We start from the raw sequence: 72,089 nt of genomic DNA, 5'->3' as shown, positions 1-72,089 counted from the left end.
TGTTAAAAAATCTGTAAATCAAACTAGTCCCTTTCTTTTTGGTCTTTTAGTAGAGTAAGTGTTGCTCCAAATCACTATGGCTGTCTAGAAGCTATTGAGAAATGTATCAAAATTGGGAGTTTGAGGTTGTGTTTGCTACTCGTGGACAGATATTCTAAGCCATCGGTATTAATTACTTTTGATTGAATTCTCTTATTCTTCTCCCAATTCAGGTTAATGGCAAATCATCCTTGGAAGTCATACAACCTACAGCATATCTGCAAGCAGCAAGTGTCACTGAGCTGGCAAGACACCCAACGACCTACCCAACTCAGTTGTCACGCCCAATACATCTGTCCCCCCAGGAGCAAACCTCCCAAGGAGGGAGTGGGTGTCATTAAATCGGATTCGAACCTGAGTTGGGCGTTTCAACGCAGCCATGCATCGGTGGGGGCTACGCCCGTCAGCAGCCTGCCAGTGTGGTGCACCAGAACAGACTGCTCAACACATCTTGAGTGAGTGCCCTGATCTCCGCCCTCCTGACAACATGGACCTGACACACCCTACTCCTACTCCTGAGACTGTAACTTGGCTACAACAACTGAGGGACGTTATTTAGCTGCCCCTGCCTCATACGCAAAAAGAAGAAGAAGCGCACATCGATGACATTTACCATGCCTTATACCAGGAGGGTGACAGGATGCATTCATAGCAGTACATGAAAGGCCAAGATTTCTTAAGTGAATCAGAGGATTGCGAGAAATCACAGAGCTTATCGTTCATTTCTGAGCTCATGCATACTGAACCAGACAACGGAACCATCACCGTGGTCTTAATCTCATTGAATGCTGGATCAAGCTTTCTTGAGTACGCCGGTAGGTGAAACATACTTCGAGTAGCTATGTGTTTTTGACATCATTGAACACAAGCTGAGAGGAGGAGAAAACATCCCTGGACAACAACATCAAGGTGATATTGCTTGCATTGAGGCAGTGGACAGGAATTGGGCGAGGGACTAACCAAGTGGCCAGTGCTTTGAATGACTTCCTTGATATTGAATACAGTGGACATCTCAGGCAATGAGGATGAAGCAACAGTGGCCACCAATGATGAACGGAACTCTGACTCGAGCTTATGGCAAGACATTATGATTCCTAGGGCAGGCACTTTAACTAGTTGAGATATTCTGCCATGGACTTGATGGTATGCATTTCATGCGGTAAACCTCCTGTTTTGGCTGTAAATGACTCAATTTTTACTGTTTAGAAATGAACATGGTAAGAAGACAAAAAAAGACAATGTGATTCACAGCACAGATGCCTAGATGTAGGCCTTATTGCTGTTGACTTATGTATAAACAAAGAGTTTTGTCTACAGATGTGCTTTCATGTGCATCTGTTGCCTTCTTAATAAGTACTACAGTTTTAGCAAATTGACATTTTTTTTTTTTAACAGATGTTTGGTTAGTCCAAATCAAAAAGCCTCCAGCAAAGCCTTGCAATGCTTTCTTAGTATTAATAGGTAAAGCATACAATGTGAGGGCTTATCATAGTGATTTGTTTTCATGTCTGTTGCAGTCAGATTTCTGCATGACAACCTGTATTTTATTTTCACCTGAAGTAAATACTAGATCAGTCAACATGATTTCACAATCTCTGCAAGTCCTCACTTTCCTTGAGTCACTGTACCTTCTGTATAGACTTCATGATATTCAGTGCAAAGTGTCATTAGGAGATCAAAGTATTTTATTTGTTGTTGTTGCTGCTGCAGTTGTATTTTGCATGTGTGGAATGTATAAGGAATAGGTGTACAGTATGCTGCTATTATGAGTAAAATTAAAAGCAGCATGCTGGGAAAGATTTCACATTTTGATGTGTGTGTGTTTTGGTGCATTTGTGTGTGTATGTGTATGTGGGTGTGTGTTTGGGTGGGTGTGTGTGTGTGTATGGGTGTGTGTGTGTGTGGGTATGTGTGGCTACTGTGATGTAAATTTATGCAGTTCTCTAGTATTTACCTGGATTGCACATTAATGACATTCCCTAATACCAATGTTATTGAACAACTCAAAAGTATTTCTTCCAAAAGGCGCTAAATCCATGATTTCTTCCAAAAGGCGCTAAATCCGAAAAAATCTGAATTATAAAAATTCATAAAAAATAAATGGTGTGTGCAGGATTTTTTTAATGTGCATTTTTATTGCCTACTGTGATGACTCTTCCACTAGGAGCATAGAGCTAATGAATAAACAAGCTGTAATATGTGTAATTAAAAAACATCAATTTACTCGAAAGTAGCCGGAATGGATTTAGCGCCTTTTGGTTGCAAGCTCTTCATATATATATATATATATAAGATTTGGGCTTCCACCTTAATCGAGTTGAACAATGTAAACGTCCAAGCTCATATTTTCTACGTCACTGCACAAGATTGATACCTTTTCAAATATTGTTCATAAAAATATAATTTGCATAAAATGCAATTAGGCTGTTTAACTGTATAAGAACACGAATTCTCAACTAAGGAGTTTCCATACATTTCATGCATATAGCACAATATAATATTGCCTATGTTTTCACTATATCAGCAGTTACAGGGAGCTAGTGGAGGGATCGAGTTTTTATGAGGTCCTGTGATGAAATCATTTGTCTGCATAATGTGGGCGAATCAGATTTTGAGAGACAAAAAAAAAAGTCATGAAATCTAGTGCCATCCGGAAAAACGAACTATGATAACACACTCATGTGAAAGCAGAATCTATGTCGTATTTTGTCTATTCTGCATGCATTCTTTTGTCTAAGACTTCGCATCTCTGTTACAACGCTGTTTCAGAGACGACTGAACAACTGTAAAAGAAACAGTCTTATACGATTTGAATTATATTTACTCGTATCTAGCATATCGCAGTCAAATATGCAAATAAGCTACATTAAAAGGGAAGCTCCCGAAAGGTAAATATTTAGTGAATGTAGGTATGCTCGTAAACCACTCAGTGAAAGTTTAAAGAAAATCGTGCTGTATATACGCTTATGGTAGCACAACCGTATTCGCGTTGGCATAATGCATGTTTTGCATGGGGATGTGGGGTTTTAGGAGTGACTTTGGGCACCACCCAAGAAGCTGCCTTTTCATGTCCACCCTTTTGACTATATGGCTATTGTAGAGCAATATCTCCGTAGTAACTCCATTACATTCTGACATTTCTTGGAAATAAACGTGACGTTGGTCTTGCTTTAGGGCAGGAACGACTTTCTAAAACATATGTTATATTCATGTTCTTTTGTGTGTATTTCATGCCTTCTATTGGTACTCAGATTGAAGTTAATTTTTCTTACTTCACAATCGGCGTTCAACAGAGTCATGTTATATTTAGCATTCATATAAACTGTCGTCTACTGTGTGCTGCAGGCTTCGTCCGGTTGGTGTTGACTATGCGTTGAATCTGTTATGGAGTTGCCTATCTTGAAGTCCGAGAGAACTGAAAAAGAAAATCGCTTCTAAACAGAGATTTACCAATAGATGAATCTATTCTAAGACTCACCGCAATTTGCTGTTAAATCGGATTCACCTGATCGTGTTTGAGCTCGTCGTTATGCCAATTTACAATGTGTTCTGATAAGCAAAATATATATTCTTTTCATTTCGATGTTTCTTTTTTCTTTTCTTTTTTTGACCGATACTTTGACTGGTTGGTTTGTGTTTCTACAGATACAAAATCTGGAGTTGATAATTGGCAACTGGAATGCCCCTATACATGCTTCCTCTGTGGGAGAAAAAATGGCCCAGTGGTTGTGTACTGTACCCCATCTATCGGATTTCAGTGTGGACTGTTACCTTTTGGTTAAAGATGATTTCTTCGCAGCAGCAGCGAAACTGGCGCAATCCTGCCAGGTATTTCAAACACAACTTTCAGTCTTATTATGAATGTGACTCGATAACATGGAGAATGGTAGAAAGTCAAACAACGAAAAAAGAAATGACCCGTAAGTTTAATGGTTAGATATTATAGTCAGAGTTTCTCTTAGTGCGTTTATAGCTTACCATTTGAAACAAAATATATATTTGGATGAGAAGACAATATGTATCAGTTGTAAAGTTACTGTATAAAGCAAAAGGGTAATTTGACAGCCACTGGTTGTCTGTGTCAATCTATGAAGATTTTTTTTTTTTTATTTCTCTTCTGTATAATTCCTGGTTTTTTTTTTTTTTTCACACATTTGACCTGAATGAAATCCCATTAGTTTTTCGAGCATTCCCGTTCAATCATTGAATCACAGAGTAAAGAGAGACGATAGAAGCAGAATAACCCCTTCCTGTTATCTGCCAAATTGCTAGTTCGATTTAAGCTTCATGATTAGCAGCAGTCATTGACAAGCCATATAGATTAAGTGATCTTTGGTATTACAATGGTTTAAAACAGCCAAGCTCCATAAGGGTGGATAACATAGCCTCATATCGTGTGCCTAATTTCGGTAAGTGATGAGCTTTCTCCATGCTGTAGAGTTACTATTTTTCAATGTTTCGATGGGTATTAGCACGTATGACAGAAACAAAATACGTGACGAAGATAGGCTAAACGAAGTGAAGTATACTTGAACGTGTGCATTTTTGTTTTTCTTTTCAGATTTGCAAACTTTCGATGGTGCTCCGAAGACCTTGGACTTCAGAGTCGGCAGCATCTGCAGAAAACTTTGCTGAATTTCTGTGCAAGATGCCTAATCTTCATCATGCTAACATTAAATGCGAAAACCTGCCTAAGGCATTCTTCAAGAAATTTACTCTCCTGACCACAAGCTGTAGAGTAAATATGAAACATTGCGACTTGCATAGTACCTAAAACGGTTTAAAAAAAAGAAAGAAAATATTGTTGTGTATAGGCCTACTGATTAACATCCCTGGATTACAAAGGGAATCATCAATTCAATAAAAACCCGTAATAAATTGTATAAACTGGCGATTACTACCCACAATACAAAACATTTTACAGATTACAAAAAGTATAGAAATATACTCAGTAATTTGATTCGTATTTCTCGTAAAATGCATTATTCCGATAAGTTTGATAATCAAAAGGATAACGTAAATGGTTTATGGGAAACTATATATGAAATAACAGGTAAAAATAATAAGGAAACATCGTCCGTTTTTTATAATGACAACAAAGAACTCATAAACCCTGATGAAATATCTGATGCTTTTAACTCATACTTCGTAAATATTGGCCCCCAATTAGCTTCAAAAATAAAAAACAAACATGTTCATTCAAACTTTACTGAATTTCTTCCACCAAACTGCGACAAATCCCTTTTCTTTACCCCAACAGATGAGGAAGAAATACTGGAGATTGTTAACAGATTAAAGCCAAGTAGATCTAGTGGCCATGATGAAATAAGTGTTTATATACTGAAGAAAATCATCAAACAAATAACCACACCTTTATCTTACATTTTCAATCTTTCACTGTCTTCTGGAATATGCCCGAACTCATTAAAAATTGCGAAAGTAGTTCCAATTTTCAAAAGAAAAGACGACCCTTCTCTTTTAACAAATTATAGACCAATATCGTTATTACCTAGTATTTCTAAAATGCTGGAAAAAATTATTCATAAACGCCTGTACATTTTTCTTCATGTAAATGACCTACTTATACCTAATCAGTTTGGATTTAGAAAGGGCCATTCCACCGATTTAGCTATAATTCAATTGTTAGATAAGATTACTGAATCTTTTGCAAATAAAAAACATTTTATAGGAATTTTCATGGATTTATCAAAGGCTTTTGATACCATAGATCATGATATATTAATTTACAAATTAAAAAGATATGGTATTCGTGGTTTAGCACTTTCTTGGATTATTGATTATTTATCCAACAGAAAGCAATATGTACTATTTAAGTCATCTAAATCTCCGAATTCTAATATTGTATGTGGTGTTCCCCAGGGATCAATTCTTGGCCCCCTACTGTTCCTTGTATATATTAATGATATAATAAATACATCAAAAACTCTTAAATTTATACTTTTTGCGGATGATACTAATATTTTTTACTCCCATGAGAACCTCGAAACACTGTTTAATACTCTGAACACGGAAATAGACAAAGTCTCCCGATGGTTTATATGTAATAAATTATCCCTTAATGTCTCTAAAACAAATTTTATACGTTTCAAACCTACTGCTTCACAGAACATTAACAGCAGTTATAATATCAATATTGATGGATTATCTTTAACTGAAGTAAGATCTACTAAATTTTTAGGAATCACAATTGACTCGAGTTTAACTTGGAACGATCACATTCATAATATCCACACGTCTGTCTCAAGAACTGTAGGAATTTTATATCGACTGAAAAACTTCATTTCTCAAAATTCCCTGACTATTCTATACAATGCATTGATCTTACCACATATCACATACTGCAATATCGTTTGGGGAAACTGTGGCTCAACTAAAATTAATCCAATTCTTACTCTCCAAAAACGTGCTGTACGTTTGATTACCAATTCCCGTTACTTATCCCCATCCAATCCCCTATTTCATCAACTAAAAACATTGAAAATTGAGGATCTTCACACCTTTCAAACTGCTGTTTTTATGTATAAATATACATTTAATTGTCTTCCAAAAATTTTTGATGGCTTCTTCACTCCAAATTTCACCGTTCATTCATATCCAACACGTCAGTCGTCCGATTACCATCTCGAAAACCCCAGAATCATTTTAGCTCAAAAATCTTTAAAGCACAATGGACCAGATATTTGGAATTCTTTACCCCCTAATTTAAAACAACGTACGTCGTTGAACATTTTTAAACGAGAACTAAAAAACACCCTCATAATCCAGTATACTTCTGACACATAAAAATATTCATACCACCTGGTCAACAAACACCCTAAACAATGAGTTCACGGTCATAACTGAAGTAATATTCACCTCATCACACTGATACACAAAATAACACTCAACGTACAAACCAAGATTCATCCCAACACAATGCACACCGCACCGCACCGCACGCCCTTCGCACAATTACTTCCCACTCAGTGAGTGGCAAGATTTTCTTTATGTATCTCTTCGTTGTGCCCTTTGCACAATTACCCCCCACTCAGTGAGTGGCAAGATTTTCTTTATGTATCTCTTTACCTGGGGCCATCTTCCTCGTCAAGCTTAGCTTATGATGATGGTCCCCTGCATTTCATCTTTATCATTTCCTATTGCTTCCTTTCATATATGATATTCGTTCTTGAAAAAATAAAAATGTATGTAAGATCCAAACGTTACGAATATTAGCTGTGTAAATGACTATGTAAGTATTTTGTTGATTTGTGGATTTGTATTGATTTTGAAATGCAGAAATAAAAACTGAACTGAACTGAAAGGGTGTATATCGCAGAAGTCCGTGCATCCCAGAGGGGGGGGGGGGGTCTATTTTCTGATGTCCGTCCTTCTAAAGAAGTGGAAGCTGAACAGATTTCAATTCCGATGCCTGGCATAAATGTATAAGGGGAAAAATGAACAAAAATAATTTTCTACAGGTATTTTCATCGTAATTTACCAAGATTCAAGATTCAAATTTATTTTCACTTCCATCAAATAGACAAAGAAATTATATACAATGCATATGTACAGGATATTTGTAATAATTGCAGAATGTGATTTAAGAAAGCACTTTTGAAAATGAGTAGCAGATGAAAAAAAAAACAACGCAATTATATCTTTGTTAATATATACATAAAGCGTATAATACAAGTTAACCAAGGATGGGGATGGAAATGGAGGGTCCCACTAAGAAGCAAAGCTTGTACGATATGAGACCCTCAGAAAATACACAAGACAGAATTGTCATTTCCTCTTTCCTGATGTACTTCGCAAATCGATCAAAATCTAATGTGTCGAAATCTGCCAAAGTTAAACAAACAGCAAACAAACAAAAATAACCTGCCTGTGTCATTCATTAGCATGGTATACGAAATGAAAATGTTACCATTCAGAGTTTGCCTATAGGAAAAACTGAGAATCGATATATTGTGATAGAATGAAAGTAGATACATTGTAAATATATTTCATGTGTTTTTTGTTTTGTTTTGTTTCTTCGTCTTGTACATTCTGCAGATTGAAAACATGATCATCAATGGGAAGCCATTAAACGAGCTCCTCGGTGACAAGTTAGGAGGTGCGACACAGATTTGCATTTGATTCATAAGTATCGTTTTTTATGATCTTTTCTCATCAGTTAAAGCACATTGTATGAGTCTGCGTATAAAATACGTATTATTGTCAGGTCTTATGGCCTAATAGGTAAGCTCTTTAAGTACTGAGATAACGAAGTGGGAACAACAGCAAAAAGAATCGTGGTCTCCGTTAAACACTGAAGACACAATACTGGAACATCTCTTCTTCTTGCAACCTCCTCATCAGCAATTCTCTTTGAATAACCATACTGTCTTTGCCATATAGGACAGGAGTAGAGCGAGAAAGAGGCAGTGCCTTATCATATATTAGTTTGTTTGGTTTTTTTTTTATTTCTGTAATATCTTACTGCTGCTACAAAGTCATTTCCCCGTTACATCTTTATCATATGTATATTGGAGTTTTTTTACCCTCCATTTACGTGTCTCCTTTTTATTCTCACTTTCATCTTCTGTTCAAAAAGTGTCGAGAGGATATTGACCAAGTCTTAACAGTAATTGGCAATAACAGAAGGGTGAATGCTAAACGAAGAAATAATGTCCTGCTCATTTATGTTAATACATACCATATACACTAAAATCAAATTGTGGAAATAGCAACAGTTCAATTCACCTACCGGTTGATATCCGTAAGGAGCTTTCACTCAAAACTTCCCTTAGAGCTTGCTATACATTATAATAGATCATCACGTAATCTTACGAACCTGTTGATTAAATGTGGGGAAGGATTGGTGCAACAAGTTCTCAATTAACTGCCACATTGTTCGTGGTATGTGCGAAATAAGGGCAATACGTACAATTATTCTTGACAATCGGGATCGCCAATTCATGCCCAAAGTTCAAAGAGATGAGACTGCATGATTTTAGCTCCTTATGTAAGCTAAAGCAGTAAAGCAATTTAGCCTATACAGCGTCAAATGGGAGGATGAAGTCGGACAAAAACTTTGTCTCTAGGCAACCTCTTTCTTAAACTAAGTGTGGCAATTCCAAGTGTGGTAGCTCTTTTAATCATTTTGTACCGGCCATGCTCTCTTCGAAATGCCTCGTCCACAAGACAAAGTGTATCAGTTATATTGAACATGAACGCGAGCCAAGAAGCAAGTTTTCATTTTTATTTTCTTCTTTTTTCGAATCATCATAATTGGTGTGTATCGGTGAAGCGTTGAGTGCTGTATTGACCAAACAATTAAAAAAAAAAGCGTCTAGACTCCCCACCCGGGACACCTTTATGCTCTGGAAGCTTTACTTCTTCGATTGAGTATTGCCTGTTCATTCATATTTCATATTTCCCCCGTCTTCTTCCATGCCCCTTACAGATACGACTGCATTAGCGCAGGATATGAGAGAAGAAAGAGTGCAGGCAATGATTCATTAGGCAGGAAGATTGGAATATGTTGTACGTTCGAGGATACGGTTTCTCTAGAGGACCAGGAACGGCAAGATGAGATGCATCAGGCAGATGGAGGAGAAAGACAACCAGGAGAAGCGAAGTCAAGACATATGTTTAATGCGAATATACTCAGTCTACAAAAACAGAATAATGAAGAGTAAAAGTTTCTCGTACGAAACGGTAATGCAGTAGGACCAATAAGGGTACGAAACGATAGAGGTGAAAGAAGGCGGCATGGGCAACTGCAAAACAGGCATCAGAATTGAATTTAATTTAACTGAATTACTTAAACTCCACCGATCTTACACTCGAGACACAGTGAATACTTCCAGCACATTTATTTTCATATCTTACTTGACATCTATGTCATACATTTAGTTACACTTCACCCAAAAAAAAAAGTACAAACAAACAAGAAACAAATATAAAAAGTGGATCATGACTAGAAAGTGTGTCAGCAAATGTACATTCAAAACAATTCTCAATAACATGTGAAATATGAAAGAAAAGCAAAGCTTGTAACCGCGGGTTCCAGGAAAAAAAAAATACCGATGTGAATACGTTTCGCAAGGAAGATAGAACACAAAGTACTAGTGACAAAACTATGTGAAAGCTAAAATACCATGGTAGAAAGGGCAAAAGAAGTAAAAGAAACGAAGACATCATTCAACCAATTTTCAGTGTATTATGTAATGGTGATATTTGTGATTGAAAGCCGAATGAATAATAATGATAATAAAATGAGCGGGGAGAGGCATGAGGATGGCTACTGACGAAAGAGCAAATCATGGTCCTGAGTGAAATGGTATTAAAAAAGGGGAAACCACTTAACGGACAACGTCAAAGCGAGTTTCGGAGGGCCTCGACGAGTTGGACTGTTAATCTGAGAGCTCCGAGCGCCTTGGTCAGATGTTGGTGCTGGTATGCGCCTAGATATTAAAAGTTGAAAACACACACACACACGCAGGAAAATCCCATACATACAATACTTACCACGTGGAGACTGTCCAAAGGTGAGACAGTGCCTTTTGGAGACATGGTTCACACCTGAGAGATGATTGGGCACCTGTCTAGTGGAAACATCTGTTTCCTGCGTATTTATCCTTTTTTTACTCTTTCTCTCTTTTTTATTGTTTTCTTGTCTTCGTTGATTAATACGGCACACTCTTAACCATTGTCTTAGAATGATTAGTTGTCGGTTCCGATATTTAAGTGATTGATCATTTAGATCCTACCATCACAGCAGTTTCACATAAATACAGTCTAATGACCTTTATTCTTTGTGTGTGAATACGATTATTAGGATGATTTAGTTAGTATAGGCTGTATTATGGTATTAGAACATTTTGTATATCGTATTTATGAGTTCGTGTTTTAGAGCTTGCAGGCGGTGGCTGTAATGTTTCTGTACACAATCATTATGTCTGTGTATGTTATCATAACATGTGAAATATCATGTGTACTATTTTGTATATAGGCGTATGCTCCTTTTGAACTCGCATGCCCCAAATGGGATGATGGAGTTAACAAACTTTAAAACTTTCCAATTCATTCGATTAGCACGCTTACCTTCACCTATCATCGCAAAAGTCTCGATTTCCCGCAACCGGTCACCAATTTATTGCCGACTTGCTACCAGGCCAAATGTTTTTTTTTTTTTTTTAACCTCTACAGAGGTACTTTATTCATTCATTTCCAAAGCTTTCATCAAACGATTTCTTTTTCTTTTTTTTTAAACAATGAATGAGCACATACTCAAAAAGTACAGATTCTTCATTGGTTATCAAGTAAATGATTTCATCATGTTTGTTACAATCTCAGAAACATTATCCAACAATATTTCATTTCTAAAACTAATCCATATTGTCAAACTATTGTATATATGCCCTTGAAATAAATGCATCATGTATTGTTTATAAATTGCATACTGCGCGTATATCAATATCTTATTTATATTCGTTACATTTGGACTCTTTGATTCCACTCCAATAATCAATAATTTCTCGTTTAATAAGATTGTTTCTCTAAAAGCGAACTGAATAAAATCAGTAATCTTTTTCCAAAACATAGACACTTTAGGACACTCCAAAAGAACATGACTAAAGGTTTCTGTTTCAGAGCAAAATATACATAAATTATCACTTACAATTTTCCATTTGAAAAGATTATATCTATAAGGTAGAATACGATGTAATGTCTTGAAGTAGCATTGCTTAACTTTGTTGTTCCTTAGTTTCCGAAATGTTTGTTTCAAAACAGAATTCCAATCAAAATCAGCACTCAAATCAAATCTGTCTTTCCAATATAACAGTATAGTTAGATCACTTTTCTTACTCTCACATAAAAAACTATGAAATTGTTTCGACGTTGTTCTAGATAATCTGATATATTCATTGTCCTTTATTGCATATAGATCAATATCGTAATCTTTGTGCGCGTTTTCACATTGATCTACTTCTAATATACGTTCCACCCATATCTTTGGAATTGCCTTTTTAAGTTTTGAATACTTAAAGTCCACTAATAAATTATCACAACTGAGAGCACAACAAATTGACTCGCGAGATTTAAAACATCCATTTTCAACTACATCATTAAGTGTCAAGATACCTTTCTTGTACCATTCTTCAAAAAACAAAGTTTTTCCATTAAAGCATATATTACTGTTATACCACAGTACTTCATCTAATATGTTGCTCACATGAAGAAAATCAATATATCTTAATTCACACCACGAAAGTAAGCAACGAGTGTAGAAACGAGGTAGTTTATGCTTCTTGCATAGTGCTAACATATCTTTACATGAACAGTTCGTTTTCATTATCAGAGGACTTGGACCTATTTTCTCGACCCAAAATTTGAACATAAACTTCCATGACGAGTCTGGATGACAATTTTGATAATTTGCGAACCACGACAAATACAACGACTGAAATCGAGCATGTAAATCAAACATATTCAAACCTCCTTTTTCAATCGGATTTAATAAAATAGATCGCTTCACCTTTTCTCTCCTAGAATTCCAAAGGAAATTATAAATCAATTTATTCAATTCCATAATGAACTTCTCTGGAAATGGTAGTACTAAAGCTACATACACAAATTGTGAAATGATCAATGATTTGACAATTACCACTTTACCATACAATGTTAAATTTCTCATTCTCCAGAGCTTTAAAATAGCTTTGACCTTTTCTAATTTTGAAAACCAATTCAATTGTTCAGATTCCTTTCTGTTCTTTGTTAAAAATACACCCAAATATTTCACAGGATCACTAGTCCAGTTCAAATCATTTACACTATTTTCCTGAAATTTCATTGTTATTGCTTTTGTTTTCATAACATTCAAAACTGGTCCAGCAATTTGCCCAAAACGTTTAACTTCCCCGAGTGCTATATTAGCAGACTCTATCGAATTAACAAAAATAACAGTATCATCAGCCAGTTGTGAGATTTTAAATTCTTTTTGTTGAGCTGTGTTGCCGGAAATAACAGTGATACCCTGTATATAACTGTTCTGCTTAATTCTCAAGGCCATTACTTCAGCTACAAGTATAAATAATAAAGCGGAAAGTGGGCAACCCTGCCTTATTCCCCGTTTTATTTCAAATTTCTCTGATACCCATCCACTATTTATAACGCTCCCTTTAACGTCAAAATACAATGCTTTAATCCAACCAATGAAATATTCTTTAAAATTCATTTTATGCAATAGATGAAAAACAAATTCGTGACGAACACAATCAAAGGCCTTTTGAAAATCGATGAATAATAAAATACCAGGTAAATCACAGTAATCACAATATTCAATAACGTCTTGAACTAAACGTAAATTGTGCATAGCCGAACGCCGTTTGATGTAACCTGTCTGATCAAAAGAGATCAACTTTTCTATTACTTTCTTCAGTCTTTTGCACAATACCTTTGCTATAATCTTATAATCGATGTTTAATAAGGATATTGGTCTCCAATTATCCAAACATTGTTTGTCCCCCTTCTTATACAATAATGTCAAAATAGCCAGCTTCTGAGATTCGGATAATTCTTGTTTCCGAAAACCTTCATTTACACTTTCGGTAAATAAGGACTTCACATCCTCCCAAAAACACATATAAAACTCAGCTGACAGTCCATCACTACCTGGTGACTTATTATTTTTCATAGTTAAAAGGGCTTCGTGACATTCTTTTTCAGTAATGAGCCCTTCACATGACATTGCCTCTTCATCATTAAGAGCTGGAATTTCAATTGAGTTTAAATACTCATCACATTCATCGACATCAGATTCTGACTTCTGTGAGTACAGCTCTTTATAATAACAAAATATTTCCTTGAGTATACTTTCTTGATTTGTAACACACTTTCCGTCTCTTTTTATACAGTCTATTTGTTTTTTCTGAGCATTCCTTTTTTCAACTTGAAAGAAATATTTAGTGGATTTTTCACCATTTTCCATCCACTGCTGTCTTGACCTTATAAACGCGCCTTTACATTTTTGTGTTAAGACATCATCATATCTCTTCTGAATTTCTGTTAATTTCCTTATATTTTCCTCAGACGGATTTTCATCAGTCTTCACAAAAAACTCTTCATATTCATTTTGTAAATTTCTCCACATTTCCTCTTTTTCTCTACATTTTTGTTTCGCATACTTAATCGTGTATTCTTTAATTCGTGTTTTGCACATATCCCATCTAACTTGTGCATTCATTTGAATATTTTCCAATCTACATTTAGCAATTACACACTTTACATTTTCTTTATAATCATCGTCTTTCAACAGGGAGTTGTTCATCTTCCATACTCCACTTCCTCTCTAATTATGCGAAGTTGTTATTCGTAAGGTGATGGCACAATGATCACACTTTACAACTGGTTTTATTTCTGTTACCTGAACAAAAGGTAAAAGAAAGTTTGATGTTAGCCAATAATCCAATCGCGAAAAAACATTCAGCGTTAATTGACGCCAAGTGTATTGCTTTCTGATTGGAAAAAAATGTCTCCATACATCTATCAGCTGAAATCGCTTAAGTAATTTCTGAAACCAATTCACTTGTTTATATGCATAGGATACGCCACGAGTATCAAGCGAAGGGTTTTGCACGCAATTCCAGTCCCCTCCTAATATCATTAGGTCACTATTACGTTTCACCTTCTTTAACCATTTGAACAATTTTCTGTAAAACTGCTCTTTATCGTTACGTTTGGTAGGTGCATAAACATTCATAATAAGATAAAAGAATTCACCACTGTACAGTCGTAATGCTACAACTCTTCCATCAAAATTATTGTGGCATTCAAGTGGCTTGACGAATTCATTTTTACGAATAAAGATGGCTACACCTTTTGAGTGGTTTGAACCACGATTGAAATAGCAATGGTAACGGCCTTCTACTCTGATAACTGCTTCCAATTCCGGTGTTAGGAATGTTTCTTGTAGCATAACAACATCTGATTTTTGATGATTTATCCACGAAAATATTTTCTTTCTTTTGCACTTATCTCTGATTCCCCGTACATTGAGAGATAAAAGAGATATGCTTTGAGTTTTTGAGAACGTCATATTATGTACTTCTTTCAACTTTCTTTTCGATTTATCATCACCACCGTGGGTTTCATTATCATCATTCATTTGTTTACTTGTTTGTTTTGTATGTTTTTCTATTTTCGTTGACTCCCTCTTTTCCCTCCGGATTTCTTATCTTTTTTCACTTTTTTCTTTGACTTTGGAGATTTAGGTGTGGCAATTGGTTGATCGTCTTCAGTGCAGGTGTCATCGGAGGAGATGTTATTCGAGTCATCGCTTGCTTGCTCTCTAGCGCTTTCTCGAGTGGCATCCGTATACTGAGGTGACGCTGTGTGTTTGGGACGCAAGAAGTAGGATATATCCTGCTGGTGTGGGGTCTTCGGGCGTACGCTGGAATCATCGCTTCGCTTGGCATTCAGCGTTGGGTCCGTCTGAACTTGTGAGTTGCTTTTGTTACCACATTCCTGGTTGTTTGTTTGTCTGGAAGAGGAGTCGCGAGCTGTCATCAGGGCATCGTTAATGACATCATTCCATTGTTGCGAAGCATGTGTGTCATTCGCGTCGGTTGCTGCCGCGGTTTGGTCATGTGACTTCGATGGATTCCTCACACTGTCACGTGAGCTGCGATCAGCTGGGAGGCTACGCGACGATGTACTGGGCGTGGCAGTGTTTGTGCAGCTTGTGCTTTTGTGGCCAGTTTTGTTGCAGATTTTGCATTTGATACTGTGCGAGCACTGTGACGAATGGTGACCCCTCTCTAAACATCTTGAACACGTTATCACATGCTCAGGTTGACCATTGTGAAACACACGAGCACGAAACAAATTTGCCACCATTAGGGACCGAGGGAGGGGCTGAGATGGCGGATCTATGTAGCAAACTCTGTCCCCATTCAAACAGTCAATCAGTACACCATTCACTCTGAGTTTTTGCCGAATGATTTCACCTCTCACTTGACATTTCATTTTTTCTAGAGTAGATTTGATCAGTTCATCACCCACAGACAGAGGGACATCTTTGATCAACACACGTGTTAAGTGTTCATTTTCTGCTTTCGTGTACGGATTTGTGTCATAGACGGGAATTGTAGTACTTCTCAGTAGTAGGCCATTGGTAACAAGGCCTGCTCTAGCTTCATGACTGTTTACATAGACTCTCCATAGAGAACCGATGCGTTGTACACCGGTGACATACTGGCGGTCTACCGAACGAATCAACGCAAGGTACAATTCCTCACCTGTAAGGGTGTTGGTGGCGTCTCGCCGTGGGACATCTCTTGCCTGTATGAAGACTGGCTTCGGTCCCTTGGGTACATACGCTTCGGACGAAGGAGTAGCCATGTCAGAGTACATCTCAAAATATGACAAAATATCCACTGGTATTCATTCAAACAGGTGACTACTGTCCACATGTATCACACTCGTTGAAACACTTCAATATTTAGAGTTCCGCTAAGAAAACGAATACAACTTTACTTGAATTATCTGGAGCTGCCCGGGTAAACGTCGTAACGCTTTCACGGACCACACACATATCTACCAGGCCAAATATGAACTGTGTATCCCACATCTCTTGATAGAGGGCAGGGCCCGAAAGCTCGAGAAGTAAAATCAAATTGTGAGGATTCAAAAGCTACGTCTATTGCCTCTTCTTTACTCTCGTTATACACACTACTAAGATGCGACAACCAAGGGGTTTAGTAGCTGAAGGCACACATTTCACACTCACTATATATATATATATATATATATATATATATATATATATATATATATATATATATATATAAATTACGGATTCTGATCTCATTGTGTACGTTATGTCGTTTTGCATTTTTTTGTGTGCAGGCATGTTAACTGCAATGCTCTCTTGCGTATCCCTGTTTTCGACCTTGCACCCTTGCTTTCAACCTTTCCTGAGTCCTTGCTCTCATTTCGATGTTCGACTTTCATTTTCTTGTGTCTTTTCTATTTTCGTCCCTGTGGTTCGTCCTAAAATTCTGTACATTCGGCACATATCCGTCTTTCATTTACACCAATGAAACTTTCACTTGCTTTGTAACTCTTTGTTTTTGTGACATTCGGAGTAAAGTCTACTTCCGGTCTTCACGAGCATAACGAGTAATATGGTCCCTCGCGGCTTTCCCCTCGCGAAGACCATGTCGTATTTGTTATATTCATTACGCAATGTCGAGGACTCTTGTGGGTAAAATTCAAGTTACGAATACTTTGTATTATCTATGTTATCTACATGGAACCTTTTAAATGTTATTCTACTATATCTTGTCAAATCGACTTGATATTTCTATCACGTCGACAAGTCAAGATATCTAATTTACCATGTCGAATAATCAACTTTAATAAGTCGACATGGCGACGTAAGTTATCATGCCAAGTTGACTTTCCAAGATATGTATGCCAACATGGTGATGCACATTATCTCGCCAAGATGACTTCTAAAATGAATACATGTCCACATGGCTATATGCATTAGCTTGCCAAGTAGACATCGCGAAAAGTGTACGTCGACATGGCTTATATCAATATAGATTCCTCTTATTTGTGAAGATTCCTGGTATTTCACATGTCTTAATTCTCTTATGTGTTGTATTTGACAGTTCTCTTATTCAGTATTCCTTGTTCGTACCATTATGTTGCTGACTGAATACATGCCGAGATCTGGCAGTGATTCGCAGCACCTGTAACATGCGTTTTGATTCTGAAAATAAAGTATAAACGCTAATCGTGTGTGACATTCTCCTTGCTTTATACTGAAGTCTTTTATCCTCATACACTTTGTTTTGTGGACGCGGCATCTCACTAACTTGAATTGCCTCATCGATTACAGCCGCACGGCCACACATAACTATGGAGCAATTTATTCTGATGAAGCTGTCATATGCGAAGCCGATCACCGAAGAACTAATTAATATCAGACTGAATAGCATTATATATATAATATATATATATATATATATATATATATATATATATATATACATATATATATATATATATATATCATAGTCTTATCAGAAATAGATTAATAAATTAAGGTCTTTGGAATTTTTGGCAACTTTGTACATTTTTCTGTGAAAGAAAGATCCGATATTGGTCATGAATTTAGGTACATGGACATGTTGAATACATACATATACAAATGTGTGTGCAAATATATGTATGTATATATTCACACAATTATAGTTTATATTGTACACAGAGAGACAGAAAGAGGAGAGGTATAGTGATAGAGATATTCATATGGTCTTTTTATTTTTAATTTCAAGATGAAATGCATTGTATAAGTCTTTAAAAAAAAATTATCGTACTTTGTCAATTGCAAAAAAAAAAAAAAAAAAACTCACAAACATACATATTTTCAAACTTGCTTTCACTGTAAGCTCATAATAAGCCCGAAATAATCCGTAAGTTGTGTACAGCTTTAGAACTATTACTGGTACTCAATTTGAAGACACACACACACACACACACACACACACACACACACATATATATATATATATATATATATATATATATGTACGCCACATATAAATGGAAATGCGATATCAGCGAGAGATCGCTTGCCTACCCGTCGTTGTCCTCTCGGCAGAGCAGATAACTATACATAGCTGCAGTTCGTATACCAGAGCACGAGGGCTAGGCCCTGACATCGCTCACCAAATATAGCATGTCGATAAGTCCGGAAGAGCGAGACAATTATGGTCAAATGACAAATAATATGTCACAATGCAAACCTATCCAATGTTCACAAGATATCCAAACACTTACCATTTTTAGGCTACGGTCACAACCTCCAGAATCACCGACCGTTGACCGACTGGTGACCGACCAGGCACCACTGATTTTTAGGGCATCGGTCAGTCGCCGCTGAAGTTTTAACGCGGAGTTAGAATTTCAGCGGTGACCGAACAGGCTGCAAAATCGGTCGGTTGCAGCTCTGAGTTGTGACCGTAGCCTTAGGAATGTAAAGATGAAAATGCCACATTGATGCAGCGTCTGCAAGACATGCAATCAGTAATCTCTCTCCTAATGTGCGTCTAAAGGAATGTAAAAATAAAATGCCACATTGATATAATAGCAGAAATACCACTCATATAATGATCAAGAATAGGTACTCATTATACAACAGGCGTTAACGGGTACATAACTTTCATATGTTCTACAAATGTAGAATGCGCATTCGAGGTTTCTTATATTACAACTCTACATCATTGTCTCCGAATGATAGTCAGGATGGAATTTTTCTCGTTAAGAAATAAATCGAAATTGCTTACAGTACTATCAACCCTTAGTGCTCAGTTACTGTAACATTACTCTAACAGCTGTTTGATGTAACATGATCAAAAATATCAGAAAATTAAACGATCACATCTTTCGCAACTTTTTGCGCTACAAGGTCCTTAACGACCGGCTGAACATTGAACTCGTCGTCGACCTTGTTCTTCTTCTCTTCATTCTCGACCTCGTCCCTGGTCATCGCCCATGACTGCACCTCGCCTGAGCCGAAAATCTGGAAGAAGCACGCCCCCGCGAGGCAGAAACCCGCTGTCGTGTAGAACACTGTCCGCCAGCCGTTTGGGTCCGACTTCAAAAATAATGATAAGCATAGGTCGTACCTGAAGACTTTTATACAAACCGAATATACGATTTTTTATTCATACTTCAGATACACTTTTGATTGTTAACTTGCTGAATGGTAGTGTGCTAATGTCGCAAATCATTGTATACAAGCACTGGCGTAGCCAGGGGGGGGGGGGGCGATGGGGGCGGTCGCCCCCCTAAGATTTGAACCGGGGATTTCGGAGGCGGAAAAAAAAATGCGTGTATACTGTATGCTTGCACATGAAGCGGGTCTCCTTTGCAACCTTTCATCAAATAAGATATTTTTTTTAATATTTCACTCAAAGTGTGCACCAGATCGTTGAATTTCAATTCAAAATATGCAAAATCTCTCGTGCTTGGGAGGGGGTATCCCCCTCCCAACTCAAGGTTCCCTCATGTATAAGGGGAATTTCCCCTTTTAATCGACCCTTTCCTCCCCCAGCCCCCCCCCCATCATTTTTTTTTTTTTTGTGATTTCCCAAATGTTGATTCCATCAAATATGCGTATACGAGATATCTCAATTTCAACCTTAAAAAGGCAAAAGCTCCATCGGAAGGGAAGGGTGGAGATAACACTCGCCCACGCCTTCTCCCTGCTCGCCCGCCCCCCCCCCCCCCCCTTCCGCCATGCATAGAAGTAGACTGTGGCTGTACCCAGATCGCTTTATTTCAATTCTAAAAACGCAAAAGCTCCGCGAGCGGGAGGGGGAATCCCCCTTCCCCTAAGCTCTACCTCACTAGACTTTATACATACACACAGATGGTGCACATTCGGAATAAGAGCTAAATTCCGTGATTTTAACACTTCGATGAAAAAGTATTGCACCGAAAATCTGCACCAGATCGCTGAATTTCAGGTCTGAAAACGCAAAATCACCTTCGTGTGGGAGGGATATGCCCCTATTTACACCCTCGTGTGCATGCTTTTTCTGTTTGATTGCTGAACTGCAGACAGCGTTCATGATATTCAGTGTAAGAACTAATACAAGAAGATTGTTTAAATGATATACCATTTTATAGGCAAATTGTTCAATAATAATCTACACTAAAATATACTGCAACCTCAAACAAGTGGGACTGTTTCAACTCGATAAAACACGCAAAAACATGCATCAAATTGCACCATTTGCAACATCAAAATGCAAAAAGTTCTTACCGTGGGAGGGGGGACACCCCCCTCCCACACCCTCCCCTCCCCCTTCGCTCGCTCCGCTCGCTCGGGTTCAGTCGCGTTCATGATATTCGGTGCAAAGAATTAACACAAGTACCATTAATATAGGCAAATTGTTCAATAATAATCTACATCAAAATATACTGCTACCTTAAACAAGTGGGACTGTTTCTCGTCGATAAAACGCGCAAAAACATACATCAAATTGCACCATTTACAACATCAAAATGCAAAAAGTTCTTACCGTGGGAGGGGGGACACCCCCCTCCCACACCCTCCCCTCCCCCCTCGCTCGCTCCACTCGCTCAGGTTCAGTCGCGTTCATGATATTCAGTGAAAAGAATTAACACAAGAAGTGTATTCAAATTGTACCATTTTATAGGCAAATTGTTCAATAATAATCTACATCAAAACATACTGCTACCTTAAACAAGTGGGACTGTTTCACGTCGATAGAACGAGCAAAAACATGCATCAAATTGCACCATTTGCGACATCAAAATGCAAAAAGTTCTTACCGTGGGAGGGGGGACACCCCCCTCCCACACCCTCCCCTCCCCCCTCGCTCGCTCCGCTCGCTCGGGTTCAGTCGCGTTCATGATATTCAGTGCAAAGAATCAATATAAGAAGTGTGTTTAAATTATACCATTTTATAGGCAAATTCTTCAATAATAATCTACATCAAAACATACTGCTACCTTAAACAAGTGGGACTGTTTCACGTCGATAGAACGAGAAAAAACATGCATCAAATTGCACCATTTACAACATCAAAATGCAAAAAGTTCTTACTTACTGCAAAGAATCAATATAAGAAGTGTGTTTAAATTATACCATTTTATAGGCAAATTGTTCAATAATAATCTACATCAAAATATACTGCTACCTTAAACAATTGGGACTGTTTCACGTCGATAAAACGCGCAAAAACATGCATCAAATTGCACCATTTACAACATCAAAATGCAAAAAGTTCTTACCGTGGGAGGGGGGACACCCCCCTCCCACACCCTCCCCCCTTCGCTCGCTCCGCTCGCTCGGGCTCGGTCGCTTCGCTCCCTCGCAGACTAACCGCCCCCCCTAAGATCAAATCCTGGCTACGCCGTTGTATACAAGTAACAGTCTACGGGAGAAGTAGGCCTATCAGTGTATGGTAAATTTTCAATGCAATATTATGTTTTATATGCTACATGGAGGTCCTAATCAGATGGTGAGCATCGTGATAAAACATTTGTTTTTATGTCTCTCTATAAACATGATAATACATTGTTTTATTGAACCAGAATAAAAGGAAATTGTCTTAAAACTAAATGCCTTATCAAAGTACGAGGTGATAGAAAGCTAAATACTTTCATCAACTAATCATCTTTTTTTTTCTCGAGTAATTCAATTATTGTTCTCACAAAATAAGGCCTAATGTTACGGAATAATGTAGTTCAACTAAAACTAGCACCTCCCAAAAAATACTGGAGAAGCATATTTATTATGCAGGTCTTTTGCGTGATGTGTGAACATCACGTAAAGATACGAATCACGCGCATTATACAGTAAGTGAAAGTCGCATATCTGATAACTCGCTCAAAAAGTATTTTCTAAAGCTCTATAGACTAGCAGAACAATACTCTCTATGCTTGAAAGACTACAGTTTGGGCTTCGATAAAAGGAGGAGGGGGTGAGGTGTCGAGGCTTGATCTTTGATATGGCTTACCCTTCTCGGATACCAAACGCCACCTCAAGATATAAAGCCTGAATCAAGCGTATAGTCCCCAGAAGTTTTTAAAAATGTAAGGTGTTTAACCCAAAACTTCCTCCAAACGGATGTACTCATTTTTTTTTTTTGCACATAATTATGGGACATTTCATTGGCAAATGTTAAAGATTATCATTGTTAAAACAACGACAATAGTTGAAAAATTGGCGGTTTTTGCGATTTCAAAGCATGCAAAGGGAGCGAAAAAAAAATCAACTTGGCGACTGTGACAGATAGGCTTCACCATCATTCTGTTCACCACCCGAGTTTTTGTGCGTTTGACAATTTCAGCGGATATCTCTATACTCTTTACAAGAGGGTTCTTTCATGTACATATAGAATATACTATATACACAGGACCGACGCCGTTAAATCTCCATTGCACGTCTTGGCAATGAGGATAAAGTGCCTCCCCAAAGGGCAACTACTGCAAGGTTGGGATTCGAACCTCTTACATCCGATGAATGGCATCGCGTCCGTGACTCTTACCTGATCCTCTGTCATGAAACCGACGAAGACTGGACCGGCGAACCCGGAGGCGACAGAGAGCAGGTTGCCGACAGCGCACACCGTACCGGCGAAGGCTGGAGCCAAGTCAGACGGGTTGGCAAAACTCCCGGAGTAAGCGATACCGACGCCGCCCATGCCGGTCGTCATTAGGGCCACGACGAAGCGATGGTCGCATCCGGCGTGCGAGATAGCGATCAGCGAGCCCGCTGCGATTACGGCGCCTAAAGACAGAGAGTAGGATGTTAGATAAGTGCACAAATTTCCCCTGCAACGCAAGTGCTGATGTTATGATGCTGCACTATAACACTGCTAAGCTCATTATTGCAACAAAATTATCTTCCACAGAGCACTACAGAGATTACTTTCACCAATGTGTTTTTGTGCAGTACAGAGTACTGCGCTAAAATGTATAAATGAATGAATAACTTCACAAAATGGCGGATTACTATTTACTTCTCGAGAATTCCAAAAACCGCATCATATAGGCAATACAGGTACAACACACAAGCACTTCCATGCATCTAAATAAAAAAAAAAAAAAGAGTTGAGGCAAACTGAAATATCAACCGCTTAATACTGACGTCATCTTGAAAAAGGAAAGAAAGAAAGAAATGAAATTGAGTGTACTGTCTGTACAATATACTGAATTCCAATCTTACCCGTATTTATCATCAATTTTCTCGTCTGAGTTTTGGTGAGGTAGTTCCTATGTATCACGTAATCCGAAAAGCACGATGCAAGCAGCATGAGCAGCCAAAACAGGTAGTAAGGTAGCGCCCCCATCAGGCCGATCTAAATGATTATCAGCCACAATATTTGACAGTATAATAATGACGATTGTATATAAGGACAGCAAATATAGTGACAATGACAATTATGACGATGATGATGATGGTGGTGGTGGTGGTGGTGGTGATTACAACAGTAAAACGGACTTTCTATCAGAGGAGGTATGCTTGCGATATTTCTTGAGCGTTGTGCTTGAAACGACTTATCAGTTGTAAAAGTTCTTAATACTACAATAGAATATGGTACGGCATGTCTACAAGCCTGCTCACTGTGCCACTATAGTCCACTGCCCGGACGGTCTTCGTCCAGCTTTCTGTAAAACACAGTAGGGCTCACACGGGTAAATAATTCCCATAGAGACGTGTGCTAAAATTCAAATAAAAAGAAAATCTGTAAAATAGCTGGGAGAAATGAGGTATTTCATTTTCACTAACCTGGATAAATTAGTGAGCTATACCCTGTCATCCATCAAATTTCCAAGGCAGGTTCTTTGGCTCAATCTCTGTCCAAGGATCCGCAAAGCCAGACTACGAGTTCTTTTCACTCAAAAAATCACCTATTTTCCGTACACGCACCCAATGAAATATAGTCCCTTCAAATTTCATGAGAAAAGCTTTTATCTTCAAACTAAAATGCAGTTTGTAGAGGAATTCATACTCAACATCTGCAGCTATTCACTTTTATGCCAAACTGCATAAATGATTTTTAATGAATATTTATCTGCATTTATTTTGGTATCTTTGGTACGAATTTGTGAAGGGGTCTGGGACATTCCATTTTATTTAGAGGTGTGAGCCCGGTACAGTCAATGAAAAAAATACTAATATTTCGTCGTTGGTGGCGTTGTAGACGGCACTGGCGAGCCTTAACGTGAGGCAGTTTGCATGGACTTTCGCGATTTAAAGGAGACCTACGGATGATTTTCAGATTTTTCATTTGAACAACTATGAATTAGTTATACTGAGTACAGAGTTTCAGGATTTATAATGATTAGGATGAAGAATAATAATGTTTTCAAAATTTATAACAAATTGCAATGAACAAGGATGATGACATGATAGACTCACTATAAGAATGCATGAGTTGGGGCTCAAGGAAGCAGAACAAAGAAAAAGACATGCATAGATTATACAAAGGTGAGCTAGCAGTATTGTAGTGGGAATTACACTGCTACATTTTTGAAATATGTGAGGCTACTATGTCATCATCATTGTTCGGTGTAATTTGTTTAAGGTTTTTCAGAGCATTGTTTCTCTGCTCAAGGACCACAATAAATTCCACAAATCTATACATGGAGCTGTCGATTTATGTACTACATGATGAGAAATTATGGAAATCGTCTGAAATGCCCCTTTTTAAAGGTAGGGAATACCATTTGCATGCCTTAAATAAAGAGTTGTATAAATACAGTGGTATGTTGAAGAGAGTATCATTTTAGAAACTCCCATAAAGTATTGAAAGTGGAAGGTAACATTTAGTACATTTTTATTGACCGTTAGATTCTGAATTGAATTTTTTTCGGGGCTCACCGTAAATTCCAGTACATTACTAGGCTACCTTTGCAGACCCATGCACTGCATGTGTGTCCATCATGTATATTTTGTGAAGAAAGTTCATCAAAACTTACGAACATTTCTATATACATTCTTGCCACACACTCTATACATCAGCTCTTATACTTTTAAAATTGTGTTTATAGATAAAAAAAAATACAGAAGACTGCAACAAAAAGGCTAAAGTGTGGCTGACACACAGAACTACTGAGTAGTTGAGTTTTGTGCATTATTCAAATTGTAGATAACTGTTGACTTCCAAAATTCTCAGCAGTGGCCTAAACAAGTCCCCTGAGGTTCATATTTAATGTTTTGCTGCATTTTGGGAGGTCTGTAAAAGGTATCCCCTACCTTTAAGGTTTCGCGCTACCGGCCTTATGAGGGTGCAAATTGAAAAAGAAAAAGAAAAGCGTCCCGAATCGAAATTAGTTTCCACTTCGCACATGGGCAGAAAAGGTCATTATTTTTGTACAATCACACATACTGGTTCTTTACTCAGTTAAGTATCCGCAATGTAAAGATTATCTAATTAATTCCTGTGAATGGTGCCTTCTAAAGAAGAAATGCTGTTAATGCATTCAATACAGAACAACGAAAAGGATTCTGCCGAAGAGTCAATTCACAGGCAATTCTGGTCTCCGGGTCGACAAACAAGTTCACAAAAAGAAGTGAAAAAGGTTCGTAATTTCGAGGGTCTGTCAGCACGCACATTCTTTTTATTTTCGAATAAACGAACGTCCGAAATAACGAACCTGATTTCACTTTCAGATTAACAAGCCTGCGGAATAACAAACATTATCCCATTTTGGGTTTACCGAACCTTCGGAATAACGGACATCACGAATAGTTGACAAGTAGTGGAAAAAATGCTTCAAAATACATTCCCAAGCTTGAGAGTTGAGACATGAAATATTTTTTTGTTCTTCCCCACTCAAGTACTTTCTGTCTTTGTACCACTTTACTGCGGTGAGATTTGTACTAACATTCTGTTTGAATTGCAACAATGAGTTACAAGTGAGTGCAACAAGCAAACATATCAAAGGCCGGGGCAACTTCAACAAGCCCCGAGAAGAAACTGAGCGATTTATCAAATGGGAAGCAATAATCTACTTCAATCTATTTCTGGGTTGGACTTACGTTGAATATGTCGAGTCTGAGTACGCGCTTCAGAAAGAGAGGAATGTTGGTCATGAGAGTCAACGATACCATTCCCGCCAGGGTCAACATGCAGATGCTATATGCTGCAGCCCTCGGCGAGATGAAAATGGAACACAGAGGTATCGATGACGTCTGGATGGGTCACGGAAGAAAAAAAAAACAGAAATAAACGAAACAAAGAAAAAGTAAAAAAAACAATGAATTTGTGTCATGATATATAATGCATATAATTTAGAATGTATATACATATACATTATACACACACACATATATATAAGTATATGTGTATATAACATATACTATCACCCTATTGCGTTACAGAGTTTTTATAGAGTAAATTGTTGAACCGTTTTCAGCGTGTAAGTGCATGTTTCTGACCGTCAAAATGAAATCACTGTCTAATTCAGTGACAAGTGTTGATTTGGGTGTTAATGGAATCGTAAGTTCTCATGCCACATTAGCGTATAAAGCCATGCCATTGTAGTCGTAGAAATCCCATGATATTATATTGGAATGAATTTCAAATTTCAAAATCCAACTAAAATTCCTAATTTTCCAACGTGAGGGTTGTTTGACTAATTTCCACAAGGAAGACGCGCGCGAAAGTTTCAGGAACATCAGACACTGTTGTAGAGCACAAGTAACTTTATGGATCGACAAACAATTTGTCACAGCCATTCTCTGGACTCTATACCAAAAAAGATTATTCAGACTTTATTGCAGCTGACTGGAAAATGGCCTTCATCTAAATAAACACCGACTATTCATTGTTTTGATAGTATAGCTATGATAAAATCCATGGGCATAATTATAGCCGCGTTGGACTCGAACCAAAGAAGGCCTGATTGCAAGACAGATGTCACCCACTGTGCTTGACTATACTACACAGCTTTCGCCCGATACGCTAGCCGGTAAATGGTTCTGATCCTTTAAAGGGGGTATCTCACTGAGCGGCGAACGTTTGCGAACCTAGCGAATTTGGGAATTCGCCAGGGTTCGTAAACGGTAGCAAAAGGTTCGTTAACATTCGCAAGAAAGTTCGCAAACGGTTTTTATTGTCGCAAACAGTTTTTCTTGTCGCAAAGAAATTTTGAACGTGTTCAAAATTTCGAACATGTTCAAAATTTCTTTGGAACCTTTGCGAATTTGTATTTTCGCTAACAGTTGCAAACATTCGCAAACATTCGCAAAACACTCGTAAGAATTCGCAAACGGTCGTAATACGGTGTCGCTAACGTTTTTATATGATTCGCCACTGCTAGCGAACAAGTAACCACATGGTTCCTATATAAAAGCTTATGAAACAGACGTTCCTCTTTAAGAAAGTTCTTGAAGCTCTTGACATCTCCATCATGATTGTAATTGCTTCAAAAGCTTTTCATATTGACTAAAGTCTGTCCTCTGCAACAAGCACTCTCTGACTCTCTTTCTTTTCTTCTTCCTTTCTTGTTTTTCTTTATTTTATTTCTCTTATGCTGCACAACTCTCTAAAAAAGAAAGAGTGAAAATGTTCACTCTTGAAGGAGTGAATTACAGAAAAGAGTGAGTTTTGAGTGAAATTGGAGTGAATTTTGAGTGAAAATATCTATTTTCACTCATTTTGGAGTGACCTCAGGGATCACTCGAAAATCTTGGAGTGATCCCTGAAGTCACTCCAAAATGAGTGAAAATGAACATTTTCAGTCCAAAATCACTCTAATTTCACTTGAAACTCACTCTTTTCTGTTATTCACTTCTTCAAGAGTGAACATTTTCACTCTTTCTTTTTTAGAGAGAATAGCTGTAGCAGCAGCCTGACAAAGCAGCTCTTCAAGGATAGCAACACCTTGAGCCTCTTCTTGGCAGAAATTTATTTCCATATCCTGGAAATCCATCTTGAACGGGTTAGCACAAGAGATCTGAATTCAGTGGAAGGTTTTATGTCGTTTTATGGGTCTTACTATACACAATCGCCTGGTACTTTTCTAGGTCCAAGAACATTCGCAAAATTGTCGCAAAGGATTTGCAAACAGTTGCTAATATTTGCAAAACTGTCGCTAACATTTGCAAAATTGTCGCTAACATTTGCAAAATTGCCGCTAACATTTGCTAACATTCGCTAATAGTCGCCACCTGTGTTCGCAAACACTTTCGCAAACATTCGCTAAAGTGTTGCTAATTGTCGCTAAACATCGCTAAAAGTCGCTAACTGTCGCTAATGGCAGAAGCGAACTTTGATTTTTCGCAAACATTCCTAAGAAAAGTTGGCGAATCTCAAATTCGCTACGTTCGCAAACGTTCGCCGCTCAGTGAGATACCAGCTTTATAGCGACGGGTATAGGCCTACTGCGTATTTATTCGAATTGACGATTCTTGCGTAGATTTCTTTGGTTTATTGCATCTGACTGGCAAGTTTACGTCTATAAAGGGCAGTTTATCAATAAGTTGCAATGAAGGCAACTCGACGCAAGAATGATTACTTTGAACATTCAGATTTTATTCACATAATAATTATTAAGTGTTGTCATTAGTGTATGTGTATGTCATATTGTGTGTAAGTTACCTCTTCACATACGTATGCAGACTTACGTGTGAAAATGTAAAATGTATATGTTGAGACTGCACTTTTTGCTTGTAAAAATCAAATGAGCAATATAAACCGTTTTGTCACAGGCACGAATGCGTTGCGTTTCAATGAGCTCCCTCTCTTTCCTCGATATGCATGGATGATCACTCGGTTCTTCGTACACGACAACAGACCAAAGAAGAGCCCAAGCCAGACTCATGGATCCTATACAGAATCCAAACAAGGAAAAAAACATAAATGCAAAGCGTTGCATTGTCCTATTGTGTCAGATTTGCTCCTCTGAGTCTGTTTACATCCATACCAAAAGCGTACATGAGAATGATTAACCCTTTGTGCATTTCAAGTGGCCGATTGGCACCGAAAACACCATTGCATCTTACACACTGTCCAAAGTCCCTGGCATGCATAGAGTTAACCGTTCTACTGAACGCAACCCCCGCACAAAAATATAGTTATCCGCAAATTTCCGAAGTATCACCCCAGGAACATATCAAAGTGCATTGCCCCATATGGGAACACATAGCACGTCGTGATATGTCTGTGTCATTAAAAGAGAGAGAGAGAGCACCATTTATAAATCCCCCAAGCAAACTGCCAAGAGCGAGTATTTGGAATTGATGACAGTTTTCTCTCGTCGTCGTTGTTGCTGTACTTTTTAAAGGCATGTTAAGCAGCGGAAAACATCAGTTCTCCTTACTGGAAAGAACACAGTGTCCCACAGTGTGTTCACTGTGCGGTCACATAGTCGACTATGTGAAAACGCTCCAATTTAACAGTGTGGAGATGATTTCACACTGTGGTTTGGTTTTCACAGAGTGTTCACATGGAAAGTTCTGTGTCACATTGTGAATTGATGATTCACAATGTACTCACACTGTTAAAGCGCTCGAATGTGTCAATGTGAAGAGATTTCACATCGTGTTCACAGTGCGTTCACAATGTGTTCACATTGTGTTCACATTATGTTCACACTGTGTTTCTCACACTTTGGGACACTGTGTTCTTGCCAGTATAGGGCTCGTATAGAGTTTTGCACTTTTTTGTCTGTGGGTACAATGCACTCCCGTTTTAGCGAACACGGTTATAAGGAAATTCCGGTTACAACGAAGAATAAATTCAAGCCCAAACATTTCCTGTCTATGTTTTTTATTGTTTATTTGTTGGGCTAAAACGAAATTTCGATATAACGAAAAAGAACTGCCAGTCCCAAGAAATTTGTTGTAACGGGAGTCCACTAGATTCACTTCCAAAATTTCCAGGTAAATATCACGTAATCAATTCAAACATTCCTAGCAACGAGAAAAGATTTTTAAAGTCGTCAAACTTATATTCTATACTACTGTCCCAGCATTAATGGAATATTTGTAAGTTTGCAACAAAAAGAAAAGAAGGTACATACTAAGACTATTCTATTCCCTTAATTGATATGGGAGTATTTGTGAGAAAGTACACTTACACATCAAAATTCCTTCAATATCACAGAAAAAATGAACAAGATTGTATTATCATGAATAATTTCTCTGGTAGCCTGTTTGGGCCGCTGAGATCTTTTGAGTTGAAACTTTGTTGGCACAAAAAAGAAATTAAGCTGCCTGATATAAAAGGAAAATGAGATAACAATTTAAAGGGAACGCAAACGCAAAGAGCAATGTGGATTGAGTGAAAGCAGCAACATTAGTAGAACAAATCAGTGAAAGTTTGAAGAAAATCGGACAATCGATGCAACAGTTATGAATTTTAAAGTTTTGGTGTTGGAACCGCTGGATGGGGAGACTACCAGAGGTCATGACGTATGAGTGGACAACAATATAAAGAAAATATAAAGAAAATCCCACAAAAATTCATTTTTCATGACAATTAAATTACTAATTCCATCAACTTGATATTGACATTTGTTAAGGGTAGCTATTCTCCCTGCTTTCTGAAAGCGGTTAGTCAAGTGTTCCTTCATAATGCTAGAAAAGTGATTTTTTGTTGAATTTTCTTTATATTTTCTTTGTATTGTTGTCCACTCATACGTCATAACCTCTAGTAGTCACCTCGTGCGGTTCCAACACCAAAACTTTAAAAATTCATAACTTTTGCATCGATTGTCCGATTTTCCCTTTCACTGATGTGTTTTACTAATGTTGCTACTTTCACTCAAGCTACATTGCTCTTTGGGTTTGCGTTCGCTTTAAGGAAAACTGCTGGCCCATATATATATATATATATATATATATATATATATATATATATATATAGATCCATTTGAAATCGTCTGACGACACCATCACCTTACCAAAAACGTAGAACGACGCCTCCCAGCCGAGCTGTGAGCACACAAGTCCAGAGAGGGTTAGCCCGCATGCACACCCGAGTCCCGACCCTGTTCATGGTGGGTGAAGGGAAAAGAGGAGAAGTTCGTTATTCCGAAAGGGCCGAAAAGTTCCGAAGGTCATAGAGTGATGATAAGTTTCATCATTCTTGATATTTTGTGGTTATTTCTTGGGTTTTAGACTTTTATACCATTTGATACGAATTTGTAAAGAGATTTTTTTTCTTTTTGGCAGTTACAAATGTTCTGTGGAAGAATAAATGAAAAATACATTGCATTGAAATTTGAAATGATCTTGGAAACATGGCTATGATACTTTCACCGCCTGTGGCGCACTTTCACGAAGTTGTGACGACGTATAAATGACGAGACGAGATGTCCAGCGCTTTTCAAGTCTGTAGCTGGTCTATAGGGCTCACACCTGTAAATGAAATGGAATGTCCCAGACTCCTTCACAAATTCGTACCAAAGATACCAAAATAAATGAAGAAAAAAAAATTGATTAAAAATCAATAATGCAGATTGGCAAAAAACTGAATAGCTGCAGATACTGAGTATGAATTCCTCTACAAACTGCATTTTGGTTGGAAGATGAAAGCTTTTCTCATGGGATTTGAAGGGACTATATTTCATTGGGTGCATGTACGAAAAATAGGTGATATTTTGAGTGAAAAGAACTCGTAGTCTCCCTTTGCGGACCCTTCGACAGAGTTTGAGCTGAAGAACCAGCCTTGGTAATTTGATGGATGAAAGGAAATATCTCACTTGTTCCACGTTAATGAAGATGAAACACTTCATTTCTCCCAGATATTTTAGAGGTTTTTTTTTTTTCAATTTTGAATTTTAACACACGTCTCTATGGGGAATTATTTACCCGTGTGAGCCCTGTAGCGGAGACATCTCGAAGACGACCTTTTTTTTGTCCGCGACGTCTCTATAACCTTGCGGAGACCCGTGGTTATGACGTAAGGTGACGATGTGAGTGGAGACGTCTTGGAGACGTCATGGAGACGTGGTGGAGACGTCTCGAATGTCGCGCTGGGGCCCGTTTCATAAAACTTGTCATCAGTGACAACTGCCATATTTCTACGACAAATTTGCTCTCAGCCAGTCAGATGCAAGGATTTCAGTAGCTTGTCACATCTATGACAAGTTGTCACTGATGACAAGTTTTATGAAACGGGCCCCTGGAGTCGCCATCTTGGTGAAAGCGCGTGAGTAGCGGCCAGGGGGTGTTTCATCAACGCTTGTCAGCGCTGACAACTGTCGGTGCTGACCAATTTCAGCAAAATCCTTGGTTTTGATTGGCTGAGATGCTCTGGTCACTGACTGTCACTATGGTGATTCAAGTTGTCAGCGCTGACAAACGTTGATGAAACACCCCCAGGTCTCGTCCAGTGAGACAGGACCTATACCGCTATCGCTGGGCCCGTAATGCTTTTCCATGCTACATATAGTATGCATGCATGATGCGCTTGCACCACTTGTCATGCCTGCGTCTCAGCTGCTTGCGCTGCACGCAGCTTCGCTCTCCTATCCGAATCGAAAGCTAGCAGATGCTGAGCGTGATTTCGACTCAGTTCGTATACGTCACAAATCACATTCATGAGGTTGGTCACATGATGCCACTTTCTGTTAAAAAAAAAAAAACTGCGTCTAGTTCCTTCTTGTGTGACTAGTTATTTGTTTTTCTCGAGGATACACAGTTCTATAGAGGACGTTGAAGAGACTACAATTTATGCATAGGACCATACGACATTATATATTAGCCTAACTAATCTGACTTCAACATACGAAATTAAGGGAGGGGGGATGGTGAGTGAGAGTGGAAATGTAAAGGAGGTAGTCAAATGTAAAATCTGAATAATTAGATTCAGAGATACTGCTTTTACCTGACGTGATGAGGAGAATGATCTTGGTTCTTTCGTTTTCCGGTGCCCATTTGGTGACCAGCGTGTTAGCTGCCGGAAATGACGTCGTCTGTATATTCAAAAGATTTATGGCAGTTACGAGTTACGAGATTTATGACAGTTAAGAGTGATCTTATTCAATATTGGATACATGCCCATAGCCCTTATTACATATTAATATCTCGAATTTGCATGTTGTATTATTGTTGGATAAATGTAAAAACGCAAGGCTCGACACAACCGTTTTTACCTGGTATCCCGTTCAGGCCACTAAAATCTTTTATTTTGAAATCATGGCCCGAAATGGCCCGAAATAAAAGCAAAAGTAACGCTCGATTTTGAATATTACTTGCCCGATCGGGCCACCGAAAGATATATTCAAAGTTTTAACGATGTGTTCTACTAATAAGTGCTGCTAAAACTCATTCCATATTTATGTTTGGGCCTTGGTTTCTTTTAAGTTTCTTTATCAGTGAGGAACGGGATTTTGACTGCTGTCACGGTTGCTTACAGATTTGAATGTTAGCGTATTGTCACAAATGTAGATTTATTCTGAAATTAGATGAAAAAACAAACAAACAAACAAACAAACAAACAAACAAAAACCACAGGTCTTCGGCGCAAAACCGGGCTCAAAGGAATAATAATAATATATATATATATATATATATATATATATATATATATATATATATATATATATACGTGTGGTGGCACAATATATATTCCTATGTACGGGTGCAAAAGAGTTGGGGCCGAACCCCAGGCCTCCCCCCCCCCCCCACCCCCTCGTTCCCGTTCCACCTGCCCTGTGGTTGTGCAAGAAGTTCTCCCTACCTCGGCCATCCCAGAGATGAACCTCGTGAGGAAGAATAAGGGCACGCTGACTTCGACTGCCAGCGGAGCGGCGATGTTCATGAGAGCGGACACACCTGCACCCACTCCCATCAGCCACTTTCCCCCGAAGCGATCGGAGAGCCACCCGGAAGGTATTGTGCCGATGGTCTGCCCGATGAAGTAAGCGCCGAGGAGGAGTTCTTGCAGGTGGCTACTCCATTGAAACTTGGCTTGCTGTGTTGGGTGCACGTTGTTTGTAAGATTTATCATTTCATACATGCTTGACCTGTTTGACCTTTGGGATTTATTTCATCAACATTGAGACTGTATTCCAAAACGAGCTAACAATAACGGGTGCATGTCACGAGACCGACACCCACGAGTCACACATCACACGAGTCATCCAGCTCACGAGTCATACAACCCATTAGTTCGACACTAAGCTAACTAGGCCCACGATACCGACACATTAAGCCCCGTGTTGCATCTGTCGATCTCGTGGGCTGTTTTTACCTTGTATCGAACTCATGGGCTTTGTTTACCTACTGTCGAACTCATGGGCTGTATGACTCGTGAGCTGTATGACTCATGGACCTGTTTTCAATGTCGAACTCGTGGGCTGTATGACTCGTGGGAGTCGGTCAAGTGGGATGATGACCCCACAATAATCACTCTCTTCGATAGTGAAGTATTGAGGTAAATGAATACCGAATGTGGATTGACTGAAGTTACGAACAAAGCACCAGTTACTAATATGATTTGAGGCAATAATTTATAACTTTTTTTTTTAACATATTACAGAAATTACAAAAGGATCACAACAAATACAAGGACAATTATGTGTGTTGTGTATACGCGTTTGTGCGCGTTTCAATGTCCGTGCATGTGTGCGTATCTGTATCAAAAAGAAAATGTCCCGAACATCCGTCCTGCACATCAGTTTAAGACGATAACATTAATTCTCTTTGCTTTTCTTTGAATTTTGTTGTTGGTAAATTTTATTGCATGCTTTATTTATGATTTATCCATCTGGACAAGAACACACACACACAAAAAAAAAAACGAGAATGTTGCAGAATTTCACATACCTGGGAATGTGACATTTCAGTTTTATTAAAACCCTCCTGTGACGAAGGGTCGGGACACACCTCGTGGGAGGAGTTTATGACGTCATTCCCTGAAAGCTCGCTGTGATTGGTCCGTGCTATGATCGTCATGACAACGCTCATATTGATGCGCATGATGTACAGACAGGAGAGCCCAATGAAAGACATGACGGCAAATAGCATTCGCGTAGAGAAGAGACCTGCAGAAAAGAGGTCAAGCCAAGTGATGAGGGGAGGGGTTAGACAACCATAAAATGCATTATAAATCCTGAATTCAAAAGATCAGCATTTCATTGGTTAAAATCTTGCGGCAAGAAATCAACAAAGAAATCATATGAGAATTAGAAGCGCTTCGAGAGTTTAATCTCAAATCTGTAAATTACTTGAATTGTTTTATAGATGTTATCCAAGTCGGTAAAATTGTCTGTAGATAGACACAAATTGTTGGGCTTTTTTGTATAGATAGATCCCGATGGCATAATACTATAATCTTCGGCCGGTTGGTACATCAAATTTTGGACCGCACACGCGCAAAAGCCACAAGTAAGATAATGTTAATGTCACTGGAAGAAAAAAAAAATTTCATTTCAGTTATTTCATTCCCCTATATCAACAAGCTACATCGTACTCAGAATGACATTACAACAGCAGCTTTACGTGGACATTTATCACTTTGCAGACATGACAACTACAGAGGAAAGAATTCACATGGTTTTTTGTTGTTGTTGTTTTTTTACTCAATCATTAGCCATGGAGTTATGAAATAGCCGAAGATTTATAGTGAAAATGGTTCATTATTATTATTAATCTATCAGTCAAAGTAAAACATCTATATCCATGCTGGTTGTTCTGTTGCCTATTGTTGTCGGTGATGCTGCTGTTTTGGGTTTCATTTTTTGGTTGTTTTCAAGAAGGGTATTAACGTTCGAAAAATTTGGTAGCGATCGATGCTTTCTACCGATGCAAGTAATGACTATACACTCCTCTATATGTACCAATATTAAACTGTTGACTTCGGAAGGAAAAGAAGCAAAAGAATTAAAGCAAAGAGGTATAAAAGGCGTACATTTACCAAAAGCGACGTCAAATTCATGAAATTCTTCGGTCGAAATGTTTTCATTGCAACTGATTGACAAAATTGTCCTACATCGACTAAATAAACAATGAATTAATCAGTGTTTTAGTAGTAGCCATGCTAAAAGAAGTCATGGGCCTACATATTTGAGCAGGATTCGAACCTACGAAATCCTGAACTCCGGACAGGTGTCCGGAGTTCAGAACCAACACTTGCTCCCACCCGACAGCAAGTGTTGGTTCTATACAACTGAAACATGCAGCGATCTATAGGGATTAGAACCAACACTGCCTGTCGGGCGGAAGCTCGGTGGTTTGATTACAAACTATTATGCCTTACTTTAGAATGATTGAAATGTTCTGCCTTCGTCTATCTATGTAAATTGATGCATGAATACACTCTTTTCCACTAATTTAAAGGACAAGTTCACCTTCATTAACATAAGGATTGAGAGAATGTAGCAATATTAGTAGAACACGTCATTGAAAGGTTTGAATTTTGAATTTGAATTTATTTCTGCTTAATTCCGTTACATCAGATATGATTATGTACATGTCATTTATGACAAACAGTATATCGACACATAGTTTTTAGTACAATTATACAAGACAAATATAAACAGCTTATGGAACTTAAACAGAACGGTCTCCAAAATAAGCCGAGGCTTGACGGTATGGAGACTATATGCTTACCTACTCTGGATAGAATAGGGAATAGAGAAAGAGAGAAATAGGGAAGGGTAGTAGTCCAGGCTAGAAGGCACCCAACCTTGTTTTTTGATATATACAATGTTTTTTGATGGTTTCTTGTCAATTCGAGGGTGCTGATTCCAAATCCGATTGATGCCACTCGCGTAACCTTGAGCATTTTCGGCAAAATGCAAAAATCCAAAATGGCCGCCAGATATGCTAATTCGGCCGTGATAAATATAATAATGCGCATTATATGACAAATTATTCCACCAAACTTTGTACATTTCTGTTCCTAGAGTTACTCCATCTGCATTTGCAAGAGAATTTTCATTTCATATAGGTCCATTTAGTATTTAAAGCTCATTTTTATTCAAAATGGCCGCCATTCCTATGCTTATGTACTATATGAATGGCAAAACATAATGCATGGGAATATAGAACAAATTTACTGTGTTTCCAGTCCCGTACCTACGCTGTCATAAAGTGTTGCATGTGTAATACAAATATGTTGCGTGTCACTTACAATATAACGGGCCTACATGTATATTTCAGCATTTGATATTATGTTTAACACAATTTCTTATCTATTTCATATTGTCTCAACAACGAATATAAGTTCACTAAACGTCTTGCAAGAAAGCAATATAATGTCATATTCTACACGCAGGTTGAATATAAAAATGTAATACTAACACAATATCTTAAGAAGCCTAGATGCATGGTATTTATCAAATAATGTTGAAAATGGAAGGGAATCTAGAAAACAAAGCTTTTAATATACATTCCCCTATAACCATATTAACAAAGTACAGAAAATCCTATACAGTAAGTGCAGAGATATGGTTGCCGACAAAAACATACCGGACATTAATGACACACCTAAAAACCTTTTACATTATAGATTTTTTTTTTTCCAGCAAGGAGTTGGGGGCGGGGGGAGGGAGGCGAGTTTGAAATGGATCATAACCTCCATCACTTTGATATGATATAATTTAGAAGTACCGCCTTGATATTATAGAGTAAACTTGATTTTCTTCTTGACTTAAAACGACAAAAACTGGTGAAGGCATAAACGAAACTGTCTAAACGCAATACCGTACAAACTATTCATTAAACATCAACCAAGGAGCAATGTGAGATACCTCTTTCAGTTGTCTCACAGTTCCCAGGTGTTGATAATAATTAGATACACTTTGACATCATGATCTCATTCAGTCTTGTCTTAAAACTAAAACTGTAATTTTTATTGTCTTTAAAGAACCCTTTAATTGGATGTTTGGCAGCAGGTGACATCAGCCCCAAATTTGCAGAATTTTTAGGCTAAAGATGCATATGAGTCCTGCAATTGCTCTAATAGAAACCACATCTGGTGATGTTCAGCACTTCCTCAGGGGTCAGAGGGCGATTATTTGCCATAGAAACAGAATGAAGACATAAAGACTTGCTTGATCACCACCCGTTGAAGCCCTATGGCTTTGTTGCCAGGCCAGAGACAAGTGTTGTAGGTAACTTAGGTGGTGTCAAAGATGACATCAGACCAGCATCTTCACCAAGCGGTTTTGGGGTCAAAGCTTTCAAGTTACGGGAGGGAAATCTAGGCTTGTGGGATTTCAGACGCATTGATGGCAGGTTGTTCAAGGGGGCATTTCATGAAGCGTTTTGTTAGATCTTCTCTTTTTGACTAACTGTTATAAGCTACTAAAATCCTTGCATCTGATTGGCTGAGAGCAAATTTGTCAGACAATTTTTTCAGACAAAACACTTCATGAAATGCCCCCATGCTATCGTGTTTGGAAGGTCAGGGTATGCGTTGACAGCACTGGTGACACTTGCCATCCTTTCCTTCCAGCGTGAGAGAGAGTGATCGAGTGCCAGTGAAGGAGGGTAGACTTCCTTAGCCTATGCTTGGAAGGCTTGCCACAGAGGGCTACCTTGAACATAGCATTGGCAAGATGGTTACTAAGATGGAAGGCATGGGTCGGATGATAATCTAATAAAGGTTGGGGCAAAGTCTCCAGAAAGTGAAGAACTTCTCTATTGTCTTGAGATGGGTCAGTACTCGGCTCATGTCATCCAAGGACTTTCTATGAGACGTAAAGGCAAGATCATCTGCAAACTTCCTACGTGAAGGGAATGTTATGTCACCATGGTAAAAAGAGCTCTAGTGGAGTTAGTTTACAGCCACCATTAAGGAGGCCATCATTCAGAGTCCTAACACTGCTGGTCTGGTTACCTAGAGCAATCCTGAATCTGCAAGTGCTCAGAGACTCCAACCCCAAGTACCTTCTGATCTGGAGATTCTCCCGCCTGAAACCCCTAGCAAACGGGAGACTCCAACCTGATGTGCGCGAAGCGCATATATTATCACGAGCGCGAAGTTCCCTGCGGCCGGGGTCCAGGGCCCGCTTGAGCTCTGGAAGCTCTAATAGGGTTCTTAGTGTTCTCTTGTGCTATCTAAGGCTTATTTTTCAATATACGAACACACAAAGTAAGAAATCATTTCAAGTGGGAGACACAGAGCCAGGGCAGGAGAAAGTAAATCTCAAGCGGGAGAACGGGAGATTTCTCAAAACGGGCTTTCGGCGGGAGATCTCCCGTCGAAAGCTGGAGAGTTGTAGTCTCTGAGTGCTGAAGATTAAGGACAAGCAGTGTGAAGTTGTTATAACACTGCTTTCAGAATGAGGCAGCACTGTACAGATCTCAGAGTCTGTCTTGACATCATATACGCAAACACATTCACTCAGAAAAAAAAAAATGATGGTAGAATACATCTTCCTTATATAGTTCAGCTAGGTTAACATGAAAAACTTTTGGGCCTTGTTTTCATTTCAGAGATTTGACAACAGGAAGTGAGGTGGTCCCTTTTTTCCACTTTCCCCTGCCTCATGTTCTTTCTCGGGTGAGGGGACTGAAAAGTTTGTATGATATCGCTTTTAGATAATGTAGAACAGGAAAGGTAATTGGAAATTTCATTTGTGTCATCATCTAGGATTCAGCCTTTTATCAAATTGTTAATGTCAAATAATTCCTGATAAACGATGTTGATGTTGGCGTCAATTCAAGCTTTGGTGGGTTTTTTCCAAATTTCTTGGGAAAAATTCAGATTGAGGTAGCAAATTTGGATGTTTGCATCAAAGAATAAAACAGCTTTTGTTATTGACAATCCTTTGATTTATAATCAGCACACAAATTGAGAAACAGTGTACCTGGGTGACAGAAAAAAAAGAAAAGAAAATTTGTTTTTTTTTTCCATTAACACTTTGCCGTTCATATTGTGCAGGGGTATGTGGGTGGCATCCATTTTCAAGTTTTGTATGAAGAAGAATATAATAAGCCTAAAAACAATACATTTTCCTTTTGTTTGCTTGTTTGTCTGCTTGTTTTGCTAGTGGCACTCATGAGATTTGCATGGCACATGCAAAATTTGATAAAAGCGTAGGTATGTGACTGAAAATTCGTCTTCTATTTCTATGCATATTTTTTGCCATTCATATAGTACATGAGTGTAGGAGTGGCGGCCATTTTGAATTGAAAATAAGCTTAAAATACTAAATGTACCTCTTCAAATGAAAGATTTTTTGCATGTGCAAGTAGAATTACTCAAGGAACAAAAATTTAAAAAACTTTGATGGAATAATTGGTCATAAAATTGACATAACTGGGATTATCATGGCCAAATTAGCATATCTGGCTGCCATTTTGGATTTTTGCATTTTGCCGAAAATGCTCAAGGTTACGCGAGTGGCATCAATCGGATTTGGAATCAGCACCCTCGAATTGACAAGAAACCATCAAAAAACATTGTATATATCAAAAAACAAGGTTAGGTGCATTTTCTATGGAGCCTAGCCTGGACTATAGGGGGGAGAGGGAAAGTTACAGAGTGTATGTGTACCACTCCAACTACTTTACAATAATAGTAATGATGATAAATACAATATGATAATGATATTAAAGTTTACACGTTCAGTTGCCTTTGCCGGAGTATTGACCGAATACGCACTATGAAAATAATAATGTGTGAATACAAAGTATCCTATACATATTGTTATCTGATATGGAATGAAATATATCGTGCTTATTCTATGTACGCAGTAATGGTAAGGCACATCGTACACATACATATACATGCTCATATAATATACATGATGTACCTATACTATACATACACATATATTCATATTCATAATATGGACAGATAAATAGATCGATATACAAGTGTATGTATGCACACATACATGCATCATGTACCACGTACATTTTCATATACATTTTGATTATAATACAATAAAGGAATCAGAATGTTATCCTGGGGAATACTGCTTAAGGAGGTGAAGTTTTACAGCCTTCTCAGGCGCGGTGGAGCACCCCAATTTGCATCTCATTATCGCCCCGTTCTTTTTGAATTTCCAACGGGCATCCACGGCTGCCCGAAACTGTGTGCATGAAAAAGTCAAATCTTTACCTTCTCCTTGTGCCGCTATGCGTGCCGCTAGTAAACTCAAACTTCCCACACTATCTAAGTTTTTAAAAACCTTCCTTTTGATGAAAAAATTATGAAATTTGCTGTACTAGAACTTGAGATATTAAAGCGTTTTGAAAATCACCTCTCGCAAAACATGCTCTCTGTTTTTTTCCGACTGGACTATGGCCGGGCTCCAATGTGTCCGAAACTGGCAACATAAGTTCATCAGGCCTCAATCCATATATGGTGAAAGTTTTCGCTTTGTACCACCTGTACTTTTTGAGAAATCAACTTGTTTCTACAGGGTTTGGAATAGAAAATTGTAGTCGGCGAAACAATTGAAAATGACGTCATTTCTTTTCCCGTAATATTGGGCATGCGTGGTACGTGAGATTCAGGATTTCGTGCTCATTGTTGGTTTGCATGTGACGCAGTCAATTTTGCTGAGTGTCGCACGGCGGTGATTGCTGAGCTGCTGCCGCGCACGCTGCATGCAGCAATGCGTTGTGTGTGCTGTGACATGCAACGCCACAGTGACGCGATTAATTATACATGGGACCGACCTGTACGCTTTGCGTTCGTGTCATTTTTGACATCACCTTCTGTTTTTTTCCGACACAACCATGGCCGGGAATATTATGGTATGAAATTTAAAATGCAAGCAGATAAATAAATTTCGGTGTACTTTGTTTGAATGGCGCTTTTGTTCCGCAATCACACTTCGTGAATTTTAGGATGATTTTCGAGGCATATTTTTGGTAATTTTGCTCGCCAGGTTTTCGCTAAAATTTCACATTTTATCATTGTCAAATCCTTTAATATGTTATATGTGCATATTCGGACATGTTTTCAAATTCAAACTAACTCAATTTTAATCCGAAAATAGGTTTCCTGAAATTGTTATTAGCTTGAGAAGTTGTTTACTTTTTCTCAACTACGCGAGTACATGTTGTTTACTTTATGCAAATGAGGCTCGGCTGCCGATGGATTTCTGCGAGATAATTGGGGTGCTCCACCGCGCCTGTTCTTAAATGAATACAGGTTGAGGAAAATCGGACAATCCGTTCAAAAGTTATGAATTTTTGAAGTTTTTGTGCAGTCACCGCTGGATGAGAAGACTACTGCTGTGTATGATGTCACATGCGTACAACAATAATTATAAGGAAAATATAAAGAGAATTTCACAAAATTTCATCTTTTGAAAAAAGTACACATTCCCTTGAATCGTTACTGACATAAGTTATGGGTAATATAATTCCCATTGCCTTTAGAAATAGGCAAGTCCAGTGCTCTTTTATTATGCAAAAAAGTGAAAATATGTTGAATTTTCTTTACATTTTCTTTATACTGTTGTACTCATATGACATTACGAGCCTTAGTAGTCTCCTCATCCAGCGGTTCCAACACAAAATTTTTAGAAATTCATAACTTTTGCATCGATTGTCCGATTTTCCTCAAACTTTCACTGATGTGTTCTACTAACATTGCTGCATTCTCTCAATCCTTATGTTTATGAAGGTGAACTTGTCCTTTAAGATCTTCGTCCATATCACTTCTGGTTTCTCCAAAGATCGATACAAAATTCTATGGGTCACGTTCAGTTTGACAGATTATACCTGAAGGATGCAGACTAAAAAAAAAATGTCGGATGTAAAGCCGTTTCTAAAAAAGCTGTATGGAAGCTTTTTTAGAGAAACTCCAAGATGAAAAAAACAATTGAATGTGTACCTATCACCTACTTTTCATTTCTTTATCTATTATTTGAGCGCATGGAGACTACAGAGATGTCCAATACATGAATTTATGATACTTGATAAGTACATATAATATGTGTATTTCTGTAGGCATATACATACATACACACACACACACACACACACACACTATATATATATATATATATATATATATGTATATATATATATATATATATATATATATATATATATATATATATATGATATGCGTATAAATATGTATTATGTATGTGTATATGTATCATATTACGTACACATAAATAATTTTATATTATATACGTGTGTGTGTGTGTGTGTGTGTTTCCTAGGATTTGAGTAGTGACAATGGGTCTTATTTACTGGGTTAGACATGAATTCTATAACGACAATGCCATGTGTCATCACAATGCTCTTGCATATGATTTTTTTCAAATAGTTTTTCTATAGTTTTTTTTTTTTTTTTTTTTTTTTTTTTTTTTTTTTTAGATATTGTTGTACAGGCTTGATGATCATCCTATATCAAGGCCTCGGCTCTGATCTCCAATTCGATAAGAGCATGTATCCTCCTGGAACAAACGAACCGAGCACAATTGTCATGGCCAGATGACTGCAAAAGACATCTTTTCCACTTCCATCTTCCTGAAGAGCTTGCGTGGGTGCCTAAATAGTCAACCTATTTCATGTTCATGCTAGAAAAAAAAAAGTGAATGATCGCGTGTTTTAGAGCCAAACAATAAGCCTATTATACTCTATCATAATAATAATTAAAAAAAAACTGTGGATGCTGGTGGATTCAAGAGTACGTATGACCGAGATACATACACTTTGACAGTATACAACCGTGTCGACGACACCATAACTGCGAACCCAACCTAGACACGTAAAAGTACGTTTGAGTCGGCTCTAATGGATAGAAGATGACATAAGGGGACATTAGAGTCAAGGTTTCATCAGAATTGAACCTGACATGATAAAGTTAGAGAATTTCAAAGTTTCATACGCTAATCCCGGTAGATCTGGGGCCACCATTATCGTTGAAAATCATATGATTTGGAGGTCAGGCCACCAAATATTATTTATTTATTTATTTATTCATGTTTTCTTTAAATGCAGGGTTGTCCCGTTCAGAGACCCAATGGCCTGCTTTGCAAGGGAGCCCTGCATCACATACAAAGGTTACAAAATCAAACACGAATTACAAATAATATCGGGTAACATATATACAAATAGAAAAAATAAAACAAAACAAAAACAAATGAAAACAAATGAAAACATAATACGACATAATACAAGTGGTGGTCATATGAAATAATAACTAAATCAAAAGATAGACTGGTGAAGCCGGAGGCGTTTCTTGAACACTGGTAATGAAGGGGATGATTGAACGAAAATTGGTAGTGAGTTGAACATTTTACAAGCGGAGTATGAGAAGGAACGTTTCTTATTATCTGTTTTTGGCTTAGGTAAATAAAACTGATTTGTTAGGACATGTCTGGTGGGATATATAACATTACGTCGGGATAGAAGGCTACAAAGATAAGATGGGGCTGCGTCATTAACTATTTTATAGACCAATATACAATACTGATATTCTAGTCTCTTTTCAATGGATTGCAAGTTAAGTGCATCTAGTAAGCTAACTGTAAGCTAGCAAAGCTAACCAAATATTATGTGTACAGTGTTCATTATGCAGTGTTCATTATGCAGTGTTCATTATGCAGTTCATTGGCGTGTTCTGTGTGCAGACCTCTCTTCTCTCTTTTTTTTTTTTCTTCTTTCCTCTTCCTTTCCTGTCTTTTGTTCCTCGTAGACTTGTATTGTCACCGTCTTCTCTCTTCTCGGTACTGTCTCGAGTCGTATATGTGTGTGGGTAACTGAATGTATGTACGAGGGTGTTGTCCTTCTCATATTTTCCCGGTACACCAGTTCAATGAACACCGTCTGGGCGTTAGCATTGATACTCTATTCTTATTTCTTATTAATGTCAAAGCCAACGTATCTCAAAATAGCTATATTTTTACAAACGACTTAAGTAATCTACATTCAATTATCTAGCGATCCACGTCCTACAAGCTTAGCTTTTTAGTGGATCGCTATTTTCCAAAAAAAAAAAAAAAAAAAAAAAAATTGAAAAGAATGCACTGCAAAACATCGGTGGTAGAATTAACACCATGGGTGTCTAATCGAACACCGATCAAGTGTCAATAGAGGACAACACCCACAGGTGTAGAAAGTGTGTTGTGATGGTGTTGAAAAGTATTTGCCTGGTACTTTGTTGTGTTAATTTGACACCGTAGCTGGTGATATTTTTGAACATGCGCTGGTGTTAATTCAACAATTACACTGCATGATGTTGATTTGACATTGGATGTGTTCATGTCAATGGTATAACACCCGTCCAGCTCCAATAACTGGTGTTACTGTGGTGTAAATGTGTTGATCGTCTTGTTGAAGTTCAAAATCAACAAGAAAAAAGAAAATAAAAAACTATATATATATATATATATATATATATATATATATATATATATATATATATGTGGGGGCGTGGTACCTGGCAACGCTAGGATATAAATAGCAGGGCCCTCTGGTAGAGCAGTGGCAACACTGAAGAGGCTACCCTGGGTAAATAAGACCTTATTATTATTATTATTATTATTATTATTATTATTATTATGATATATTATATGATATTGATCTGATACCGGGAGGTGTTAATCTATAACATCATAAATGAGCAACGGAAATTTAACACCAGCTCGGTGATTCATATTTAACACCGGACTTTTTGCAGTGCTTGATAACTGCATGAATTTCAGCTATACAGTGCTGCGACCAAGTACGTTGCGAGCTCCTCGCTACTTCGTTCGGCCGTGACCGAGTTCACGGCCAAACCCATTAATTTTCCATCCAATTTTAGCCAAATCATTTTCTCACGGCCAAATTCTATCCATCTGAAAATAGGAGTAAAAGTCATATCACTACTTTGAATATGATAATTTCGCGATTATGTGGTTTCATAAAAAAAAAAAAAAAAAAATCACATTTAAGCCTAACTTCAGTATTAAATGTTAGATTAAGTGAACTTAGTCCCAGGTATTCGAAAATTCCAAAAAAAAAATCATTTTTCATGAACATTACAAATTCCCTCAACTTTATACTGACATAATGTTAGGGTAGCAATTATTCCCCCTTTTTCTGAAAGCGGTTAGTCAAGTGCTCTTTCATAATGCTAGAAAGTGAATTTTTGTTGAATTTCCTTTATAATTTCTTTGTATTGTTGTCAACTCATACGTCATAACCTCTAGTAGCCTCCTCATCCAGCCGTTCCAACACCAAAACTTTAAAAATTCATAACTTTTGCATCGATTGTCCGATTTTCCTCAAACTCTCACTGATGTGTTCTACTAATGTCGTTGCTTTCACTCAATTCACATTGCTCTTTGGGTTTGCGTTCCCTTTAAGCGTCGAGCATCTACGCCTAGCACAATGCGTAAAGCTCTATTCTGTAGAGTCTGGAGCCTTTGTTTGTAGGTCGCACACTTTTCCATTCATCCACGTGATGGAACAATAATCAAAGTGTGGTTGAATGATCGTTTTGTACAATGAAAGAGCTGACTTTTCATCTACAAGGCTTCTAAACTAGATCGTTTCAACAATAGAAGACCCCTTACTCTTATGCTTGACCCGATTAATGTGAGCCTTCCAATAAAGATTTTCATCAAGTGTCACCCCGCAAGGTATTTGGATTCTGTTACCCTTCGTAATTTGGTTCTGTCAACAGATTCAAAATGACGCAACTTTGCTTTTGTTCCAATTAATACGAAATTACATTTGTTTACATTGAGAAGTAACTGGCTATGGAAAAATTATTCACTAAGTAGAGGAAGTTCGGCATTTATTGTTGCTTCTAAGATTGTTGGATCCTTAGCAGAAAGATGTAAACAGGTGCCGCCTGCACGCAAAGAAACTTTACATTGTTTGATACCCGTGGGAGATCATTGAGTGTTAAAGATAAACATTAATGGCCCCAGAATACTCCCTTGCGGAACACCACTTTGCACGGTTACAGCTCGTTATTCCGAAGGTTCGTTATTCCGAAGGCTCTTCAGTCCGAAGATTCGTTATTCCGAAGGTTCGTTTTTCCAAATTTCATTTTCGAATGAACAAATCTTCGGAATAACGAACCTTAGGAATAGCGCCACAAATGTTCGGATTAACGAACCCTTTTTCATTTTCGGATTAACGAACCTCTAGGTATAGGGAATTTGCGTGTTTCGGATTAAAGAACCTTCGGAATAACGAACCTTCGGAATATCGAACCTTCGGAATAACGAACAGCACCCCTTTGCACTGCAGTATTTGGCGAACTATTTTCCATTTTCTGCAGTGGAAAGTAGTGTTCCGCAAGGGAGTATTCTGGGGTCATTACTGATAATAAGGATATCTTGCGGCATTAAATAAAAATCCTTTTTTTTCCTCCAAGTCTGGGGTTACCGTTGCATCAACATCCCCACCATTGCCCATTGTCAACTGAGACCTGAAAATCTTCTAATACATTTGCCAATGCAGTGGATGTAGAATGCTTAGGACGAAAACCATGTTGGTATGTAATGTGTAAACTTGTTCAAACTCTAACACCTTTCTAACACCTTTGAAAAATGAAACCCGAGAGCATGCAGATTGGTCTATTAGTCCATGGGCCAAGACCTGAAAAATGGGTTATTGGTACCACCTGAGGTGGCAAAACCTTTTTGATGTCATTTTGTTTGTCGGACATAGATATGCTTATCAAGCTGTGATAGCATTTCCAAATGAGTAGCTTAGTCATAATAAATGAATTTTAACCAATTTGGTCTCGTTTTTATATCCCTATACTTCTGAATCGAAACTAACCGCTATACAAAGAAGAGCACTGTCTTCTGTATGTCCACAGGTGTTCTGTTGTAAACGCGGTGCGCTTAGTCCTTATTCAAGGCAGCGAAGGGAATATCCAAAGGGTTATGATGTCCACAGCTGTCACGCGGTGCGCTTAGTCTTTATCTAGACCAATGTACCGTTATCATATCTACAGTTCCTAATGAAAGGGATTATCTATACTGTTTTTATACTACCCTCTCAACAAATACATCAGTTTTAAACAAAAATCACTCTGTTCATTTACAATACTATTTATTATAATGTATTGTAGTGTACCGGTACATTGATTTTGCATTATCTTTCATTGTTGGATGGAAATAAAGCGACATTGGCGTGGTATTAGCGTTTTCACCGTAGCGTTTTCACCGGAAAATGATAAATAGTTATTGAAAAATACGGTAAAATTCACGAGGAATTGCTTTGTTGTTGTTGTTGTTGTTGTTGTTGTTGTTGTTGTTTTTAGATAAAGGGATATACACTGTATTATAAGCTTTGGATATTCCCTTCGCCGTCTTGAATAAAGACTAAGCGCTGTGGACATCATAACCTTTGGATATTCCCTTCGTTGCTTTGAATGAAGACTAAGCGCACCGCGTTTACAACAGAACACCTACAGACGACAGTGCTCTTCTTTGTATAGCGGTTTAATAGTCTCGATTCAGAAGTATAGGGATATAACAACGAGACCAAATTGGTTAAGAATTCAGTTATTATGACTAAGTTACTCATTTGGAAATGTATTTGGAAATGCTATCATAGCTTGATAAGCATATCTATGCCCGACAAACAAAATGACACCAAAAAGGTTTTGCCACCTCAGGTGGTACCAATATCTGGCCTGGCCCATGGACTAGATAGTTTGATAGATCCGACCGCCTGACTACCTCCTTTGTGAAGGAATCTAACTCACCCTATTTTCCACTGTTGCGGTATTATGCCTGTAGCTAAAGAGAGGTTTATTATGTGAAATTGTGGAGTTAAGATCACATCTGCTGAATCTGTAATGATACACGCAGGAATTTGGTCCAAACCGGTAGCCTTCTTTGATGATATTGACATCATCAAAGACAATATTGACACAATTTAACACATCTGTAAATAATACATTCTTAGATTTAAGGGATGATGTCGAACGCATTAAATGTTTCTTCATATCATTTCCAAATCGCACATTGCCCTTTCCGCGAGAAGATACATTTGCAAAGAAATCGTTTAAACTGGAGGCAATATTTTTATAACCAACTACCTCATTACCTGAAAATACGAGCTTGTTGATAGAGGTTGATTTTTTCTTGCGTGGTATGATACATCGAAGTGTTTTCCACATTGCGGGAGAGTCACTGAGATTTTTAACAATACTTTCATTATCATGATTGTTTTGCAGCTCTAATCATTGCCGTAACACGGTTTCTCAGTTTACGATATTGTTCCCACACAGGCAAGGTTATACTGATATTAACTTTACTTTAATTCTACTTTTAACGTTATTTTGTGGATGGATTTTGCCGATTTTCGACTCACGCTGAGTGTACAGTACTTCAAAATTTTCTAGAATGACCTAGAATGACCTCCTAACGGTGTTCTGCGTGTACCTCTACGGGCAAACCCCCGCGACTCACCCAGGACAAGTTTTGAGAATGCTCAAGGTTTTGTCATACCATGTCTGGGGAAGCCTTGCGGGTTAACTTGCGGGGAAATTGTTTTGCTACCCGGTGCTCCCCGCAGTTGGCCCGCACCTGACAGTACCTAATACGTATCTTGCCCAAAGTTGCCTGGAGATGCGCACGCAAGTCCGATTTACCCGCAGCCAAGTTTAGAGCATGGCCAAAACTTTTTCCGGGTGAGTCGCGGGGATTGCCCGCGCGGAGTTCCACGCAGAACACCTTTATGAGGTCTGTAGCTGTCGCAAGTCACAGGCAGTTAACCCGCTTGAAGTAGACCTTGTACTCTCATTACCCAGAGGGGGTCGATAGAGTCAATAAAATCTTACAAATCTTACAAATCTTACTGCCCGTGTATCTGAGTGTGCCTATGCGCCGGATGCCCGTGTCATCTGCGGGCATTCTACGAGCATAATGCGGGTGTTTTACTGGCAAGGAACGGTGTCGATACTGTCATTATCCGTGTAGCTGGTCAATTCTGCGTGCGTGGAGCGAGCTATACGAGCAAATTGCGTACATGAGGGTCATTTACTGCCTTTCTGATCGTAAGTTGAGAGTCTGCTTCGGATAGGATAATGACATTCTGTGGGACTTCTGCCATATCAATTCCTGCAGACACTGGCAGAGGGATTCCTTCACCGAGTTGTCAGCCCTCACTCGCCACCCATGCGCGTAACACGCAGGTCACACCGAATACACGTAAGTAGAATGTATGTAGCACGGGTCCAGCAGGTAAGCCGCACGCGAAACTCACCCATAAAATCCTTGTCCGCCTGCAAAATTGTCTGCAAAATTGCCCGCACATTGTTTGATCAATTTCAATCAAAGAAAATAAAATACACAATGCAATGTCAATAGCAGACTCAAGAGAACACATGTATTCATAGTAAGATATTTAAGTAGAATAACTAAGAAAACCTACGCACGCTTTGGAGGATGACAGAAAAGTAAGCATGGAAAAGAGTGGCCCACTTAAAAGCAAGGATTGTTATACATGGATCACTCAAAAACATAATAGATAAGTATACATAACATCATTAGTATAATCAGTAGATTGTTTTAAAGTACAGAAAATACAAATCCAGGCAAATCTAACAATGTTCAATTCGCAGGCGCTATTCCATGAGCCATGTGTATCCAACAGAATAATGGTAAATAAAAAAAAAAAAAAAAAAAAAACTCACAATAGTAGATACATACACACGTGCGCATGCATTGCCCATACACTTAGACAAATAGCACGTTGACAAATCGCACAATATTATCACCGGTATACGAATATTATAGTTTTAAAAAAAGAAACTCACGATATACATACACATTGGTGAATAGCACAATAACATTGTCCAAATTCAAATATCATTTCAGTGGGACAAGAAATGGTAACAGATTTATCAGATTTCGCACGTTTTCATTGTGTATTATGTATATATACAACCAACCACACAATACTAACAGTTAAACACTACAATAAGTCCAAAACTTTGGAATGACCTCCAAAGAATCTACGCAAAATTTCTGCAACAGTCGAATCTAAACAAAAAACCGTACACATAATTCAGCCTCTGACTATCCAAGCCTTAATCTTGTCTTCAATTTTGCCTATCATCAACTGTTTGTATGTTCGTATTTGTATTTTTTTTTTCAAGTTCCATATTCCACATTCCATATTCAGGCTTCATATTCCATTTGATTTCGGAGTAAAATATATATAACATAACATTCAATTTTAGACATAATTTTACAAATGTATAAGGACATGTAACAAAATGATGTGTAAATATGAGGAACCTACTAAAAAGCAATGCTTGTAGGATGTAGGTTCCAAAGAAACAATATAAGCGTTTAGTACAACATGCTAATTACGAAAGATGACGAAACACAAGCGAAAATCGGTATGTCGAGATAATAATAAACTCTATAACAGAATGTACAAAATAGTTTATAATGTTCAAGGTAAAACTCAGGGATTCAATGCTCCATAAAATTGCACTATTGGTCAAAGAAATGTGGTCAAATGAAGTCAAATGAAGACACCCGAGCGAGGCATCATTGAGAATAAGAACATATTATTATGTACATGACATTATGCATTTCTTTTGTAGATGATTGTTTGCAACTAAACGCCAAACCGTCGAAAGAGGACTTGTGCGCTCTCTGTTAGTTACAATGATGATGATGATGATGATGATAATAATGATAATAATAATAATGATGATAATAATTATTATTATTATAACTATTATTATCATTATCATCATCATTATTATTATTATTAGTATTATTATTGTTATTATTATTATTATTATTATTATTATTATTATTATTATTATTATTATTATTATTATTATTATTATACATTGCTTTTTGAAACGCATAATATAACTACCGTATAGTGTCTCTATGCGATTTAAGGGAGAGGGTTGAAAATGGAAAAAAGGAATGTACTGTATGCACCGTAGATGTTGCAGTTTGCAAGACCAAAACTCATTCAAAATGCTTTTTTTTTTTAATAGAACGTTAACAAAACATTAACACTGTGGAAGCTTCCTTTATATAGCGCGGAGGAGTGTTCCACAGTGTAGGAACAGCATGAGCAAATATTGCTCACCATAAACCTGATCTGAGATTCAGAGTGGGAGTATAACCTGACCAAAGACTCACTGATGTTATTCTGGTGCCATTGAATTCAGGCTCTTATAAGTCAGTAACACTATCTTAAAAACTATGCGTGATTGGATAATATAGGGAGCCAATATAGCTGCTTCAAAATGGGGGTTATGTGAGAATTCTTTCGTAATCATTCTTGCAGCTGCGTTATGGATTGACTGGGGTTTATGTACTTGCGAGTCCGAGGTATTGTACCGTTCAATAAACTATATAATACTGACATATATAACACGAGGCCGAACAAGTTTCTTTGTGGTTTTAGAATCCCAAAACTATACCATTTTTATTTTTATTGTGTTACATCTCCATTGGTTGGCCAATAATGAGGTGATGTTAATGAATTGGCAACATCAACATTGGCCCATTTGATGCCATTAGTAATAATCTGATGCAAATGGCCAAGGATTCTGCTCTCACGTTGTGCCACACAAAATGAAGTTAATAAAAAAAAATGGGGTGTAGGTTAGATGTTGACTTGAGCGAGATCACAAGCCAAACTGCATTCATTTGCACATTCAAGTGACTATCTATTTTTCCATGAAAATACAAGAAGCTTTACAATTGTGCAACTGATAATTTTGTTTCAGATTTTAATGAAACTTCTATTTGATTGATAGTTTGTTTTTGTTTTTTATCAAATACTTCAAGCCGAAATATTTTAGTGGCGATACACTTTACTTCCAACGCTCCCAGGAACATTCTTACAACGATGGCGACTTGTATAATCCAAGTGCAACTCACCTTTACATTGGGCCATGATGATCGTTGTGAACTTGGTTCGTGAACTTCAAATACAAAAAGCGAGGTAATATCTGTCGAGAGGTTGAGCGATGGAGCTTCGGCATTCTAACTGATACATGGAGAGGTATGAAATATCCTGCGACCGAACGGAGCTCATTGAGTGGCCGTACACCAATGCAGTCTTATTATGATAATTGATGATTTGCACGCATGATCAAACCCAGCCTTTATTTTCTGGCTCCACCTTTCATTGGCGACTGATCGTGATCTTCGTTGTCACGTGCATAAGTTTCCACGCACGTGATCTCCCCACGGCTCAATGTCGTTCAAACAAATTCTGATTCCAAATCATTCATTATGAGCTACCACACCTTACTTTTCGCAAGATTCATAAGAGTCATTGTGAAAAAGCTTAAGCCTATACACAAATGCGTATAAAAAAAAGGTAATCCAACTTTGGAAGACTACTATTTCATAATTCGGAGCTTGAGTATATTTGTTCCAAGTTCATCGTGTCACTGTCGGCAATCAGGGACAGCCTGGTGGTAGTGTCGCTGCCCGGAAGTAGATGACAGTTTCGATACACTGAGGATAGATATTCTGTTCATCGCATTGTGGTACTGATTTCCTGGCATCTGTACGAGTGTTTCATTGTATTTCTAATTATTTGTTTGTTGGAAATGAAATAAATCAACTTGAACTTGAACTTGAATACACGCAAGCTTAATCCCATGTCCATCATGGTGATTGTGCTGACCCCATTAGCAAAATGTCAATTACAGAATGTGAGTATAACTGTTGACTGCACTCGTTCTGACAGGGCCATACGGTGGTGAGTGAATACAACGACCTCTTGTTTGAAGGAGTGAAACCGCGTGAAGCTCTTTAAGTTATCTGCATCAAAGAAACAATATCTCAACAAATGCGTCAAGTCTCACAATGCCACTCATGTTCAAGAGGACTTGATTTTCAACAAACTTTGAATGAGGAGATGGTCCCATTACCACGCCAATTTCTAATTGGTGTGATGTATAGGGCCTATGCGTAATTTTATGAATATGCATCTATGCAAATTCGTGTAATCATGAATAACCAGTAAGGTGAAACCAAAGAGATCGCACACATAGCGATTGAGGAATAAAGTTTGTGGATCCCTCCTCAATAAATGATGATGATGTCGAGTGCCGTCATCATCATTCTCATTCACGAGGTCGTAATAATATGTACAATCACGAAGGGTGATGTATTGGGTGATATTCGTTATTCCGTAAGTTCGTTAATCCGAAAATGAAAAAAAAGTTCATCATTCCAAGTTCAAGTTCAATAGTGAGATTTGTTTGCATTCGATCACAAAAACCGTAACAAAATACAAAGTCGACATTACATGATTATTATATTATCATTTTCTAGAAATTCATAATAAGAGTATCATGAAGTATAATTATGAAGTATGATATTATAAGTATAATTTCGAAGGTTCGTTCATCCAAAAATGGAACCAGGTTCGTTAATCCGAAAATGAATAGAAGGTGGGTACAAGCAAACGAAATACAAACTTTTCTTTTGTTGTCGGATTAACAAAGTGTCGGAATAACTAACATTTTTTCCCATTTTTTTTTTTTGATTAACGAACCTTCGGAATAAGAAACATTCGGGTTACCGAACCTTTAGGAATAAGAAACCTCATTCCAATTTTAGGATAAACGAACCTTTGAAAGAATGAATCTTTTCATGCTGACTCATTTTCGGATTAACAACCTGCGGGATAACGAACCTGCGGGACAACGAACCTGCGGGATAACGAATTGTAACCGCGTATAAAAGGATCCTGCTCTTAGTCACTAGTTAACTGTGTCGTTCCTTCAACCCAAAGAGTGCGCTTAGCTTGATACATTTTTTTTTTTTTTTTTTTTGCGAAAGATACGAGTTTCCTTTTTTATTTCATTTCCAAAAAACAGCGCAAGTCATTCAATGATTTGACAGATGCCGAGATCAGCTGACGAATAACTCTCATCAACATCTCATCTAATGTCTCATCGTCTTCAATACTTCATCCGAAATGTTGAATCTGGGAATTCTAAATGTCTCTTCATCATTATACATAGTTGAACAAGGGTCCCTCGTCTGTTTACTAACTTTCTGTTCCTCTTCTCTTTATCACGCTGGGGGCGCTATTTATGGCACAGTGGATAAGACTCCCAACTCGCGATCGGAGTACCCGAGTTCGAACCCCGCCCAGTGCTTACGTCCTTGGACAAGATGTTTTACCCACTATATCCCTCTCGACCCAGGTGAATAAATGGGTACCTGGCAACGCTGGGGTAATAATGATAGCAGGGCCCTCTGGTAGAGAAGTGGATAGGCTACCCTAGGTAATAAGACCTTATAATTATTATCACAGAAGGATGTTTACTCTAGCTTTTTTTCCGACCGATCTTTGTGATTTTCTACGTATATTTTGAAGCACTGACTTTAGTGAAAGCAAAGAATCAAATATGAACTCACTGTAATTACAGGTTATGGGTGGGAGCAAACGTGAAGCTTTGAAACTTGCATCTCTGAGACTGTTGAAAACATAAAATTTTTCTACTGAATTTGGCAAGGACTACTGCCCCTACAAATTAGTACAATATTATATTTGTGGAAATAACTTCAGATAAAAGTATATTTCAGATTTTCAGATAAAAAGTATATTTCTTTGAATACGAAAGTCATGAGAAACCCACATGGAGTCTACTATTAATGCTATGAACGGATATTCCTTGACCTCAAAGTTCACTATCACTCTTTAGGGTTCATACCTTGGCCTTTCGTGCACTTTTTTGTATGGCACGCCACTCATTAGGAAATGTAGGAAGGTTGTTTCTTGTTAAATGTATCCGCTCTTATTTTGCCGTTCATCGAACTTGGACCGTGTGTACTCTCGTCAAAAAATATTCGTGGAAAGCAGTTGGTATACTTTATGGGGCTTTGTGCACATGGTAAAATTAATGTGCAAAATTTACTTATCAAGTACAACGCAAATTTTATACAAGACTATAGTTAGATGCATGTTATGCTTTTCACTATCTATCAAATAGTTCAATCAATTTTGATTGCGATAACCACAACAACGGTGCAGAATTTCAGGGTTCCTTTCACTTCCCTCGTACATAGGGACCAATTATTGTGAATTTTTATTTTGTTACGTTAACAAAACTGATAGATGCACCCGTTTTCAGGTCATGCATGTAAAGTAGCGGAAGTCATATGTAAAGGGACACAATCAGCTGCTGGATGGTATACTGGAATGGATTTTGATCTGGTGGTTCAAAAGCTTTTGACCCTTGTCATTATTATCCTGTAAGAACAAGTGACTGAGTAAAATCTACGCCGTGTATAATGTTCTCATTGTAATAGGGGGTGTTTCATCAACGTTTGTCAGCGCAAGAAGTTGTCATCGCTGACAATCGCCATAGTAACAGTCAGTGACCAGAGCATCTCATCCAATCAAAACCAAGGATTTTGCTGAAATTGTCAGCGCTGACAGCTGTCAGCGCTGACAAACGTTGATGAAACACCCCCAGCTTTAAGTGCAGAGTGTAAATGATTCAAACTGCAAACTTGTGTCAAATCTACGTTTATCATTCTACGGTGTCACAAAATGAAAATTTGATTTGATGTGATGTGATTTGATATGATTTGATTTATTCTCTCTATAATTTATATGGTGTTTTCTTAGAAGTACATCAATTCTCTGCAATTTCATTAGCGTTGTAAAAATAATGCCCTACATAGTAATAACTATGATAATTATTCTAAACAATTTTCATCATGACTGTATATACTTTATTACTTTAAAATAACATGCGTTACATCTTTAACTTCCATACACAACAAGTTAATTGCCAAGAATAAGCACAATGCTTGACTATTTGGCAACAGATAATGAATAAAATAATACAACAAGTATCAATTATTATTTCCTTGTGCTATGGGGAGCATATCCTTTCCAGGTTTTTGTTACGTAGTAGGCATATGTCCTTTGAGGTATTAATTCGGTCGTTTTATGTTTAATGACCTCAAAACGGGTATACCTCAATTACTTTTGTTTAACGTAACAGAATCATCGATTTCAATGTATAGCTTGGTGTTAGGAATCAGAACAAAATTTCTGAACAGGCGAAATATATGGTGATTTAATTTGGTCTACTAGTAGTTAGTAGTATTCGTTGTCTGGATACTGATGTGTAATTGATTCTGATGTTTATAATAAGCAGGCCAGTGGTAAATGATGGAGTGGGAGGGGCAATCCCCCCCCCCCCACACACACACACGCACAGATGCACGAGTGAGCTTTGCATTTTTAGGAATTGAAGTTTGGAGATCTGGTGCACATATTGGTTGGAATGATTAGAAAATAACAGCTTAAAACAGAAGAAGATACGTTAGTTATTGAATATCAAGATTGCACATAAAAATCCCTCAACCCTTGAAACAAACCAAGAGTTCTTTAAGTGTTGCGTGATCAATGATCTTAATGTGGCGCAATACCGAGCGAGGGGAGGCGGTCTAAAGGCCAAGGTTATCCCCGTGCTTCCACTAAGAGGGAACTTTTGCTTTTTCAGTATTGAAATTCAACAATGTTTTGATGGAATAGTTTCAATCAAAAGAGAGAGACGATGAGTTAGTCACTTGTGTAACTAGCACAGAAATGAAAACAAACTAAATTTTGTAAGAAATGAGACGCTACAATTCTTTAACATATAGTATTATTATTGCATGATTTTCTGATTAACTGATCAAATTATTTGAAATGCAATATCCGAATGTAAGGAAAAGGGGGAAGTAATTAAATTTCCTCGTCTGCGTATGGCCACGAGAGTGCCTTTCTTAGACTAAAGAAAAAAGAGAGAAAAAAAAGTTACATGAATAATCATTACATCAGGGATGTTTATCTCAGTGAATTCAAAGACAAACACGCCTGATTGTACAAAATGACCTTTTTCTGCTCATGCGCAAAGTGGAACTGTAAACTGGCTTATAGTGCAATGATATTACGCCATGCATATAGCCTCTCAGACTCTTAGTACCAGTATTGTTTTGTTTACTTGGATCATGTTTGTAAACCTATAATGCTTACTATTATAGGCAGAAGGCTTAACACAATGCCACATAATATGTTGCAAACACACACATCACACATACAGTAATAATGTACTGTATGAGTGTGTACTATATAATTCTTCATAATAGACGAAAATGACAGATTGGACTGTACGTCTCATTTGTTATAAATGCGCCATATTGCATACAATAGATGCCGTGCATCTAGCTTACTTTTCCTGCTCTGAGTTGTCATGAGGGATTTTTTTTTTCGTTTGAAACTAAAATGTTTTACTGGTATAGGGTCAGTAATCATCATCTTGTGTGTGGTCCATTATGTCTTATTGTCACTTTATTACTTAACTCTGAAGCATAGGCCTATGCGATATATTGAGGAAAAATATATCAGGAATTTGGTTGACAGTATTGATTCGTTTGGTGTGTGTAGTCTTGTTGGACTGACTTTAGGACCCCATAGGGCTTACATAGAACTAGGCCTATAGTACACGTAGTAAATTTCACAAGAAAAATCGTCTTTGTATTAGTGTGTTTTTTCATAGATTTTTTTTTTTTTTTTTGGGGGGGGGGGGCAAGGTTGTCGAATAATAATGTTTCGTAAATATTACATCACTGACTGTTTATCAAGGTTCCTTTTTTTAGGATTCTTCAGCCTACGGGATTCGGGCAGTTTCGTCAGTTAGTGTCTAAACCATTATTGTCAAGGTTGCTTCGCTACCAAAAAAAAAAAAAAAAAATGGGGAACTTGAATACAGTTGTTTTACCTGACAATGTAGTGTAGATTTCATTAGGCCTACTGAAAGAGCAATGCACTTTCATGCCTATGGATCGATTTGGTGGCAGGGGTCAGTAAATCGTCATGAAGTCATCATAATAAGTTTTTACATAATTTCAGAATGGCCAAAGTCGCTCGTAATATGAGACTTTCAAATCCATTTCATGAAGTCTAGCTTTCAAATCCATTTCATGATGTCTATCTCCCATGTGTTTTATGAAGGAACATCTCATAAGACTTTCGTGAAACGGACCTCAAGTCTGGTTTGGTCGTTATCATTAGGTTATCACTGAGGGTTTAGCGTGCTTCAATCTAGTCATGGGTGCAAAATAAATTTGGTGATGATCAGTTATTAGTAATTCTTGAATTTCGCAATGCGATAAAACTGTCAAACTGCGAAGCATTTTACAATGCTTTGAGATTATTATTTTTTCTATAATGCTGCCTGTGCTTATCAATAGTCTGGACCGAATACCAAGGGTGGTACTCTTTCATTCATTATGCTGAAACCATCGATAAAAACACGTTCATTGCATGATTATGATGTGCGTCCAGCGGGTCGAACGTTAGCGCCTCATCTTATTTTTTTTTTTTTTTTTTTTTTTTTTACTTTTCCGGCAACCGCCCTCAGTGAACACAAGTGAAGCCAGACGTAGTCTCCGCGGAAAAATTATTTCAGTACTGTAAAACATGATACATTCGCGGCACGAAATTTTCGCTAATTGGAGCCGACGGCCTTTTACGTGGCATGAAATTTTCGCGAATTGCCACTAGCGTTCAATGCATATAGTGTCGACAAGAAATTTCGCGTGCATTTTAATTTCACGAATCTTGGCACTCGCGAAATTCGCGAAATTAAAATGCACGAGAACATTCCTAGACTTTTACAGTATCCCTGACGACAAGAATCCATGCAGACCGATCTTTCGGACGGGGCAAAAACCTCTCGTCGTCCGAGAAATAATGTGAAATCATTGGCTGAATTATAACGGAGAGGGCGCTAGACCACTTTTTGTCATCGCCCTCCGAATGAATGCGGAAGCCGCCGCACTGAACTCTGTTTACAGTACGTATTCGGACATGAATCATGTATACCTGGCTGAAATAGATATTATGCGAACAAAAATAAGAAACTTGTCCGTTTTCAGAAGAGTTTAGCGTAAATATGTGTACTTTAACCCAAAGTTAACCATAAAATGACCCTTTTGGAATGAGGCTGCTGCATGCTATAGAATATATTAGTTAATACCACTCCGCTCGCATGAAGTCCCGGTGGCCGAGTGGTTAAGGCGTTGGACTCGAAATCCAATGGGGTTTCCCCGCACAGGTTCGAATCCTGTCCGTGACGTTAACTTTTGATTTTCTTTTTTTTTTTTTTTATTTGTTTATTCCTTTTTAATGCTTCAAAGTATTATGTTCTATTCGGTATGGGAACAAAAGTCAGGGTAACTTTTTTTTTTTTTTTTTTTAACGTGTTACCACTAATATTGTGCAATCAGGCTGAGGCAGAGGTGTATGGCAAGGGGGTGGAAATAGCACATAAATTCACTCAAGCAGCACGCACAGTGTGCTTAAACGTATCTACCACAAACTAGTTGTCTCCGCTTATGCAGTGTCATTAAGTTTCCTCAAAATACTCAGTATTTTTCGAATAATTATGATCACTAGCTGTTATGGACAACAGTCTGTGTATGTGTGTTTGTGTGAGTATGCTTTTCTTCTTCTATTTGAAGCTACCAATTGTAACCAAACAACAACAACAACAACAATCTGCTTAAGCTACCGACGTTACAACCTGCAGGCGCTATTCGCTGAACCATGTGTACTTAATTGAAGGTAAATTGTATTACACGTATAGTGAAAAGAAAAAAAAAATTCCACAATAGTGCATACATACACACATACACACACACACACATGCACATAACTACTTTGTATATTGCTAGCTTACTTTCAGAGAACATTCTTTCTTTAAGCCTTCAGAATTTTAAAGGGTGATTCAAGGCAATTTTCAGAAGAAAAAAAAAAGAGAAATAATTATCTGATCATCACACAGGTGGCCTACGAAAGCCTTTCGAAGCATACAGTCTGGTCAATTGATGTATTTTGTACTTTCACTGAAAAGGCTTAGAAATCGTCTGAAGTTCTCCTTTAACGGGTATAGTATTATGACGTCATTATGACAGTCTCGCAACAATTATGGATAAAGGGATATAAATATAGTTTTGGTTGAGATGGGGATTCAGATTTTAACTTTTTGCGAGATAATAAGAAACCACTTATATGAAATATCAAAAAGCATACTACAATTTTAAGAAGAATCAAAGTTTATTTGATAAAAATCGATTTTGAAATGTCTGATATTGATGATACTAATGATTTCATTGCTGCTGCTGTGATGGAGATATAGTAGTTCGGTCTTGATTTCTCATCATCGCTGGAGCAGAGGAAGCAGTGTGTGTGCGCGCGTGTGTGTGTATTTTTTTTCTATTGTTGATTCATGTTTGCATTGCATTATCACTAGCAATGACTAGTAAAAGTAGTTGTAGTAGTAATCATTAGCATTTATATCAATAAGAATAATTATTTATACTGTTCACATTCGATTTTCATGTGTTTCTTCATGCATTCATTGTGATATACGAACGATACATGGCTATGATTTAATGTATTGTGTATGCATACAGATGAATGACTGTATGTTGTAAAAAAGTTTACGTCGGTTTTAATTCTTTAAGATATTTGGCAGAAATTTTATTATTATTACACGTACTAAAGGCATTATATATATATATATATATATATATATATATATATATATATATATATATATATATATATATATATATATATAAAATATATATACATATATAATATATATATATATACATACATATATAACATATATGTGTGTGTGTGTGTGTGTGTGTTTGTGTGTGTGTGTGTGTGTGTGTGTGTGTGTGTGTGTGTACGTATGTATGTATGTAGGAGAGTGTGGGGATATTGTAGAAAATAGATAAGAATAGAAAGGCATAATGTTTAATGCGTTAGAAATGAGCCTTCATCCATCACGGAATAAATTCGAATGCACTAAAATATCACTTGAGCTTAAACAGTGTTTACTGCAAAGATTATCGGGATTCGTCGATAAATATTATTTGTACACACATAAATACGATTGAAATATTTCATTTAGCCACCATTTTCATTCACTTAAGAATAATACAAAAAATAACATGAATGTGTAATCACGTGAGACAAAATGATTAGAGTGAATTACTCATGGCGGTATTTTGTTCAATTTGCATTACATTAGATAGTTTTGCGCATACTATTATTAATCTTGGCTTGAAATCTTCAACACATAATACAGAACAATCATAATAATTATTCACGGGTATTACTATTATGTATACATTTGCATCTCTGTTATTAATTATTTTGCTTTTATTTACAGAATATCGTAAATTTATTATGTTCTCCATTATTCTGACCGAGGTTGCACTTAGTCACATGCGTAATATGAAAGCCGCTGATAGTTTTCCTCAGCTAGCAATTTAGCAGCTCTAGAATTATAAGATAGGTGGAATACAAGCAACAAAGACACATAATGTCTAGACCTCTGTGTCACTATACTAGTAGTAGCGTCAACTTAAGCGCCTTCCACGTTTCTGTAATTAGGCCTATTATGAAACACATACTAGCTTGTCTTGCATTGGTATCTTACTGCTTATACAGTATCTTGACTGCAGCGTTCATACCACCAAGAGACAATGAACCATTAACAGATATTAGTAAAAACAAGATATCAATGACCATAAACTACATGTATTATTAATCAAACAGTACAGCTACCTTTAACAGTTGATATCAAACAGTCAATGAAAACAAAAACAAAATGATCTGCTTTTATATTTCAAAGGCACATGATGGGTTAGAGTACCTTGTAATATGCCTTAGAATATTACACCCTCATATACTCCCGTGCTATTGGTCTTAAAACAAACTACAACATTTGTATTTGCTTATACGGAACACTTTCACACTTGACAATGTCCAATATTTCTTACTGATCTTGTTAGATTGCTAAACGACATATCCTCTTTAGAAACAATTTTAGCGATCGATGTAACTGCGGTTTTCCACTTCGAAAATACATGAAGATTATTCAATGTTCAGCAAAGTTTTCCATCGCCTACTCAAAATCACGATATTATATAGCGATATCCACATAAAAACAGTAATTAAAAAGGAGGAAAATTGCGTTATGCCTTCTCATCTCGTGCTTATCTTGACCTACTCATTTTGTTTTCCACCTTTTTAGATCTCTTCTGGTTAAACCATTTTCATCAGCTTGCTAAAATAACGGAAACAAACAGCAGCTTCCTATCTAGTTGGACAATGAACATGATGAAATTGGAAACTAATCATACACTAGCACAAAACAGAGGTTTAGCAAAAGAAGGACAACCACTGTGACAATTTTGAGTAAAACTGCGCATTAACCATCTCAACCTCACGCCTCATAATAATTTAATGTTTCTTCAGAGGACATTAAGATTTTTACATAGCGTGTTGGGGCTATGTTACGCATCACGGATAGCACATCAGTATTTTTAGATTGCCAGCCATTGTGAGGAATGTGACGAGGAACACAGTTATGGACCAGTATGATAGCTAATTACAACCTGTAAGTCTCAACACACCATCGCTCTTTGCTTCCAGAACAGAGTCCCCACATAGACGTATGCACAATAATGGACTCTAGCAGCTTGCTCTAGCTGAATAATGCGTTACGGCGCCCTCTACGTATGTTGTACCGTAGTTAGACCATAACCAGGCACAAGTAATGTATAACAATGTAAATGTGAAGAACACTATTAAACTTTTCCGATTGAACAGAGTTGGTAATGAAAAATTGTCTGGTCGGTGCCCTATGTATTAAGTAAAAATTGTATTTCTTAAGCCTTGGAGAGAAAGTAACAATTTTCTATTTTACCTAATACCAAAAATTGGGAAATATCTGTGATATTTTTTTTTTTCTGTCTTACAGATAATCAAAGACGAGGGACGGCGGAATCTTACTTCTTCGTAAGAGTTTATTGTGATTTGCAATATCATACACAGAGTCTAAGAGTTAAGAGGGGCTTTCTGATCATTATCTTTGTTCATATTCTTTACTAACTTTTTTTTCCATTAACACTGCTGATTTAAAAGAATAAGATAAGACATGGCAACTACATACACCACCAATTTTAGGGCAGTGAATATCTTCAACTTCAGTTGGACACCGAAATATTTTTACTAGGGTTAAATCGCGAATGAAATGAATACACAAATACTCAGTTTTTGCGCCTCCCAAGGCGCTATAGATATTGACACAATGAGCTGATTTTCACTACACTAATAACTTCAAAATCAGAGTTTACAGGACTGTCTCCGCACTCGTATGATTAATGTACTCGCTTTTAAAGATGTCCAGACATGATAAAACGCCATCATCATTGCACTACGGATATGCATTTCACTTGCAGATACCCCAAGATAAATAAATAATAGAAACAAGGGCGTTATTTTTTGAATACGTACATAAGAATACTTTGCAGGGGTACATGACGCGATATGCATGCATAATTATGAATGAAATGAAAATTTATCGAAATACAGGTATATTTCAGAGAAACATGTACAATGTATCCTTCGAATACTTTCCAAAACATTCTTTGAATCAAATAGTACATGAACAATGTATTATTACACTTAGGTGTACAATAATACGACGAATGGCTAATTATTGATGATTGTTATGTACCTCGCAAAATATTGCAGTCAATACGATGTATGTGACAGTCATTTAGATTGACGTTAAAGGAAGCTTCGGATAATACCAGCTACTTCCACTTTATTGTGTTACACGCATTAATCACTCTCCCTTTTTAACACTTCAAAGTCAGTGTATCACTATCAACACTACATGCAAACGGGTATGAGCTTTACCAGTGTCACATCACATTAACAGGTGTACAGCCTGCACGCCGGAAACTTACTGGGCTGATGAAGGAGTAATTTGACTTGTTTTGATGCACATCATTCCATCCTGTTTTTTTTTTTTTTATGTTTCTCATGCAACATTAGCCTGTACTGCATTTGCAGAAGAATTACAGTTTCATGAATATCAGATTAGCATTAATAGTAATGGATTAGATAGATCTGTTATTTTATATAGAGTGTCAAAGGTGTGAAATGATTGCCATAGGATTAGTGCCAACACTAAACGACGGATGCGATAAAAAAGTAGCGTACTGTATTAGAACTTTGATGACGCCACCTGGCGGTACAATACGGGCAGTGTGTAAAAGTGACTAAGAATCTATAACAGCGTCACTACCAAAAGTCAACATGAGAAAATGCTAATGAGCTAGAACTTTGGTGAATTATCATACCTAAGTGCAAGTCACCAAGACATGTCCACTCTCTTCCCACTAAATGTCACTAATATATACCGTGTCCGAATACGATAATATATTAGCACGTTGTAGCTGGCGGCATTTCCAACCTTTGCACATCTTTCCAAAAAAAAAAAGAAAAAAGAGCCACGCAGTCATCCATGACAAATATTCAATTTCCCTATCTATGAGTTCTTGTCTTTAGTCTTTCGACGAAAAACTTTCACCGTGTCCTCGTCGGACACGACCACGTATCCCTCGGCGGAAAGACACACGTCGAATGGCTCTCGGAATGCCGTGGCTACGCAGGCGACGTATCTTCCTTTGTTGTCGTACATGTGGACCCCCTTCTCCCCTCCCCGCTCCTTGTGGACCACGTAGATGTTGTTGTCACTGTCGCAGCAGACCCCGCTGGGCTTCAGTTTACCCCTCTCGCCGAAGGAATCCACCGCCATGAGCAGCTTTCCGTCCTTCGTCATGATGCGGATCTTCTGCTTCCGGGGACAGCTGACGACGATGCGGTCGAGGAGGTCGGTGGCGAGGTGGCTGGGCCCGACGACTGGGAGGGTCTTCAGCAGCGTGCCGTCCGTATAGTGGAACGTGATGACGTTGCGTTTGCAATCGCCGACGAGAATGCGGCTCCGGCGATCGACTGTTACGCACGAGAGTTCGACTTCCAACATCTTCACATCCTCGTCTTTGCTGGATGTCTCGAAGCGGAGGTAGAATCGTCCTTGCGGGTCGTATATGCGAACAAACTTCGACTTGTCGACGGCGACGAATCGCCCGTCGGGGAGACAGGCGACATCCTGCGGCATGGACAGCTTGCCGTCCGGCTTCTTGTCCGAGTTCAGGAGGCAGAGGAACTTACCATCGCGGTCGAGTACCTGCACGCGATCGTTGCCCCAGTCGGCGACGACGGTGTGTCCATCTAAGGACACAGACACACCTCGGCACCAATCAAACTGACCTTCCTTCGAGCCTGCCGATCCAATAGTTGTCGCCAGCTCCCAGATGGGTCCCAAGTCTTCACTCTCATCATCCGCTGACTCCGTGGACTCACTCTTTGGTCCATCCTCCTCCTCCTGCTCTACCCCCTCCTCCCCCGTGATCTCTACCAGGTCGATGATGCTCAGGTCCTCCGTCGGTAGCGTGGGCTGGAGCTTCTTCAGGACATCGAGCCTCGATCGCAACGCGAGGTCAAGAGACAGGAGGTGGTAATCATCACCAAAGTCTAAAACACTTTCACCAAGCTCAAAGGCTGTAACAAGCTTTTCCAGCGCCATTTCAACTTTATCAATCAAACCTTCGATTTTGCCGTCATTTTTCTTTTCAGCGGTGTCGACGTTTCCCAAGTAGCGATTCTGACGGTCCTCTAAATCGTCCTTTTCGCCTTTGATGGCATCCTTGATCTCCGTCCGGAGCTGTTCGGCGCTCCCTTTCAGCTCTCCACGAGTCTTCTCGAGGATTTCCCAAGCACCGCGAAACTTAGCAGCCGTCTGCTGTGCCTCGCTGATCGTCGTTTCCAGTTGCTGTTTCCTGGCAACGGCAGCGTCTTTGATCGCTAGACAACGATGCTTCTGCCCCTTGTGGTACAGCACCACGCAGTCACTACAAGCTAACGCACTGCATTTGTCACAGAATAACGAGATTGGTTCCTTGTGCTCTCCACACAACTTGGTTACACCGTCTGTCTCGTCAACCTGTGGGTCCTTTTCTTTTAATTTCTGCCATTCCTCCATAGTAAGGATGGTGTGATCACGCAGGACCTTGATACTTTGGTGCGCCCGAAAACACGTCTTACACATAAACTCTCGACAGTCTTGACAGCGACTAGTGGCAGTATTCCCCTTTTCGCATGACGTGCATGTCTTCTCCGTCACGCTTGTGTCCGACTCCGATTCCGTGCTCGACTCCCCTTGATCACCGAGCAGCAGTGACTTCATCTTCGCCACCATCGCGTTGATCGGGAGCTCTCCCGCTTTCATCTTCACCGACGTCCCGTCTCGGCAGAGCTCGCACTTGAACAGCCCGCCATTTTGTTTTTGCTGCTTCTCGATGCAGCTCTTGCAGTACGTGTGTAGGCATGGCAACATGCGAGCATCCTCGTAGTCGCGCTCACACAACGGACAAGTCGTGAATTCCTCCATGAACTGGACGCTGTGGATGTCATGCTCTGGGCTGGCTGGATCCGTCTCTGCCGCCATGTTTGGACGTCAGTCGACAGTCTCCACACCGAAGTTATTCACCTGAAGTATCTTAAAAAGAGAGTAAAAGTAATAATATGTATTCGTTATTAATAATCAATATCAAACATCATAATTACTGCATGACTCAGTGATAAATCTGGTGAAATATATCGAACTTATAAAATTTCTTTAGGTTTCATACAGTCCAAAGCACATGACAGTCATACTAGTTTGGTGTACACAAAACAAAATAACAGAATAATAGAAATAAAGAATTATTGTTTTGATTAAAGGTGGTATGGAATGGGGTGGGAACGGTTACATTCGTTAAATGCACTTCCATAAAACTCCCAAAATTAAAATTATCAACGTGAGGGCTTGCCCATGCCAGATACCGTGATACTTTGTTTCCGATCCAAAGTTCAAATGCGGAGTTGATAAACATCCCTGAAGGCTTGCTTTATTCCCTCCCGCTCATCATTGCCGCTTCCAAAGTCTCACAGATGACGATTCAATAACGGCTTGGCATCCATCCCAGGAGCTGTAACTCCGCACCCAGTAGCCGCCGAAAATTCATATAGTATCATGTCATCATAGAAAGAATGATGCCAATCAAGCACATATTGATATATCCTCATTATAATCTATTTATTCCGTGGATTTGGATGGTCTGTTTTCCAGACTAAATATCGGACTCATACGTATTTGTAGGCCTTTTTTGCCTGGTGTACAACCTTTGGGCCTTGTTTGCGTAGTGTTGGACTCATGGGCCTTGTTTGCCTAGTGTCGCGCTCGTGGGCTGTATGACTCGTGGGCTGTATGACTCGTGGGTGTCGGACTCGTGACGTGCACCCATAATGCATGCATGTTTTTTTGTTTTTGTTTTTTTTTTTTTTGCAAAAGAGAGCTTATCCTCCTCTTCAGTTACAAAGCAAGACGTACATTGTATCAAAGTTATAATTATATTGTACAACATTCACAATGCATTAATTTTATGTAGTACCTGGCAGCTCGCAATATAACACTAGAATAAATTGTTATTGTAGTAACAATTAGTCTTATGCTGATACACTCACTTTGTAACGCATACACAGTCAATTATTTTCTTCACTCGAGTCTCTTCACTTTACGATTATTGACTATGTACATGTTCATTAAATATTCCTCACTGGCATACGACGATATATGCCTATATAGGTGACTGTGTCATTACGAGTCACTAATCAGGCGTTTCAAATCAACAGAAGTCAGTTATAGGCAATGTACCGTGCTCTCCCTTTATGGATGAGCCACAATAGCTAAACGCAAGAGTCAATATTGGCAGACAGGGAAATAACAATACAGCCTATACTGTTGATATTTCCCGCTGAGTACTGAATACACGGGATCGGAGCATATACAACAAAGCCACCTATCCCTCGACAACAAAGACGCTGTCAGGCATGCTGTTAGCGTTTCGTTGCCATGGCAACCAATTAAACGAAAGTCGAAACCGCTAGCAACGAGCTCTAGCGGACTTGCATATTTCTCACCATGCACTTTACACTGAGCGCCGCGTAATGAAGACACGCTGAGCTTTGTTCGAATTCGCAGACGACTTGTAGCAAATTGTGTGAAAGATGGTAATATGACCAGATATAAACGTAATAGGACCTGCAATGGGTCGCCCTCTGCTCACAGGTTGTTGTCTGAACGGAGTGATTATGAAAAGCATGAAAGCGACAGTATAAGTGGTTCTATCTTTATCTGGTGGACAATTCTACTTACAATTGCATTACATCACCGGCACTCAAATTGGTTCGCACGTCGAATACCTACAACTTATCTTCCATTGCCTTTCACTCAAACGCAGAGGGAAAAAAAATCGATGATTTGCCAACCTTTACCTCTTAAAGGGCCACACAAAAGACTCCCAGTGGTACTTAAAGGGCACTAGTACGTCTTCATCAATACGTCGGATTTTTCTGGAATTTCGAATGCGTAACTGATCAATAGGCAGAGAAGCCGTCATAACGAGGCCCACTTTTTTTCAGAGCATAATATCAAGAGATCTTTATGAAGTTTTGTGTAGCTCAGACTATAAAGGTTCGTAATTGAGATTACAGTGTACAAGATGTGAATACTGACAAACGGATCATAGCAAGAAAACAGCAACAAAACACGAAAATCTAACGCGAACAAGACAGTTTCTCCCACTCCGAGAGTGAGGCAAATATCGAGGGAAGCTGGACACACATACAGATACAGGCTCGATCAAATTATTCCATTAGACCTCCTTTACCTCGTATCTACATTAGGTTATTACAGTATAGACTAGCTGGTATACGTCTTGTCATTTTCGAGTATACAACGACATCTATTACTATAGCGTACAAATGGGGCATCCTCTGAACCGCCTAACGACAGACTTTCGCAACGAGCAGTTCTATGTTCTCAGTAAAACAGGCCATTGCGACTTATTCATGACCACGATTAAGCACTCATTTCAGCCTTTTGTGCGACAGGATTCACGACGCCCAACAATGACAAAAAGGTACAAAATGTACCCTGCATTGTTGGGTACAACTTCGTGAAGTGATGAATGACCCTATTCACTATTCACTTCAACTTGACACAGAATGCAATCGATTATTTCCCTCGAATTGGTCGTCTAGAAACCTAGATCTTGAACGTTTCCGACTTTGTGCTCTCCTACTAAGAGTATAGCAACAGGGAAAACATATTGCTATAGGACATGGCTCGTCTCAGAGAAAATTGAACTATATCAGGATGTAAACTTGAGAAGGGTTAAACTCTTTCTCATGATAACTTTTCAAAGAGGAAACGTCAAAACCAACCTCAATATTTCTACACTTGCGCGAAAAGAATAAAACACTCCTCAAAAAAAAAAATCTTACTACACTGTACATGACGTTGTATAAAAGGGGGAGAGAACTGAAGCAGAACCGCAGAGGAAATATAGTTAATGGCAATGTATTGAAATGAATACCGTTAGGGAATCCCCATCCCAGCATTGTAAATGACAAGGGTCGAAAAGTATTTACTTCCGTCTGACAAATCGCATTTTGATACGGCCTACCAGTAATCAAATAAAATGACTGCATATTGTCATTATATTCCTAACTTTCATCGTCTGTTTTAGAATCGAAACTCGAACATCGTTTCTTTTCATTTTCTCGTGCAGTGGTTGCTGCTGTTTGCTGTTTTGGGAAGACGATGGGGTTAAGTGTTTCCCTCCCTACTTAACTAAACACGCCGCAATGTTAGGGAACTCTTTTGGAATAGCCTATAACATCTGATAGTCCTGAATTCCGATCATTGTACGTTGTATTGACTGAATATCAGATTGATGGGTGTTACAAACGGTGTATACTCCAGCCTTAGTTACATCCTCTCTCTCTCTCTCTCCCTCTCTTTCTATGTCGACATGTATCAACCTATCTATCCATCTATTCATCTACCTCTTAATTCCCATTACACCGCTGTTTCGGTCTGCATACAGTGTACATATTCTGCATTATGCTTATAACTCCATGTCCATTGATACATCCAACTGCAGATCAATACCGTTAGACCTTATCTTGTCTTTTCGACACATCAGGCTAGCTGAATACATTTTTTTTTTTTTCGAATGGAAAATTTATTGATTGGCGTCGGGACTGAAACTGATTCAACTCTTAGAAACTTAAAACACAACGTTTGTAGGCCTATACTTAACGGGATCGGATAGTTTTGGTCGAGTCTTAACTTCAGGTTTCTAACATAATTTGGTGAGATAATAAGAAACCTCTTATGAATAATGTGAAAGAAGTATATTCTAAGAGGAATTCAACGTTTATTTGGTGAAAATTGATTTTGAACTGGCTGAGATATCCAAAACAGAGCCGAGTGGGACCCACCTTTTATTACTGTCGCTTTGTTTTACTTTGTTTTTGGATGTCTCAGCCATTCCAAAACTGACTGTCATCAAATAAACTTTGAATTACTCTTAAAATGGTATGCTCTGTACTATTTCATGAGTGGTTTCTTAGTATATCTCGCAAAAAGTTAGCCCAATCCTTGGCTCCACCAATACTATATACACACTGTACCATCCCTCTAAGTACAGCTACAGTTAGTAATAAATTTGATTATTCTTCTCTTAAACCAAATAAAAGCACAGCAAATTGTTGATAGATTTCTACGCATTGGAACAGCTATGGTACATAATGTATAGTACCCATTGATGTTCGATAG

General features: G+C 38.2%; 2 protein-coding genes and 1 non-coding gene across 3 annotated transcripts; 1 reads left to right on the top strand and 2 right to left on the bottom strand.

The window, feature by feature from the left end:
• Window positions 1–19,468: 19,468 nt before the first annotated feature.
• On the bottom strand, window positions 19,469–53,384 carry LOC140245259 (sialin-like). The gene is made up of 10 exons (XM_072324843.1): window positions 53,341–53,384; window positions 35,363–35,580; window positions 34,275–34,508; window positions 33,420–33,507; window positions 31,492–31,578; window positions 29,284–29,414; window positions 26,624–26,776; window positions 23,804–23,936; window positions 23,124–23,365; window positions 19,469–19,696 (listed from the first exon to the last, which is right to left on the bottom strand). The coding sequence occupies exons 1-10, from the start codon at window positions 53,354–53,356 to the stop codon at window positions 19,469–19,471; spliced, it is 1,530 nt and encodes a 509-aa protein (XP_072180944.1). The 5' UTR covers window positions 53,357–53,384.
• A 7,100-nt stretch (window positions 53,385–60,484) lies between these two features.
• Window positions 60,485–60,566, top strand: Trnas-cga (transfer RNA serine (anticodon CGA)). The gene has a single exon. It is a non-coding gene; the product is annotated as a tRNA-Ser (tRNA).
• Window positions 60,567–65,849: 5,283 nt separating this feature from the next.
• LOC140245258 (uncharacterized) lies at window positions 65,850–67,871 on the bottom strand. The gene has a single exon (XM_072324842.1). It carries the CDS (start codon window positions 67,869–67,871, stop codon window positions 65,850–65,852), a length of 2,022 nt encoding a protein of 673 aa, XP_072180943.1.
• Window positions 67,872–72,089: the final 4,218 nt, after the last annotated feature.

Source organism: Diadema setosum, chromosome 22 (assembly GCF_964275005.1).
Source record: "Diadema setosum chromosome 22, eeDiaSeto1, whole genome shotgun sequence".
In the NCBI taxonomy this organism is placed as follows: Eukaryota; Metazoa; Echinodermata; class Echinoidea; order Diadematoida; family Diadematidae; genus Diadema; species Diadema setosum.
Note: the sequence above shows the minus strand (reverse complement) of the source record. Positions and strands in the feature narration are given on the sequence as shown.

Bases quoted from the DNA above. Each gene is read 5' to 3' on its own strand.
- LOC140245259 (XM_072324843.1), bottom strand. The intron at 33,508-34,274 runs GTAGGGAGAACT...TTGAATATACAG, and splicing joins TCATCTCTGGGATGGCCGAG to ACGACGTCATTTCCGGCAGC. The intron at 19,697-23,123 runs GTAAGAGTCACG...TTATTTTTGAAG, and splicing joins GTTTCATGACAGAGGATCAG to TCGGACCCAAACGGCTGGCG.
- LOC140245258 (XM_072324842.1), bottom strand. From the start codon at position 67,871: ATGGCGGCAGAGACGGATCCAGCCAGCCCAGAGCATGACATCCACAGC.